Source organism: Paracoccidioides brasiliensis (genome assembly GCF_000150735.1).
Source record: "Paracoccidioides brasiliensis Pb18 unplaced genomic scaffold supercont2.26, whole genome shotgun sequence".
NCBI lineage: Eukaryota > Fungi > Ascomycota > Eurotiomycetes > Onygenales > Ajellomycetaceae > Paracoccidioides > Paracoccidioides brasiliensis.
The window spans coordinates 2,081-73,967 of record NW_011371383.1 but is presented as its reverse complement, the minus strand read 5'-3'; the positions used below and the strand labels follow the sequence as shown (position 1 = coordinate 73,967).

Below are 71,887 nucleotides of genomic sequence, written 5' to 3'. Positions count from 1 at the left end.
CTCTCGTAGACGATGTCGGCACCCAGATTGAGTGGGTTGAGAAGGAGTGGGGAGAGCATGGTGTTATCGACTGCGACAAGGGCGCCGGGGTTTGCTTCATGTGCCAATGCTGCAACTTGAGGGATATCGACAATCTTGATCAGTGGATTTGTAGGCGTCTCCAGTAATACTAACTTTGTTGCTGCTGACAAGACTTCCGCCACCTTCTCTGGTCGGGTGGTATCGACGTGGTGGACGATGATGCCGCCATGCGTGGAGAGGTATTTCAGGAGCCGATTTGTACCACCGTATAAATCGTCACCGGTAATGACTTCATCACCAGGCGTGAGGAGGCGAGTGATCACATCCAACGCTGCCATGCCGGAGGATACCGCCAGGGTTCGTTCGGCGGACATGATCTTGGCCAGGTGTCGTTCTAGGTGTGTTCGAGTGGGGTTTCCGGATCGTGTGTAGTCGTATTCTCCACCGCCAGAGCCAGAAGTTTGTTTGAAGGTTGCGCTCTAACAGATATAAAATATGTAAGTTGCGGGCATTTTAGATTGTAACATAGGTACCCCACCACAAAAACAGCAACAATCTGGTCATAACAAAAAAGACAGACACAACATGTTCTGCATCTCTTACCTGGTAAATGGGCATGCTGCTCGAATTGAACTGGTCATTGCCTTCTGTATATACTAGCTCCGTCGCCAGCGCATATCGCCTACCAGCATTCGGGCTGGAGGGCGCTGGAGAAGGGGGTAAATTGTGCCCCACAACATCGATACCGGACATGGTCTTTCTCGGGATGATTTTAGCCTTGTCCAACGAACTGTCAGTAGGGGAATATGAGTTGTCAGCCCCAGCCATTGCTGGATATGGGTGTGGTTGAAAGGTAGATAAGGGGAAATGACGTGAAACGGGGTGAAAGTGAATGGTCCGAAGAGGACTGCAGTGATGGGCAGCGGTAGCTGAGGGAGTGGAGAGCTATCTATGCTAACTCCTGGTCAATTGCAATAGGTATGTATGTTAGGTTAATATCTCAAGAGTCAAATCAAGTAGGATTCCAAGACAGGAGATGTTGAACATTGGAAGGTTTATGTATGAGACTGGGCGGTGAGTAATGTGATTGACCACCCAATGATTTCTGCCACCCAATGATTTCATAAATTTCACCCTAATTCTTCAACTTCAAACCTCAACAGCATGATCAACAAAGCTGCAATTCAGCTTGCAATTGAAGATTTAAAATTGCAAGAATTTCCAAATTATAAATAAATTGCTTTAAAATATAAAACCAATCTGACTACATTGACACAGTAATATAAAGATGAACAGATTTGCAGATCTGATATAATATTAAAATATTATAAAAAATTAATTAACTTATAAGAAGAAATTTTTATTCAGTATATAAATCATCTAGCAGATCACAGTCTTGCTTCTACATCTCAAATAGTGTGAAATTTGATGATTGAATTCAATAAAGAATCTGTTAAAGGGTATTGAGTAAATTAATTTTATCAATATTATAAAAATAAATTAAAGAGTATTAATTTATTTATAATTACTTAAAAATGATAAATTGCAGATTATTTTAACTACTTTAAAGACTATTTTAAGCAGATTAATTAAGTTTTACTTCTGTTTAATATTAAATTAGAAAAAAAGTTCTTAATTAAATTTATAGAGAAAATAAAAATTATCTTTAGAGAATAAAATTTATTATTAAATAAATTTGATATTTAATTTATAAAAAAGCTAAAAATATTTTCAAGAATATTTTTATTAAGTTTTTTTATATTAAATTTATTGTTTTTATTTTATTTTATTTTATTTTATTTTATTTATATTAAAAAAAAGACTGAATTAAAATTGAAATTGTAAATATATTTTTTATTAAAAAATTATTAAATACTATATTATTCTAAGATAAAATTATATAAATATATAAATTAATTATTATTTATTAGTTAAATTAATAAAATAGTTAAATTCTAATTTTAACTAGATAGATATTATAGTTACTGATTGAATATATTATAAATAATAAATAATAATAATAATAGTAATAATAATTCTTAATTACTACTATTTAATAATCACAGATCTTATCTTACTGAAAAGTTTTTTCAATATTATAACTTTTATAATATTATTGTATTTAAATTCTTATTTTATACTAGTTATTTACTGCAATTTTATGATAATATATCTTTTCAGCAATATAAATAATATTATATAAAAGTAGATAATAATATTTTTTAATATAAATATAAGTAATATAATAATATAATTTATTATTTAGTTGATCAGATCATTTAGTCAATTAATCTTTCATCACTTAAAGTATTTCAAATTAAATTAAGCAACAATTATATATAGAAAGTAGTAAATTATATTAAAAATAATTTTCTGCACACTAAGAGTATATATGAGTAATATGTTCAATAGTTTCATATATACTATACTGTGATGCTATATGTTTAAATGATTGAGAGTCAGCAGCTTTAATTGTTAGAGACTGAATGTGAGCTGCATAAGAAGAAAACTCTCTGCATTGCTAACTGTTATATAACAAAATACTAAGCTTGATGAGATGAAAGAGGTGCTGAGGCCTGCTCAGATTATAACCACTCACATGATCATTTGATCACATGAGAATATTTAGTCTAATCAGATGCTGAGCTTAATCTGACATCAAGTCTAACTGAGCATCAGGCCTCAATCAGACTCAGTTGAGCACTGAGCCTAACATCACCTCTCAGTCTAGAAACAGACATGTTCTCATGCTGGTAGATTGTCATCAATCTCATTCTTCAGATAGCTGTCTGTCTCCCATGCCTTCAGCCACTCATTTAGTCACTTTGAGAGTCTGGCTTTTATAGAATTAGCTTCATAGAAGTTGCATATGACATGTGATGATTCTTTGAAGTCATGAGCTGGGTATCAAGATGAGTTCTCATCAAATCTCTTTCAATGGACTTGATATTGCAGTTTATCTTAATTTATTTAACTGATTAATATATGCTTCACTTCTCATTCATTTTCATCATTTATCTCAATTGAATCTGATGGTTTGACAGTCTGCTCTGGTAGAGAATCTTTTGAATCTTTGCACAGCTTGTCTGAAAAGAAGATTGAATAAATTTTCATGATTGTGAAAAGATTCAGTCTATAGATGTTGCTCACTCTCTCTAGAATTCTGAAGAGATTTGTGTTTTGTGCTGTCAGCTTACAGCTTGATCAGTCAATTCTATATGATTTCAATGTCAAGTAGACAAAATCTCTCACTGTGAAGTCAGGTTTTTGATGATGTCTATCAGTCTGTCTCTTCATCTGTTTCTGTGCTGTCTTCATGCTCTTGTCTGCTCACTTCCAGATCTCTTTCATCTGTTTAATAAAGTTTTGAGCAGCTCTTCAATTTATTCTCTTCTTTGTTCTTAGTTCTTTTGACAGAGACCTTCAGTCAAATGATGTTCATGACTCATATTCATTTACAGCTAGAAAGAGAAAGATTTTAATGAAAATGTTTGAGATGACTGCAGAAGCATAATCTATAATGAGTAATCACTCATTCCAGTCATTTTGATAGTAATTAACATATGAGTGAAGATGTGTGACAATATACTGATTTGTTGTCTCTGTCTATCCATCTATCTGTGCATGATATGCTGTTGTGAGTTTCAACTTTATGTCTAAAATTTCTGTGAACTCATTTCAGAAGTTTGATATGAACTAAGAGCTGTGGTCAAAGACAATCAAGTCTGGTGCCTCATTATAGAAATAGTAGAATTGAATGAATAATCAAGCCAGCTCATAGACTGTAACTTCACAGATGATAGAAACTGAAATTGTCTTCTTGCTTAACTGACAGATTATAACTAGAATGACATCACAGTCACTTTTGCTCTTTGACACATTCATGAAGTCTATTGCAATATGCTGCCATGTCTGTTCTGGTATTGATAGTGGCTTTAGCAGGCTGAGAGCTTTGTCTCTTGAAATCTTACTAACTCAGTATGTATGACAGTTCTGAACATAGTGTAAGACATTCACCCACCAGATGATTCATCAATAGTGAGAGTGAATCAGAGTCAGAGTCTTCTGTTTCTCTGAATGTGCTGTTGAGGTCTGATCATGAATTTTCTTTAGCAGAGCAGCTATAAGAGTTTCTTTCTGAACAGATATTATCAATCTTTCATAGTAGAGCAACATATTATTCTTCATTGTATAGAGGCTATTCTCCTCTTCTACTTGCTGCTGCAGAGGCTCAATTGAGGTGACTGTCTTGTTTAAAGATACTATGCATTCAGCAATGTTCTCTTTCTCTGAGGAGTTGATGCTAGCAATATTCATAGAGAGAGTGATCTGAGAATCAAAAGTCTTTGATTCTAAAAGAATCTGCATATGACTGTTCTGTTGCTTTGTAATCTGCTCAGATCTGCTCAGCATGTCTGCTAGCAGATTGACTTTATCTGATCAATACTTAATCTCAAAATAGAAATGAGAAAGAAATTCTGCTCAGCAGATCTGATGTGCATTCAGCTTCTTGATTGTCATGAAGTATTCCAGTACATGATGATCAGTGAGAACTTTGAATCATTCTTTCTATTGTAGTCTCTCAAGCTCAGCTCATCACTTCTGCAATGCTTGAATGACTGCAAGCATTTTCTTGTCATGAATCTCATAGTTGAGCTCTGCATCATTCATTGACTTGAAGTAGAAGACCACAAGATATCAAAGTTTATCATTTAATCTTTGACTCAGTATCCCAGTCATCACTTCATCTGAGGTATCAGTCTCAATACAGGTTTCATGTTCAGAGTCAAAGTAATGTAGGATTGAAGTCTCCATCAGCTGCTTCTTCAGTTTCTCAAAGACTGATTGATATTCTGATGTCCATATGAATAGAACTGTCTTCTTTGTCAACTGGTATAGTGATTTTGCAATTCAGCTATAGTTTCTTATAAATTGCTGATAGATGTTGTCAAATTCTAGAAATAATTGAATATCTTTTACTGTGATTGAAATCTGCCACTTTGTGATGACAGCAGTCTTCTCAGAGTCTGTCTCAATCCTCTCTATGATAATGATAAATCTCAGATATCTTGTTCTCTGAACAGCAAACTCATATTTTCAGATGCTAGCTTGCAAGTCTGCTGTCTTTAATCAGTTCAGAATCAGATTCACTTGCTGTTTATGTTCTTCAAGAGTCTTGCTGTAGATTAGAAGGTCATCCATGAATACTGTTATGAACTTGTTCAGATAGTCAAAGAAGATACTGTTGACAAATCATTAAAAGCAGACAGAGGCATTTGTAAGGCTGAAGAGGACCACTCAGTATTTATAGATTCTGTAGTAAGTTCTAAAGATGGTCAGATCCTCTGACTTAGAGTCCATTCAGATGTGATGGAACCCCTGCTAAATGTTCAACTTTGTAAAGTATTTTGCTTCATTGAGTCAGTTCATCAGCTCATCTATTAGAGGCAAGAGATACTGATCTTGTTTGATCATAGCATTCAGCTTGTGAAATTCAACACAGAATTGTAGCTTCTTTCCACTATGAGCAATTAGAATTGAGAAGGTGTAAAGGGCTGAACTTGAAATGACAAAGCTCTTTGCTAGATTGATTTCAAAATAGATCTTCATTGCTTCTAGTTCCTCCAGATTCATCTTATATAAAGACACATGTTCAATGTTCTGAATGAGGTCAGTGTCAAACTGAAGCTTTATCTTAAAATCAACATTCTTTCATAGAGGAGGTAATTCATCTAATGCTTTCTTTGAAAAACAGTTCTTTTGATCTTTTAATCATTCTGATAAGTTGCTGATCAACTTCTCATCAGAATCCTTCTCAGCTCTCACTAAACTTCACTTCTTCTCAAGCTGTTTATGAATTTTATACAGACTGATTATGAAGACTGTTAGGTTCTTGTTCTTCATATAACTGTGAAAAGAAGCAGTCTCAATGAAGTTCATATTCATCATCTATAATGCTGTCTCCTCCCAGGTTGGTCTCTGTCTTGTCTTAGATGTCATGACTGAGCTGATCTCTTTCAATCTGCAGAGCTGAGTCTGATGCTTCTGTCTGATATTCTTGTTCAGTTTGATCTCTCTTCATTTCTCATCTGTCTGATGCTCAGACTTAGAGTCTGAACACTTTAGTATTGATCAGAGTATTATCTTCAGCATCAGCTCTGTCATCTGTTCAGAGATAGACTGTTTACTCAATCAAATCAAATGTTGATTTTTAACATTAAGTCATATATTCTGTGCTGTCAATCACTTTTGTCCCAGGATGACAGAGTACTGACCTAGGTCTGTCACCAGCAGGGGAACATTCTGGAATCTCCAGCCATCTATTCAGAGATTTAGAGTCAATGTGCAGTCTATCACCTCATCATAGACATCATTATATTTCTTCATGCAGTATTTGAATGAGAGTTTCTAAAACTTTCTATTGAAGAATCTTGTCAATTCTATAGTGTATCAGATATCAATAAAATTCACATCATTTGCTTCAGTATCAGCAAGAGAATTTGTAGAAGTAGCAATTTCATTGTGAGCTAACTTAATTGAGACATTAAAGCTCTTTCTCTCAATCAAGTCCTTCATCTCAAATCTCTCACAGACTATTGAACTATCTGAAATGAAGTCTTCTCTCAGACTCACTCTTTTTTCAAATTTGCTGAAGACTCAGAAGTGTCATTCTCTGTGAGCTCAGTGATCATCTGTTGAGACTGTTAGACTCAGCGCCTGACTGAGCCTGACTGAGGCCCGATGCCCGGTTAGACTCGATGTCAGATTAAGCTCAGCGCCTGATTAGGCCAAATATTCTCACGTGATCAAATGATCATGCAGGTGGTTATAATCTGGGCAGGCTTCAGCACCTCTTTCATCCCATCAAGCTTAGTATTTCATTATATAGCAGTTAGCAACACAGAGAGTTTTTTTTTTATGCAGCTTGCATTTGCTCTCTAACATAATACTAAGCTTCATTCTATCTCTTCTACTCAGAATTGAGTAGAACCTGCTCAGCAAAAATCTGACAGCACAACATACAACAGCAACTCATCTCATCTCCTCTAGTCATTAGAGAGACTCAGACCAGAATGGCCACCTCAGACTTTCAGCTCTCTGAAAAGATCAAGAGAGACTGATGATATGTTCTAACTAGATCAACTGATCAATCACAGATCTCATTTGAAGAATTCAGACAGACAATTCACTCAGACAAAGATCATGTTTACAAAGAGTTAGCAGCAATCTTTGACAGCATCTTTGATGATGAAAAAACATTGAGAGATGCAATCACACATCTGAGAATGGAACAGAACAACATCACTGACCAGACCACTGTCAAGCAAAGTCAGATTGATGAGCTAATTGCTGAACATGATGAACTTAGTCACATTCTGATCTGCATAACAGTCAGCAATCAAGTAGCAAGTTGAGATGTCACCCCCTCTGAGACTATTCAGAGATCTGTCAAGATTGATGACTCAAAACATCTCACTGACAGCAAGAAGTCAAAATTTGAACACTGGCTTCTTCTGAATGAAGAACAAGCTCTAGGAAAATGCTGACCACTACTCTACTGAATGCATGAGAATTGCATACATTGAAAACTGAACTGATGGGGATGCAGCACATCACATTGCACTCTGTATGAAAGAGAATCATCCTGAGCAATATCAGACTGCAGAAGAGATATTTGAGCACCTCAAGTCAATATATAAGAATGCTAACAAGCTGCAAAATGTCAAGAGTGATTATCACAAGCTGATTATGCACAATGGGGACAATTATCATGAATTTATCACAAAATTCTTACACCTGGCAGGTGAGGTCAAGATTGCCAAAGAGGACTACAAGATAGACTTCAATGACAAGCTGTTCTTTGACCTTCAGAGAACAGTGACAGTAGTCAATGCAATCATCAATACATATGCTGAGTTTCAGAAGATCTGTGCTCAGGCAGCTCACATTCTTCAGACAATCAATGCCACTCAGAAGTCATAGAGCTTGCAGGGAAATGAGTCTAATATCTTCAAGCAAAACACTCTGCAGGCCTCTGACAGTCAAACTTCCCACAGCATCTCAGTCACAAAATCCTCTATCATAAAGAAAGCCTTGAGTGCTCATTCAGATATTCAGTGCTACTACTGCAAGAAGAAAGACCACATTGCTAGAAACTGCTCTGCAAAGCAGAAGTCTCAACAGATGATCACTGAGCTCACAGAGAATGACACTTCTGAGTCTTCAGCAGATTTGAGAAAAAAATAAGTCTGAAAGAAGACTTCACCTCAAATAGTTCAATAATCTGTGAGAGATTTGAGATGAAGGACTTGATTGAGAGAAAGAGCTTTAATATCTCAATTAAGTTAGCTCACAATGGAATTGCTACTTCTACAAATTCTCTCACTGATACTGAAGCAAATAGTGTGAATTTTATTGATATCTGATATGCTATAGAATTGGTGAGATTTTTCAATAGAAAGTTTCAGAAACTCTCATTCAAATACTGCATGAAGGAATACAATGATGCCTCTGATGAGATGATAGACTGCACATTGACTCTAAACCTCTGAGTGAATGGCTGAAGATTCTGAAATGTTCCTTTGCTGGTGACAGATCTAGGCCAGTACTCTGTCATTCTGGGACAAAAGTGGTTGGCAGCACAGAATATATGGCTTGATATTAAAAACCAACATCTGATTTGGCTGAGTGAACAGTCTATCTCTGAACAGATAGCAGAGCTGATGCTGAAGATAGTGCTCTGATCAATACTGAAGCATCCAGACCTTAAATCTGAGCATCAGACAGATGTGAAATGAAGAGAGATCAAACTGAACAAGAAGATCAGACAGAAGCATCAGACTCAGCTCTGTAGATTGAAAGGGACCAGCTCAGTCATAACATCTAAGACAAGGCAGAGACTGACCTGGGAGGAGACAGCATCATAGATGATGGATATGAACTTCATTGAAGCTGCTTCTTTTCATGATTATATGAAGAACAAGAACTTGACAGTCTTTATAATCAGTCTGTATGAAATTGATAAACAGCTCAAGAAGAAGCAGAGTTTATAGGAGCTGAGGAGAAGTCTGATGAGAAGCTGATCAGCAACTTACCAGAATGATTGAGAGGCTGAGAGAACTGTTTCTCAAAGAAAGCATCAGATGAATTACCTCCTCTATGAAAGAATGTTGATTTTAAGATAGAGCTTCAGTCTGACACTGATCTCATTTGAAACATTGAACATGTGTCTCTATATAAGATAAATCTGGAGAAACTAGAAGCAGTGAAGATCTATCTTGAAATCAATCTAGCAAAGGGCTTTGTCATTTCAAGTTCAGCCCTCTACACTTTCTCAATTCTGATTGCTCATAGTAGGAAGAAGCTACAATTCTACATTGACTTTCACAAGCTGAATGCTATGATCAAACAAGATCAGTATTCCTTGCCTCTAATAGATAAGCTGATGGACTGACTCAACAGAACAAAATATTTTACAAAGCTGGACATTCAGCAGAGGTTTCATCACATCTGAATGAACTCTAAGTTGAAGGATCTGATCATTTTTAGAACCTGCTACAGGATCTATAAATACTGAGTGGTTCCCTTCAGTCTTACAAATGCCCCTGCCTGCTTTCAACAGTTTGTCAACAGTATCTTCTTTGACTATCTGGACAAGTTCATGACAGCATTCATGGATGACCTTCTAATCTATAGCAGAACTCTTGAAGAACACAAGTAGCAAGTGAATCTGATACTGAACTGATTAAAGACAGCAGACTTGCAAACTAGCATCCAGAAATGCAAGTTTGCTGTTCAGAGAACAAGATATCTGAGGTTTATCATTATCACAGAGGAGATTGAGACAGACTCTGAGAAGACTGCTGTCATCACAAAGTGACAGATTTCAATCACAGTAAAAAATGTTCAATCATTTTTATAATTTGACAACTTCTATTGATGATTTATAAGAAACTATAGCTGAATTGCAAAACCACTATACCAGTTGACAAAGAAGACAGTTCCATTCATGTGGACATCAGAATGTCAATCAGTCTTTGAGAAACTGAAGAAGCAGCTGGTGAAGGCTCCAACTCTACATTACTTTGACTCTGAATGTGAAACCCACATTGAGATTGATGTCTCAGATGAAGTGATGGTTGAGATACTGAGTCAAAGATTAAATGATAATCTTTGACACTATGTGATCTTCTACTTCAAGTGAATGAATGATGCAGAGCTCAACTATGAGATCTATGACAAGAAAATGCTTGCAGTCATCTAAGCATTGAAGAAGTGATGAGCTGAGCTTGAGAGACTACAACAGAAAAAACAATTCAAGATTCTCACTGATCATTGTGCACTGGAATACTTCATGACAATCAAGAAGCTGAATGCATGTCAGACCTGCTGGGCAGAATTTCTTTCCTATTTCTATTTTGAGATCAAGTATCAATTAGATAAGGCCAATCTGCTAGCAGATGCACTGAGCAGGTCTGAGCAGATTAAGAAGCAACATAACAGCTGTATGCAGATTCTTCTAGAATCAGAGACTCTTGACCTTCAGATCACTATCTCTATGAATATTGCTAGCATCCACTCCTCAGAGAAAGAGAACATTGCTGAACACATAGTGTCTTTAAACAAGACAGTCATCTCAATTGAGCCTCTGCAGCAGCAAGTAGGAGAGGAGAATGGTCTCTATACAATGAAGGATAATATGTTGCTTTATCATGGAAGATTGATAGTGTCTGTTCAGAAAGAAACTCTTATAGCTGCTCTGCTAAAGAAAATTCATGATCAGACCTCAACAGCACATTCAGAAGGACAGAAGACTCTGAATCTGATTCATCCTCACTATTGATGGACCATCTGGCAGGTAGATGTCTTATGCTATGTTCAGAACTGTCATACATGCTGAGTTAGTAAGATCTCAAGAAACAAAGTCTCTAACCTGCTAAAGCCATTATCAATACCAGAACAGACATGGCAGCATATTGCAATGAACTTCATGAATATGTCAAAGAGCAAAAGTGACTGTGATGCCATTCTAGTTATAGTCTGCTGGTTAAGCAAGAAGAAAATTTCAATTTCTATCATTCATGAAGTTACAGTTTGTGAGCTGACTTGATTATTCATTCAATTCTACTATTTCTATAATGAGGCACCAGACTTGATTGTCTCTGACCACAGCTCTCAGTTCATATCAAACTTCTGAAATGAGTTCACAGAAATTCTAGACATAAAGTTGAAACTCTCAACAGCACATCATGCACAGACAGATGGACAGACAGAGACAACAAATCAGTATATTGTCACACACCTTCACCCATATGTTAATTACTATCAAAATGACTGAGATGAGTGATTACTCATTATAGATTATGCTTCTGCAGTCATCTCAAACATCTTCACTGAGATCTCTCTCTTTCTAACTGTAAATAAATATGAGTCATAAACATTATTTGACTGAAGGTCTTTGTCAAAAGAACTAAGAGCAGAGAAGAGAACAAATTAAAGAGCTGCTCAAAACTTCATTAAAAAGATGAAAGAGATCTGAGAGTGAACAGACAAAAGCATGAAGACAGCACAGAAACAGATGAAGAGACAGACTGACAGACATCATCAAAAACCTGACTTCACAGTGAAAGATTTTGTCTACTTGACATTGAAATCATACAAAATTAACTGATCAAGCTGTAAGCTGACAGCACAGAACACAGACTTCTTCAGAATTCTAGAGAAAGTGAGCAACATGTATAGACTGGACCTCCTCACAATTATGAAAATTCATTCAATCTTCTCCTCAGACAAGCTGCACAAAGATTCAAGAGACTCTCTACCAAAGTAGACTGTCAAACCACCAGATTTAATTGAGATAGATGAAGAAAATGAATGGGAAGTAGAGCATATATTAGTCAGTCAAATAAATTGAGACAAACTGCAATATCAAGTCCACTGGAAGAGATTTGATGAGGACTCATCTTGATACCCAGCTCATAACTTCAAAGAATCACCACACATCATATGCAACTTCCATGAAGCTAACTCTACAAAAGCCAGACCTTCAAGGTGACTAGATGAGTGGCTGAAGGCATGGGAGACAGACAGCTACCTGAAGGATGAGGTTGATGACGACCTACCAGCATGAGGACATGCCTGTCCCTAGACTGGGGGGTGATGTTAGGCTCAGCGCCCGACTGAGCCCGACTGAGGCCTGGTGTCCAGTTAGACTTGACATCAGATTAAGCTCGGCGCCTGATTAGGCCAAATATTCTCATGTGATCAAATGACCATGCAGGTGGTTATAACCCAGGCAGGCCCCAGCACCTCTTTCATCCCATTAAGCTTAGTATTTCATTATAGAGCAGTTAGCAACGCAGAGAGTTTCCTTCTTATGCAGCTCGCATTTGCTCTCTAACACATATCAATGTCAGAAATCTGAATACTGCAGAGATTCCAGTTAACAAGAGATTAAATAAGAGTCAAAAGAATATAATTAAATGATAAGTCAAGCTGTTTGATAAAAAGAATTGTTCTTTTACAGCTGAACACATTGAAGATTTCACAAATTCAATACTCAGATGTCAGCACATAGATTCAACTACCTCTTCTTTAAATATTATCAAGATGTGAACTTATAAATTCATTGAATATCTATCTAAGTATAATAGAGAGAAACAGAAGTTAATAAATTTAAAAAAATTAACAGTTGAAAATATTGAATATATTAATATATGATTTGAATATCTCTAAATTCTATTTGAGTAGTATCAATTACACATCTGTAATATATACAACTTCAATGAGATTGAATTTCAAAAAGAATAGAAATATGAAAAATGAGTTATAACTACTTTTAAAGAAGCTAATTTCATCATTTCTTCATTCTTTTCAAGAAGTTTGATTATAGTCATTGAATATAAATTTATAATTAATTATATCATTTCACTATTGATAATCTTAGCCTTCAAAACATACTTGAAGAATTGATATACACAGATAGATTTATCTAGTAATTATAGAATTGCTATATTAAATACGGAATTTATAAATGATGAGATTAAATTTAAAAAACTTAAACATTTCAATACTGCTACAGAAAAGAGACAGAAGGAAAATTATTATTTACTTTTAATGAATAATCTTGAATCTCATATCACTGAGAAGTTCATACAATATGTAAATCTTTATAAAATAATTCAATATGAATTTTCATCATATGTCACTCATTTGCTACAATCTCTAAATAGTCTATCATTTTAGCAATATAAGTATTATCATTCAAAAGTAGTCAACTATGCTGCATGTCATAGTTTTATTAAGTATAAAAAACAACAGTTTCTACAAGATCTCTCAGCTATCCTTATCAAAGACAATTCAAAAGCTAAAATATTATATTAATATTGCAGAAAATACTATACAAAGTGTTAGAAATACTTTTGATTTGAAATCACTCATCTTGACATGTTGTTTGAACAAGATATTCAAAGCAAGTCTAATCAATATGAAACTTAATAAGCAACAGATCATTGAATCAGAGAACTTTCTCAATGTCAGTAAATGTTGTAGAGCTAAAACAATCTATCATCAAATTCAAATAGAGAGAGTTCTCACTAATAAAGATATCAATAGAAAAATCAAGCAGTGTAAGAATAATAAAGCTGAAAAAGAGCAGAATAAGAAGTGACAGAGACTTGAAGTTGATCTTATGAGGATTAACAATGACTAACTCGCATCACTGACAGAAAAGAAATTAAATCAATTTAGAGATAACACACATACTGAAAATGATGTAGATAATCTTTGTGAGGACACTTAGAGTGAATGAACTGACTGTCAAAAGAAAGCGTGAGAAGCTCTATAACTAGGATCATAAGAGGGTAGGTATATAGGCGCGGTGAGCGTTAAGAAGGAAGAGGATAGCAATGGATGAAAATGTATGTATAGAATTGAATAGTAGCTAATCACTGAATCCCTTCAAGAACTTTGGGGATTCAGAGTGTTTATATACATGAATGAGTAGTAATAGATTTTATCTCTAGTCTTTCATGAAAGAGGGAATTTAGTAATGTAATGGTCTGATTCCCCATGAAGTGCTGATCCTATCCTTCAGAAAGTGCTGATTCTAAAGAACTGATTTTTGAGAGGTGCTGATCCTAAGGTGCTTTGATAAGCGATGTGAGGAGGTAAGCACTTTAGTAAGCAGTGTGATAAGCAGTGTGAGAGCAAGAAGCTAGTCTAAAAAGTCTTGGCATCATAATCTTTTTATTATAGATTAGCTACTGATTGTTGATATAGAGTACAATAATGAGAATGTGATTTAAAATTCTTATTATTTCAGTGTTTTTATCATTTTGATATGATGCATTCACATAAGATGTAAGTTGCACAGCAGTATAATTAGTATCTAGATTGAAAAAAAGCTTATATATACTTTTATTCTTTTAGATTAAATATATTATAACTCTGTGAAATTAATTTATTAATGAAAAAATTCTGAGATAATAGAGATTATAGTTGAAGATTCTTGATTTTCAGATAATAATAAAGTTGATTTTATATTAACTTCTATCTTAGAGAGCTTTATAGCTTTATTATCAATATTTTTATTATTTTTTTCAATTTTATATAGAGATTAGTAAAATTATTGATATTTTAAAAGCTTTTTTAAAGAAAAGTAAAATAATAGAGTATAGAAACTATCAATATTAATATTGATGAGAAGATTGAAAATTAAATCTCTTGAAAGAGACTGTATTAATGAAATTTTAGTAACTTTAAAAATAAATCTCTGTATTGATATTTTTAATTGCTTATTTTTATTTCTTAAATATTTTTATATAATCTAGAAAATCAATTAATTAGCTGATTTATAAGATTTAATTTTATATGAAGTATTATCACTGAGTTTAATAGGTTTTTTGATGAATTCTATGTTGGTGAATGAGTTTTATGATGAAGAGAATGAACTGAAAGGCATGCAGATTGACAGCTTCAAAACATGTTGAATTTCATACATGTCTGTTGTTAGAGAGTGAATGTGAGCTGCATAAGATGAAAAACTCTCTGTGTTGCTAACTGCTATATAATGAAATACTAGATTTGATGAAATGAAAGAGAGTGTGTGTGTGTATGTGTGTGTTTTTATTTAACACCTGGTTAGTCCACATGTCTTATGAGCATGTGATCTAGTAGAGTCCGCATTGAACTATAGAGCAGGTAGAGCTGCATCTGTAGATGACTATCTATCTAGTAGCTATCTTACAAATGAGGTAAAAGAGTTGTGTATTGCTGCACCAGCAGAGCTCATGAGTCAGTTGCCATAGAGCAGAGGTTTTGAGAGGTTTTAGATTTGTGGAAGAGAGGTAGAGAAGACAGATAGAAAGAAAGACAAGAAAGAAAAGAAAGAGAAAAAAAAAGAGAAAGAAGAAGAAGATGATGAGAAAGATGAGAGCAAGACAGAGAAGAGAATAATCTGTGAGATCTGATATGAAGATGTGTGACAGTGCATTGAACAGATATTCTGATAGAAGACTGTTTCTCTTAGTCAGTTATTGAATTCTAGAGCCTCACACAAGATTGTCAGTGTCTCATAAAAATTGTAGATAGATCAGCATCACTTTGCTGCTTTTCTTGCAAAAGTGCAATAGTAAAAATGTTCTGAGGTTTTGCTATGTTCACACCAGCAGTAGCACTTTGCATCTTCATGCTTAAGGTGACTGTGATAGGCTGCAAAGTCTCCATGATCTGATCAGACAGCATAGAGCTTTTCTAATATGAAGTGTGAAAGTTTTACCTCTGTTGAGACTCTCTTTAGTGAGATCTCCAGCTTTATATAGTGTTTGAGCTGATTTTTGACTCAGTAGTTCTCAAAAACTCATGTGATTTGTTCCATAGTATGCTGCTTTATATAAGCTAGAGTGTCTATGCTGTCAGATTGAGATATCATGCTTGCACTTGCTGTCTGTGCTGCAGCTGCTTTGACTTCAAGATCTGTCTTTTTATTACAAGCCACATCTGTGTGATCTGAAACTCATCTAATGACCACTCTGCTCTGGGTGATCAATGAGAGCCTATCTCTGCTCTGCCAGGTCTTTATGACTTTCAGAAACTGCATGAAGACCTGCTGGCTAGAGGTGTTTGACACAGATTCAAGAGCTCATGCTATCTTCAAATTGTCTAGACAAATGTAGACATTGCTGACAAACTTCATCTGAGACAAGATGATGACTTCTTTTAGACCCTGCAGGGCTGTCATTGCCTCTGTGTCAAAGACCTCTGCTTTATTCATTGACAGATTTTCTGTGAAGATTAGATGATGTTTACTATCTCAGCATATAGCTCATTCTGCACCAGTCACACACTGAGGGCGCTCTATCTGTGAATCATTGATAAAGACCATCAGATTCAGAGGATTGTGTTGTTGTAGTCAGCTCTTAAAGTCTTGTGCTGTCTGTTTCTTTGTGCAGTCTGCCTCATACTCAATCTGCAGATCTTCTTTTCTGGAAAATCTCATTTAAGAGAGTGTGAATAAAGAATCATATGCTTCTATCCCACCAGCATGACTGAATGCTCTAGATAGACATGTGGTATAGAGCTTGATGATAGCTACTTTATTAGAGTGTCTTACTAGCAGATGTTTCTTGTCAAGCTTTTTGATTCTTACTGCAAATACAGCATGCCAGTTGTCTAGTATCTCTTTCATTGACATGATTTCTAGCTCATGGTGTAGAGCTGAAATGGATGTGGTCTTGTAGACTAGCAGTGCCTCTCACAAAGCATCTCTAAGGGCTAGATCTAGCTTTCTGACTAGGCAATTCATTTGATTGAAGATTTTCTTTCCCTTCTTCATTCATGTGGCTTCAGGCCACCAGGCCTTTGCTTCATAGCAGAGCACAGAGAGCACACAGATCTGAATGAATTGTCTAAGCAGTTGTACTGAGATGCCTCTTGCTATGTTGCTTAGTGTCTGTATGTCATTAGACATCTGTCATGCCTTAGCTGTCATGATCTTTACATGTTTCTTGAAGCTCAGTTTTCTATCTAGTCAGATTTCTAGATATCTTATGAAGCTTTTCACTGCATTTGCTGTAATAGAGTGAGTGTCAGATGTTGTTTCAAAGTCAATTGAGAGGTTTGAATGAATTCTGCACTGTGTGAAGTGTGCTATCTCAGTTTTGACAAAATCAAATGTTAGCTCTTCTTTGCTGACTCAATCATTTAGCAACTTGAAATTCTTCTGAAGAGTAACAACATTTTCTTCAAGAGTGGTTTCAGCACTAAGCAGTTCTAAATCATCTGCATAGTCTGAGTATACACATCTTCTTTGTATAGTTTCTAGAAAGAACAGAGGCTGAATAAACAGCATGAATAGAATAGATGAAACTGGCAAGTCTTGTGGAAGCTCTGCTGAGATATCAAAAAGCTCTTCCAGAAGTCCATTCAATCTGATTCTGTCTGTGCATTCTGTCATGAAGCTTTTCACCCATCTAATTAAATTTGATGGCCAGTCTTATTCTTGCAATCTCTGCAGCATTCTTCCTCTGAGTACAGCATCAAAAGCATTTTTGATGTTCAGAGTAAGAAGAGAGACTACTTTTCCATAAGCTCAGGCTTTCTCTATATCATGAATCATCACTGCCACTAGGTCTGAGGCAGTCTGCCCAGAGAGGGCTTCAAAATGCTGAGAGTGGACAATCTTCTCTTGTATAGCTGTTCAGACCAGTCTACAGACTACCAGGCATTTCAGTCCCTTCCTCAACATTGAGAGAAGAGCTATAAGTCTGTAGAATCATGAGAGTGTTGAATCTCTGTTGACCTTAGACAGCACAATCAGTGTGACATCTTGAAAGAAGATTGAATGCCAGTCAACTCTAAGACAGACTCTGAACAGCCTTCCCACTGATATCTTAATATGTGGTCATGTCTTTTGTAGCATCTCTGTTGGCACTCCATCAGTTTCTGAAGTGGTATTACCCGTGTTCAGCAGAGAACTTTGTATCTTATATGCTGAGACAACAGGAAATGATAATTTGACAGATGGTGGATTGGACCAGCTAACTGAGATATCCTCTCTGCTTGCAGCCTTCTGTAAGAGCATCTGTTACAGAAGGTCTCTTTTCTCTCTAGAGGTTGTTCACATTAGCCTAGTCTCTTCATCTACAAAAGGTGGGGAATGAAAGGAGCCAGTTGAATGAACCCATTTGATCATCTTAAAGATATCTTTCCCCACTGAGGCTTCTGCTATCTTGTCTCACCAGTATTCTCTCTTGGCTTTTCTGATGATTCTGACTACATTGCTTTTTGCTTCTTGTAAAAAACTAGAGTCTAGATGCTGTGCATGATGTAGTGTTGTCACTGCTTTCTAGCAGTTCTCATTCCATCATGACTGATCTGTGTCTTGTCTGATGCTCTTCTTGATGAAACTTTTCAGAAAAGCTATTAGTGCATCTGTGATATCTTTAGTCAGGGCATTCAGCTGATCTGTATTGAGATACTCTGAGATATCACATAGTTTGTCTAGTTTTGACTTATAGACCTCCAGTATCTGATTAAAAACCTTCTCATTCATGATGTCAAGATGGAAAAAATGAGGTAGTCTGTTGGGCCTTGCACTCTGTGAAAGGCTGATTTTGATGAGAAGAGTCTGATGGTCAGAGAAGGTGTAAAGAGATCTGTCCATCTGTGTGTTCACTTCTTTGATAACTAATTCTGAGGTGGCCCAGGCCAGGTCTATCATGTTATGCCCATATGTGGGGGTGTCTGGGTCCATGGTGAGAGTAAAGTTGAAATTCATGATTCATTGCAGGAATGGTTCTGCCCACTTGCTTGAAGGCACTCCTGGTTGCCACATGAGGTGCTTGATATTGAGGTCACCAGCAAGAAGCAATGAGAGTGCTGGGACAGATCAGAAGAGAAGACAGCTCACATCTTGTTCAGAATTCTCTGCATCTGAAGGTGCATTGTATATGTTGACTGTCTGAAGCTGTAGATCCCAGATCTGTATGTGCAGCATATGAATGTCCTGGTTTTCTGCCCAGAGGCCTGGGACTGCATGAGCATGGATTTGTGAGTGTTTACACACATAGATGAGGATCTGTGACTTTCTGTCCCACTTTTCAATTGAGGCAAAGCAGTTGAATGCTGGATGCTTTTTGAAGATGCATTGACTTAAGTTTCTGTGAATTCAGAATTTCTGTATGAGAAGAATGTCAGTCTTTCTTTCAAACATTAGATTGAGAGTCATCTCATGTGCTGAGCTCTCTTTTTCTACATTGACTTGCATAATCTGCAGGAATTGTGGAGACCTAGAGTTCTTCTTCATTGAGTAGCTGAAAGAAGAATGTTGTTGCATGAGATGACATGTTGAGTGTTGCATTAGATGTTGAGTTGGGCATCATGTCTAATGCTGTGTCTGATGCTGTGCTCAATGCTGTGCTTGATGCTGTGTTTGATGTCAGTGTGAGATTAGATCTACACTCAGTAGAATCATTCAACCTCAGGTCTGCTGATGGACCTCAATCACTGCATTTGCTATTACTTGTCTTGATCAAGTATGTCTTACTCTGTGCATTGTGGATATTTCTCAGCTGATTTCTTGAGTGTTTTTGAACAGTTTTATTCTTTATCTCTGGTCTGACAGAGCAGGATAGATCATCCACAGCATGTGGTTCAAGACAGTTAGTGCAGCAATTAGGGCATCCACATGCTTCATTCTTCTTATGACAGAATGAATTTTCTTTCACATAATTCTTAGAACTGCATTTTTTGCAGTGAGGAATGTGAAGGCAGTATCTCTTTTGATGAAATTCTCAGCATTTGCTGCATTGTTGTATTTTGATCTTAGATGCCTTTCTGATCACTGGTCTTTGATATTCATATAATTTCACTTTTGATGACAGATTTACTGCTGTCTCTTGCAAAAAGTGTAATATAAGAATGACTGTTGAGTTTTCAGAATGTATTTTTGCCCAGTGACTCTGAACAGACTTGATTCTGATTTGAAGTGTGAATTCTTCTGTCATGAATTCTGCTGAGAGATGCAGAGTTCCACCACTATAGTCACTAATCTCCATAAGCAGCTCAGGAATCAGACAGATGATTCAATGTTCTTCCTTCTCTATCTGAGCATTGGTGAGAGTGACTGCTAAAACATTCTTTTGAGCTAGCAAGGCCTTCATGTCTTGCAAGCTTCTAGAAATGATGACAATGCCTGTGGGGATGGCTTGAACTGCTGTGATGGCTGCTGTCAAAGACCCTGGAAGTTCAGCCTTCAGCTTTCTAAGAGTAGCAATTGAGCTTGCTTTGCAAGCTAGATGATCTGAAGGCAGGCATGTGAGGATACATGGTGTTTTTCCTTCTCTGGGGTTATTCCTAAGCAGGGGTTTCTGCAGTATGGTTGCTGGTGTTTTTGTTACATTGGTGCTGTCTGCAGCTGTCTTTGTGTAGGTAGGAGCTCTTGCATCATTTGCACCAGTGGAGCCAGCAGGCTTGATTGTGGTGGACTGCTTAGCTGTTTCTAGACTTCCATTGTACCAGTCCTTGACTAACACCTTCACGGTGGCTCCAAGGGCCAGTGCCCTTGATAGGCCTTTTGCCTTCATGACATCTAGGTCTTCTTCAATCTGATCAAGCATATTTGCAGCAGCTAGTGCTTCTGCATGGGATTTCTGTGCCTCAGCCTCGTGGGTGGCTAGGAGATTGCTAGCCATCGGGCCATGTAGGTTGAGACGTATTGGTGCGACATTTCTGCTCTTTGAGCTGCCTGCTGGTGTAGGGGAGCTTGGAGGCTCCATGTCATTCAGTTCACATGTGCGGCGGGCGATTGGGGTGAGGAGATGGGGTCTCTTGGGTGGACGGCGTATGGGGGAGCAGATGCGCGTCAAGGCTCAGGACGCGTTCGGTGTTGTTGGGGGGCTGGGCGCGCTGGCGGCGCTGCGTCGGCACGCCATCAGGCTTGCTGCCTGAGGGGATGGGAGAGAGCTTATAAGGATGTGATCAGGATTGATTAAGACGTTTTTGATAACTGTTATTATTGTTTTGCGGGCGTTGGATGAAAGGGGGTGCTGGGGCCTGCGTGGATTATAACCACCCGCACGGTCGCGTGGTCACGTGATGTGGATTAGGCCTAATCGGTTGCCGAGCTTAATCCGACGTCGAGTCCAACCGGGCACCGGCCTTCGGTCGGGCTCGGTCGGACGCTGAGCCTAACATCTGTCAGCTCAAGGAGGAATCATGAATCGGTGGATCTAAATGACCAATTATCATTCATAAAAACTTTGATGAGATCTTATTGGCTACTGAATGGCGCCAGTGCAAAATTCCATTCGCTAATTGAAATCACACTAATTGAGCAAGAACTTACAGACGAGGGGATAGATAGGCATGGTGGTGACCATTAATTAATTTTTGAAGATTGGTGATCCTAAAATATTTCCTTTATGGTGATGTTTCCTTTACAGTAGGGCACACTCACTAATGGGAGGTAGTGAGTGTGTGTGGCACAGTTACAACTTAATGCTACATCTATAACTACAAGTATTACAACCATTACAACTATTGCACTGCGACAGTATCCTCGAGAATTACAACAATAAAAAAATAATGATATAAAGAAAATGTTTTCCCATTCCATCCATTACTCAATTCAGAAAACGCCTCTCCGTTCTAATAGGTAATAACTATGCAAGAGACCAGCTCAGCACTCCCCCACGGAACAAACCCTCTCATAATGTACAATCCAATGGAGTAAATAAGTAAAAATAATAATAATAATAATAATAATAAAATAACAACGGAGACTTTGAAAAAAGAGTGAGTATGTATATATAATATCGAAAGGGGAAAAATTAAATAAAGTAAAACCACAAATAGTGGGAAAAACAGCTGCCATCGGGATGGAATATGGATGGGATATCAAACAGATTATTCATCTATCGGAATCTCCCGTTCCACTCCAATAACCACATCATCCACATCATCCTATTCCAAATCAGTCGTCCACTCCTTTCCAGACTGTTTTTGGCTGCTAGAGGTCTTGGTCAGGGCCGCTTTACGCTTATCCGCACTGTAACCACCTGCTGCTGCACTTATTAAAGTCTTCCCCCCACCAGCCCGTTTAAAGAAATCTTCCGTACGCAACCCGCGGACTTCATCAGGGTTAACTGTCTCCATTGTAATTCCCGAGTCTCGTTTTGATCGTATCAACTCCCGGATAGGTACCATGGCAGCATCCCTACAAGCCTCTTTCATATCACTGCCAGACATCCCAGACATGGCCTTGACGAGGAAATCCAAATCGAAGTTCTCCCGGTCAATCTTTGTATCCTTTAATATAAGTCCCAGTATCCGTAATCGCTGCGCAGTGGGCGGTAAAGTAACAGGGAATTTCTTCGGCATGCGTCTGAGAATCGCCTCGTCGATGTCCTGGATCCGATTCGTGGCGCCCAGTATAAGAACGCGCTGCGGTTGGCCAGATGTATTTGCCGAGGTCAGCCCGTCCCAATGCGTCATGAACTCGGCCTTGACCATGCCGCTAGCCTCATGCTCGCCGCTCCGCCGAGTCCCTAGCACCGCATCGATCTCGTCGATGAAAACTATGCTGGGCTCCAGTTTTCGTGCGAGAGAAAATACTGCGTTGACCAGCTTGTTCGAGTCGCCGTACCATTTCTCTGTTAGAGTTGAGATGTGAAGGTTTATAAAGCACGCGCCGCTCTCGTGGGCGAGAGCCTTTGCCAGCATCGTCTTGCCACAGCCCGGTGGGCCGTAGAGAAGCACACCGGAAGGTGCACTTAGGAGTGAGGATGTGGAGGAATACAACTGTGGCATAGTTAAGGGGTATATGACGGACTCCTTCAATTCTTCAATGATATCTTCCAGCCCACCAATGTCGTTAAATGACACGGGGATGTCCTCCGGTGCCACCACGTCCATTGCGATGGCCTGCTCATAATGAGACAGCACGAGATCTTCTTTCTTCTGTCTTCGTGGACGACCCCTCCGGCTCTGGGATTCGTCATCTGAATCTTTGGGTGTATTGAGGCGTCGCAATATGGCCGCAGATCTCCGCTTTGCTTCCTCATGCTTCTGGCTTTCGGGATCAAACTCGACTTTGGAGAGGAGGAATCGGACTACGAAATATGTGGAGAGGGACTAACACATATATGTCAGCAAGGATGGCCGCAAGTGTGAAGGTTATCCGCTGTGGCTATTCAGAGGATTCTTTACTGTGCCAGCAATCATTATCAGCTCCTGCAGCAACTGTTGCCATTTGCGTCCGCCGCCCGAAGCCATGGCGGCAGTGAGTGGGATTGCAGCCTCAAGCTCTGTACGGGGTAGAAAGGTCCAAGTAGGTGTGTCCGCTATAAGCAAGCCTGGCGAAACCCGTTCCTGTGCTAGTCTGATTAAAATAAAATCCCCGTGTTTAAATAAATACTTCCAGCTTTAAGGGATATAAATTGTTCTCCTGTGTTAAAGAATTTATTTAATGTTTCTTGTTCGTTTGGTTCCAAAAAGAACTTGCGCCAGCCGAGGATCTAAGTCACATGTTCTTGGCTCACCAAACGAAACCCAACGCGTTTCGAGTTTGGTTTACGCCCACTTGAATGAACAATCACTCTTACTAGAACTGAAAATAGGGCTGCTTGATGTCATTGCTGCTACGGTGGGGTATTGCCGCTGTATATTGCGCGGATACGGATTTACCTTAGCTATGCCAAAGCGAAAAGCTGCGTCGAAATTGTCCAAGTTGGTGGATGACGACTTGGACGATGACTTGTTGATGGACGTTGGTGCAGACCACACCCCCGACGAAGACCCAGATACCGCCCCGCCGCCCGCGAAAAAGGTAAAGGGAAGACCAAGAAGCACTGCGCCCAAAAATGCAATGACACGTATAACCACGTTGCCTAATCCTGCTTCACCCAAAGCTCGATCTACGGTTGTCGTGGGACCTAAAAAACGCGGTCCTGCGAAAGTTTCGGCTGCGAGAGGCCACGCAGTTGAACAAATTGAGGAGGCACAGGAGCCCGCAGATACAAGTTTGTCAAAAGAAGATGATGTACAAGAGGAGGAGCATGAGCATGCAGATGTGGACCAAGAACCGGTCGTTGAAGATGAACATGAACAAGGATCGAACGACGAGCTCGATTCTCCCAAAACAACGACGCCCGGTATTCGACAAAGTGGTAATCAGGCAAAGACTAGGGCGAAGCAGCGAAAGGCGCCTGCGAAGCGAGTGACTCTAGATGACGGCTTTCAGTATACTCCTTTAGGGTCGCGTCAAACTAAACCCGCCAAAGCACCCCCGAAAGCGAAAGCTCCAATGAGACCTGCAGCGCGAAGACAGAAACCGCCAATTGAACCAGAGGTTGAGCCAGAGGTGGAAGAGGAAGAAGTAGAAGATGAATGGGAAGAAAGAGAAGAAGAACAAGAGAAGGTCGAAGATGAGGAGGAGGAGGTAGAGAAAACCGTCTTACTTGAGAAATATGATTCAACTGCACGCTCCGTATCGCGCTCTCCTACCAAAAGCTTCTGGAGAAGCCACATACAATCCAAACCTCCACAGACAGCAATCCAACAGCGCAAAGTTGGAAGCACATCGGATGGAGAAAAGGGCGAGAACGACGCAACGCTACGAAGAAAGCTTGGGGATATGACCAAAAAGTACGAAAACATGGACATGAAGTATCGAAATCTCCGAGAAGTCGGAATTCTCGAAGCCAATGCCAACGTGGAAAAGCTACGGAAACAATGCGAAGCAAACACCGCAGCATCCAACGAATTAATCGCCTCGTTAAAGAAGGAATTGGCCATGCAAACCTCTCTAGCCAAAGAATCCCGCGCCCTTCAAAAGCAACTGCAGGATCGGGATGACGAGGTAGTGGAGCTGGGGACGAAGATCAAGCAAATGGGCACCAGCTTAACGAGCGCTCAGAATGAAGTGAAGGCTCTTCGGATGAAGCTGGCTGCTTCTCGAACTGCAGCGACCAATGTGGAATGTGTCAATTCCCTGGGTGCTGGAAGTGCTACTAAAAACGGTGGCGGTGTCTTGCGAACTCTCATGGTGGGAAGTGCTGAAGCGGCCCAGGCAGCGCAAATAGCGCAGCTGAAGGAGGATCTCTATAGTGATCTCACCGGCCTGATTATTCGTGATGCAAAGAAGAGAGAGTCGGATCACCTGTATGACTGTATACAGACGGGAATCAATGGAAGTAAGTTTGGACTTCCCCGTCCTACAGCTACCATCCTCTACTTTCTTGTATCTGAATCTAACACGATATTTCTTTCCTTTCTCTCATTTCTCTTTAAGCAGCATTACACTTCAAACTCGCTGTTGCGCATGACGTGGAGAACACGAGCTTTGAAGCTGCAGAATTCCATTATTTCCCCCTTCTCGACCCAAACCGTGATCGCGATCTAGTCGATATTCTCCCCGAATATCTTTCTATAGATATTACGTTCCCGCGACAGCATGCGTCTGTGTTTTATAGTCGTGTTGTGGATACTCTGACGAAGAAGATACGACGAGCGGAAGATTGAACGGGGATGTTCGTGATGTTTTTCGTTTATGGGGTTGCTGCATCCACCCCCCCTCCCCCCAACACCATGATGCAGGATATTTACATCCACCCATTCTCGAGTGAGATTGATTCGGATATGACACTTTGTATATCCAAGGAGGATTCGAACTAATTTAATTTTACTTTGAGCGGCTGCGTTGGTGGAATGTTGTTGGCGTCAGTTGTATGTATTTATTGTATTTTTTTATTAAGATATTATTTTTGATTGATTATTTTTTATTTACATTCAAAGTTATATTTTACAATATAATATCACACGCACTACCCTTGAATAGCGGAGGTGCCCTTCAAGATAGCTTCATGATTCTGAGCTTTCCACTGGAGGCATTATTACCAGAATAATTCATCACAGGGGGTTGTCATTGACTAGGAGAAAATATCTCGACGAACAAGGTGAACACAAAAGAGACAAACCCTGAAGTCAATGGGGATCATGTTAAAAGGGTCTCTGGAATGATGTTCGAATATCAATGAATATTATAGATACTGTTAAACTCCAGTGGCTAACCTATCGGGTATACTGCCACCGTAAATTGAAAAAGGGTATCAATTCGTCGGTGGCCAAATTCACAGCGTTGCTATATATATGGGGGTCTATGTAACCCTAGCTGTAGAAGGCGGATGAGAATTGTATAGGGCAGCGGGAAGTGGAGGCAGGGGGTATTTAGGTGCATTGTACCAAATGTCAGCAGATTCCCAACTTCTTCGGATTTGAAACCATTATAGCAGGTGAATATAAGATATGGATATGGGATATGGGTTTTCTCCGTACTCTACAGCCCCTTGCTGCCCTTTATTTAGTTACAAGTTGCCCCTGACTGGTAACGTAATCAATAAGCGAGTCGGCCACATAAGCAAGTCAGCCACTTTTCATCTCATCTCAGAACAACATCTTTATCATCAAAAATGCCAACCACACAAAGAAATAAAGCCTTTACTCAGGAAGGAAGGCTTCTTTTAGCCATTCAAGCATTTAAAAATGGTCAAATTTCAAGTGTATGAGCTGCAGCAAAGCTGTATGATGTTCCACATTCCATCTTAGGTGATCAGGTACATGGTCATACAGCATGCGTTAACACTCCTCCAAAGAACTGGAAACTTAGTCTTACAGAGGAAGAATCTCTTGTTCAATGAATTCTGGCCATGGATGAGTGAGGTGTGCCACCCCAGGTTGCAGCTGTATGAGAAATGGCCAATCTCCTCCTTACCAGTCAGGGATTCAACCCCCCACCCACAGTGGGTGAATGCTGGGTATGAAAATTTGCCAAACATCATGAAGAGCTGAAATTCAAGTTCTCCTGCAAGTATGACCATCAACATGCACTATGTGAGAATCCTGAGATTATCTGTGGGTGGTTTAGGCTTGTACAAAACACCATTGCAAAGTATGGAATTCTGAAAGATGATATCTACAACTTTGATGAGACTGGATTTCAGATGGGGGTTATTGAGACTGCCAGAGTGGTTACTGGGTCTGAAAGAGCCAGGAATCTCAAGCTTGTACAGTCTGAAGATCAGGAATGAGTGACTGTCATTGCTGGAGTCAATGTCTCTGACTGAGCTCTGCATACAATGATTATTCTCAAGAAAAAGATGCATCAGTCCTGTTGATATGAGACTGAGGGACTGCTCAGAGATTGAGTGATTGAAGTCAGTGAAAATGACTGGACAAATGACCAGCTGAGCTTGTACTGGCTGAAAGAGATGTTCAACAAGGAGACTCTACTCTGTATGAAGAGTACACACTGACTGTTGATTCTGGACTGGCATAGAAGTCATGCCTCTGCTGAATTTGATCAATTCTGCTCTGAGAATCAGATCATTGCTCTCTATATGTCATCTCATTCCTCTCATCTTCTCCAGCCATTGGATGTTGACTGCTTCTCCTCTCTGAAAACAGCATATGGATGACAGATGGAGAATCAGATGCAGCTTGGAATCAATCATATTGACAAAGAGAAGTTTCTGGCCCTGTATCCTGCGGCTCAGATGCAGGCCCTGACTGAGAACAACATCAAGAGTGGCATCAGGGCAGCTGGATTGGTTCTGTATGACCCTGAGCAGGTTCTCTCACATCTTAATACAACAATGCATACCCCCACCCCCCCCTGGGACCTCCCACAGCTCCCAGGCCTCCTGGGCCACCGCCACACCACATAATGTATGTCAATTGGAACAGCAGACTGAGAAGATCAAAAAATATATCAAGTGCTGTACACAGAGTCCACCCAGTCCAAGCAATCAAGCCCTGAGTCAGCTGGTCAAGGGGTGTCAAATGGCAATGCACAGTGCTGCTATTCTAGCAGCTGAAAACAGAGAGTTAAAAGCTGCAAATGCCAAACAAAAGAAGAAGTGGGAAAGAGGCTGTGCATATGTAGCTCAAGAGAGTGCTTTAAGGATTGAAGAAGGCTTGGATTGCATATGAAGCATCAATGAATGGAAAAGAGAGGTGATTGAGGCTGCTGAGTCCTGACCACAAAAACAGACAGCACCACAGTGTAGTGTATGTGGGATTACTGGGCATACTGCTTGTACGTGCTCTAGGCATATAGAAAATAATTGATAATATAATTCTTTCTCTTTTTCTTTATGATTGAGGCATAGATGCATTCTCATCGTACAGTGGGGTGAGAAGTGGCCGACTTGCTTATGTGGCCGACTTGCTTATTGATTACGTTAGGTCTGCTGCTTATATAATCGCCTATATGGTGGTGCCCAAAACTGGTATTAACTTCTTCATCCTCCAAATCCAACTTGAGCAGGAGTGGATTTAAAACCAGCTCCAAGCTACAACGACAATGAATCGATAGCAGGCTGTAGCTGTATTTTATCCCACTGGTCTTCTGGACCCCCTCCATTCCTTTCCGCATAGATACAGCCAAACCTTAGGAACAGCTGTTCCCTTCTATAGACTCTTGCTCCTTCAATCAGCAAATCCCACTTCCAGCCATGGCTCGATTAGGGCGCATCGGGTTTCTGGCCCTGGCCATTGTATTTCATACAATATACACCTACTCGATATTTGATATCTACTTCGTCAGCCCGATCGTCAGTGGAATGCGTGAATTCGGCGTGCAGAGACCTCCCTCTGCAAAAGCACCGGCAAAGCGACTTTTTCTCTTTGTTGGAGACGGTCTACGCGCGGACAAGGCTTTCCAATCATTCCCGGACCCATCTCCTGGAGGCGTGCTAGATGATGATTATGCCAATCCCAACGGTCCCGCGACACTCCGCACCCCTAAACATCTTGCGCCGTTTATTCGCTCTCGCGTTCTCTCCCATGGCACTTTCGGCGTGTCGCATACTCGGGTACCCACGGAGTCCAGGCCGGGCCATGTTGCGCTTATTGCTGGTTTGTACGAAGATGTCTCCTCGGTGACGACGGGATGGAAGCTCAACCCAGTTAATTTCGACAGCGTTTTTAATCGTAGCAGACATACCTGGAGCTGGGGGAGTCCGGATATCTTACCTATGTTCAAGGAAGGCGCAACACCTGGGAGGGTCGATGCGGAATCCTATGGCGAGGAGGTGGAGGATTTTAGCAGGGATAGCACGCAGCTGGATATTTGGGTTTTTGACAAGGTGAAGGCACTATTCGCTGCGGCGAAGGAGGATCCGGAGCTCGATGCGCGGCTACGAGAGGATAAACTTGTGTTTTTCCTGCATTTGCTAGGCTTGGATACGGCGGGACATTCTTATCGGCCTTACTCGAAGGAATACTTGCATAATATTAAGATTGTCGATCAAGGGGTGCAGGAAATTACGGAGCTGGTCGAGGAATTTTACGGTGACAATGAGTCAGCGTTTGTTTTCACAGCTGATCATGGCATGAGCGATTGGGGGAGCCATGGGGATGGACACCCTGATAATACACGAACTCCCCTGGTTGTATGGGGCTCTGGTGTTGCCAAACCGAAGATCCAGAAAAGTGGGAAGGCCCCTGGGCATGAGGATGGATTCTCGTCTGACTGGAACCTGGACAATGTTCAAAGACATGATGTTTCTCAGGCTGATATCGCTGCTCTTATGGCGTATTTGGCTGGTTTGGATTTCCCCGTGAATTCTGTCGGAGAACTCCCTCTTTCCTACCTTGACGCCTCACCTAAAGAAAAGGCCTTGGCAGCTCTTGCAAACATGCAAGGAGTTCTGGAGATGTATCGGGTCAAAGAGGAGAAAAAACGGATATCGACTCTGGGGTTCCAGCCGTACAAACCTTTCGGGGATAATGAGCATTCTGTTGAAGCACGAATCCTCGAAATTAACAAGCTAATATCCAAAGGAAGATACGATGACGCGATTAAGAAATCCTCCGAGCTGTTGCATACTGGTCTAGAAGGTCTACGATATCTACAGACCTACGACTGGCTCTTTCTAAGGACGATTGTCACCGCAGGGTATCTGGGATGGATTGCATATGCCTTGACTACCGTCATAGATCTCCACGTTCTGCATGAATCCTCGGTTCCAAATCGTACAACGTTCAGTACGATGTTCTTTTCGTCTTTACTTGTTATCTTGTTCTCCGTCTTCTGGATTCAGAAGTCGTCGTGGAGATATTACACATATGGTATTTTCCCCGTCTTCTTCTGGGAGGAAGTTATAGCAAGTCGAAATGCGCTGGCCGCCGGACGGAAAATACTTCTTAGTCATGTTAAGTCACTGGGTGGCTACATATCTTTTGGTTTACAGATATTGGTCTACGTTGGGGTCTTGGAAGCCCTTGTGAGTATTCCGTCGCCCGTTTACCAAGTCATGGTATTGGAAATAACTAATTTTATAACAAAAAGGTTCAATCATACTTCCATCGTGAAATCTATACCATTTGCTTCATCCTTGCAGGACTGTGGCCTCTTTTCTACGGTATAGGCTTCGTATCGTGCAATAAACTCGTCATGGTCACATGGAGCATTGGATGTTGGTTAATGAGCATTTTCACGCTTTTACCCGTTATCAAGGTGGAGAATGCAACGACGATGTGAGTATCCAACTACTTCTGATGTGTTTCATGGAAGAAATAGCGGAATGCACATTCTTACAGGTCGTACAGAACAATTGGAGGTGTCCTTATGGTCCTTATTGGACTACTCTATCTAGCATTTGAGAAATCAATCACCCCTCGATCTAAACCCGTATCAAATGCAGTCAGCAACGGTTCCCGACAAATCATGGGGATGCAGGTATGTTTGCCATCCACAATGCTTTCTTCAAGAACCATTTTCTGAGTTGTACTAATACCTAAGCGAATATAAATTAGATTGGCATGATTCTGCTGGCAATAATAGTGACTCGATCTAGTATCGTGTCACTGAAGGCAAAACAAGGTTTGCCTTGGGGAAACCAAACCGTTGGATGGTTGGTTTTAGGTTAGTTTTATCCAACTCCTACCGATTTCACATATACTGCTCAGCATAAGCTTCATTCATTCCTATATATCCTAGAATATTCAGGCTAACTTTTGCAGTGGCTTCTTTTGCGCTACCGTTCTTTCATAGATTATATCCAAATGGCTATTACCTCCATCGCCTCGTCGTGATTTTCCTCTCCTTCTCCCCGACGTTCATCATTCTCACCATCTCGTACGAGGGACTCTTCTACTTTGTCTTCTGCATTACCCTCGTTAGTTGGGTTCAGCTGGAACATCGCATATACACATTTACATCTCCCCAATCAAAGTCAACCTCATCAAAGGGGCACCAAGTTACCAAACACCCTTACCGCATCCTAACAATAGCAGACGCTCGCATCGCCCTCTTCTTCTTCTTCCTTCTCCAATCAGCCTTCTTCTCCACTGGCAACATCGCCTCGATCTCCTCCTTTTCCCTCGAAAGTGTCTGCAGACTAATCCCCGTCTTCAACCCCTTTTCCCAGGGTGCGCTACTAATCCTTAAAATCACCATCCCATTCGCCATCATCAGCGCAAACCTGGGAATTCTTAACCGGCGCCTATGCGTCGCACCATCCGCCCTCTTCATGATCGTCATGTCCATCAGTGACGTCATGACTCTAAATTTCTTTTACATGGTGCGCGACGAGGGGAGTTGGCTTGACATTGGCATGACCATAAGCCACTTCTGCATAGCTAGTGGATTGTGCACGTTCGTTGCTGGGCTGGAATTTCTCAGTGAAACGTTCATAGCCGGAATTGAGTTTGAAGATACTGATGTCGCCAGTAAGGATAGAAAAGGATATTTATCTCCAGGAACGGATAAGGTGCGGAAACCCGCTGCGGAGTCCAATGGCACTAATGGTCTATCTTCTTATGAGCGGGATGGGAAACCTAGTGTTACGGAGAAAGCGAATGGACATACTACTAACGGCGTTTCGAAATCTTCCTTCAGAGCATCTAAAAGTCATTAAGAACTTTCCTTTATCTTGTCGCCTTTGGCTCCAAAATTCTTTCTTGTGGGGGATATTCGCAATATTCTGGAATGACGCCCCACAAAGGAAATATAGGCACAGGCCGCTGTTGCGATTGCCATTACTGCACGTCCGTTCCTCTTTTACGTCGCCCCGCACTGCACCGGCGTTTCTTCCTGGTTAGTTGATTACACTTTTCTTTACAGAATACAAGGGCAAATAGAGGGGGAATTTGGTTGAATATAACACTTTTTTTTGGTATTGCTATTTTATGCTCTTCATAATATCTATTTTTGCTGTGCGTGGTTTCCTTCGCTTAGTTTTGCCCCTGCACTACCCTCGGGGCCTTGTTCTTCACTTCTTGTGTACCAAAATTTCATATATCCTTTTTGTTCTGAGCTTTTCTACATGTTGGATATCGATCAAGAGAGATGCCACTGGTTGACTTTAAATACCCTTCCAGTTGAAAGTTCATTATCAATTGATTCAGTTCCAATCTCTGTTCTCAACCATTCATGACCAATAACCTATCCCATCCATGCTCCAGTGGATATCAATTCTTTTCTACCCGTATATATCATATCACGAAACTTGAATTCCGAACCTCCTCTTCTCTCTTTTATCCCGAAGCAACACCCCTGCCTCAGCTAATAAACGGAATATGATTTAAGTCATTTTTCTTTTCTCTTGTTACCTTGTCATGGATGTCTATTACACCTTCTTTTTACCGACAGGGAGTTAAAGAGGGGATGCGATTTTTTGTGGGGACAGCGGCCTAGACAAAGGCGTGGACATCTCATGTGGCCACCACGAGAACCTCTACGTGGACACTTGCACCGGTGCATATGCTTTTCCTCTCTTCATAGGCTGGAACGAGTCAGGAACTATTTTGAGCAGGGATGTAGAGATGTCTGGGGCCTCCTTGCTCTCCTAGTCCTGCATGTACATATGCAGATCGAATCTGGTCCTTTCGAGGGAAGAAGGATAAGGGGGGGGAATATTTTAGGATGATTAACAATCCAGCTCCTTCGTCAAAAGGACGACCCCCCAACACGTTTACGATTTGTTGAAAACCATCCCTCGCGAGGTGAAGGGCCCAGATACCATTCCTTGCCTTAAGAAACAAAAATACCTTGAATGGCTAGATATATCATGATAAGCTCATTGATTCTTCAATCCACCAGAAGAGGGAAATTTTCTGTCACCGTTCAGGAACAGTTATCGAGATTTCTTGAAAGAAGCGAACGTCGGAAGCGAACGTCAGAGGTCTGAACCAATAAGCAACGACAGAATTAAGGTCAGTCCCTGGTCATAAGGATACAACCAGGCTAACTCATCTTCGATAAACATCCGTTTTGAACTCTTGCGTCTTAATAACGCGTTTGCATCTGTCAACTTTTCAAAGTTGGCTTAGCGATCAGCTAAGCTTGGTCTGATATTTTACCTGATCAAGGTCCAGACTTGATACCCTGTCACTCACTCCGTAACATGTGACATGTGAATGAAAATGTTATGCTACCATGCATCAATTCTTCCTTTTATTTTCGTTTATTTCTTTTCCATCTTTTCCACTTCTTTAGGTTCCCCTTTTAATCCCCCATGTCCTCGTATCGTCTGCGGTTCCAGGATTCTGAAAATCCTACCCAATTTCCTGCCCACCCATTTTCCTAGTTAGGTGGTCGGTCACTGTGGTCTCAGGTCGGACGGAGGGACACCCGATATAGCAGAAAGCAGCAGCAGTGAAACGAAGATATATGAAGTAGTTACACGTGTTCTTTAGAAGCATGGGAACCCGATCCAAGATCCCGCTCCCGTTTGTGCTCGTGCTCTGTCACGCTCAACCATCCTGCATCTATTAGAGATGTCCAACGGCCTCCAATCCAAAAGTATGAAAGTTATCGATCGCAAAGCTTGCATCATACAGTTATGTACCGTGTGTATGCATGTCCAGGAGAATCCACGGATGCGTCCCATCCCTTGACGACCTTCCCGCCACGTTTACCGTTTCCCCATATCCGATCCCCGTTTGTTATCAACTTATCATATTTCCCCTGATTCTAGGCTTCCTTCATATCTGGAGGTTCATGTTTAGTTTGACAGCCCCGCACTCGCGCTACGGCATGAAGAGTTAACTACAAAAGAAAGATCGAAGAAAATATCTCGGGGCAGGATGCGCTCTTCGTTTCTTGGACTGAGAGCTTGTGTTGTTCAGTGCTATGGGATGTCGACTATAGACTCAAGAGAGTAGTTAGGTGCAGGAGAGGGCGATCGTTGAATGCTAGGGTTCGCAGGCCCCTGGCCCCTGGAATGGATGCAGCGAGTCCTCGAGTCCTCGATAGCTATCAATTAATTCAGTTGATATTCAGTTAACGACTTCGCACCTACGGGGTAGCTAGCTCAGGGTTGTTGTAACGCTGGCGTTGCCCTTTGCTGGCTCAACACCTAATGCTGTACCCCCGCCCCGCAACTACAACCTAGGAAAAGGGAACGGTCGGAACCGTATCTACTATGCATATTGCTAACTAATGAGTTGATGGTTTTTCTTCTTGAAGACTCTTAAGCGCCAATCCCATCCCAACACTGGGTTCCAAACCCGCCCTATGCAACCAACCACCGGCCCTCCTCTCGTTTTCCGAATGGCCAATGCGGCGGCAAGACCTCGGGTTGAGGAAATAGACGAGGTGGGGCAACCTTGTAAGCTTGATTGCCGAAAATTTTTCATAGACTCCAAGCACCATGATCCAGAGTTGCTAAACTAATTTTCGAGGAAGAGCACGGAGTTGTGAAACCAGAAGTCGACTGCGTCATCTATGATATCATACCGGGAAGTAGAAACTTTTCGAGGCAGAATCCCGGGTGGGACTCAGTACTATTACAGTCTGTGGATTTTTTGGCAGCTGTACTTTATCTTTCTGGAGTTGTTCTCCGCGTAGGTTTTTTTTTCATTTTTTTTCATTCATTTTCTTTCATTTTTTCCTTTTCTTTTTTCTTATTTCTTTTTTTGTGTCCTTAGAACATTTAACCAATGGGATAGATTCGGCGGCGGGAGACAGGTTGTGCCAGGAGGCAGCCGATCTTGTAACAGAGTAACATATATTTTTATTTTAGCCAAGCCCCTTCAGGTCAGTTCCTTCAGGCTACAAATTAGCTTGTTACGCTGGGATCGTGCGGGGAAATAATAGTTGTTCATAGTGGTTGGAAATCTCCCTGCCGTGGATTCATCTCAAAGAGGTTCATTTAGTCTCACCGCATCCTTGAAGCATAGTTAGATATTAGTTAACAAAGTAATTATTAGTCTCCTGTCCAGCATCAATCAGTATATTGTTGAAATTCTCACAATCCTCTCTCAGTTTAGATCCCTTGAAATTGTTTCGAGAAGCAGAGTCTCGGTAGTTACCTAAATACTTGTGCTGCGCGCCTGGGGTTTTATGGCTGCTGGTTACATCCCATGCCTATATACATGTATGTATGTATATATGCATGTATGTGCGTACAGTAACTACAGTGGGAGAGAAAGGTTTATTTTTGTGGCATGTTTCCTTTTTTATATTGTATTCTTTGTAACTCTGTACCTCCCCCAGATTCCTTGGGGAATATAACTATCATTGCAGTTCGCGTTGAACCAGAAGGATTCCGTTGAATGTCTGTGGCGGGGAATTTGCCCCGAATCGACTCTCCTAGGATTTTTTTCTCTTTCCTTTAATAGACTCGAATTCCCCGCCATGCGCACCGCAGGGATGGCAAAAAAGAAAAAGAAAAAGAAAAAGAAAAAAAGGGGGAAAAAAGGAAAAAGATAGAGAAATGAAAAGGCAAACATACTAGCTATTTGTCCAGCCTCATCCGGTTTTAAATGCCAGCCCGGTAAAAGGTCAAATCCCCTCCGCTTGCTATGTTTTATGTTTCTCTTTCAATACCGATGAGATCCCCGATTCAGTTACTATAGTTATCGTAGATAGATAGTAATCCTAATAAATCTGTCTGGTCTTAATTATTTAAGATCTGTGCCCTGTCAGGGACATACCAAGCAGCTAACTAGTGTAAGTTGTCTATTCGTTCAGTGGTTTTATCTTGTTATTATTATTCTCCGCATCTTCGAAAATCCTCCAGGATGTGAAGAATAAAGAAATTAAATCAAAATAAACACGTTAAAAAATCCCATCCACCCCCTAAAGAAAAAATTAAATAAAACACCCCACCGCTTTCATATTGTACACCTGTATATCTGTATATCTGTGTTCTGCTGGTTGGTTGGTCAATTGGGTGTCCCTTGCACCCGTTCTTTAAGTAATGTTGTTTAATCAGTCCCTCTCCCGCCCTCCTCCGACCAGACCAACATCACCGCCGTCACTTCGCCAACATCACCCATTTCCCTTCTCTTTTCTGTTTCTTCTTCGTCTTAAACTCTGCTCTTTATCTCCCCTCCATCTGCGCACCACCCACACACTCTCTTGATGGGCCAAACACCCAACAATGAGTAGCAACACCCCAGACAACAGATCTGACCAGGTCATGACTGGTGCACAAGACCCACCCCCAAACCTGACGCCCTCGTCAACCCCGGCCGTGGAATCCGATGTTCCATCACCCACAACCGCCACAGTTCCCAAGAAGACTGTGCCTTCAATGCAGACCCCAGGCCATCCCAGCTTCAGACGGTACGTGATCCATTTCCCAAAAAGCAAAAATGAGAATGTGTATTAGTTTTAAAAGTGTGTGTGTTGCTGTGGCTGGAGTTCGATGCGACCGGGTGGTCGGAAAATGCGCTGCGCAAAAATCATATACAAATTAACTGACAATCAAATGGGTGGAATATAGACAACGAGCATCGCGTGCCTGTGAGGTATGTTTCTTCGATTCCTTTTCCCTCTCTTATATATATATATATATATATACCTAGGCGTATACCTAGGTTTCTGTGTGTTATTCCAGCCCCATTGTCTAGCAAAGATGCGATAGAGCTGTCATTGGCATTCAGCCTCGGCACCTCGGTCTGGGGAGAGAGATGACGCCTTCTATCTCTTAAATATCTAGGACTGCAGCAGATTACAATGGGTCTATTTCTTCTATTAATATACTTTATCCATATATTTTGCTGACGGTGATGATCGTGTTCCACGTTGACTTTAGACGTGCCATGCTCGAAAGGTCAGTCTCAGTCCTTACCACAAATTCAGAAAAACTCTTCTCGTTTTCGTTGATACTCGCAGCCCGCCCCGACAACCCACCCATTTCTTATGTTGGGTGGTTTGACCGAATCCTGGTTGATCTGAATCGGGTTTCATTCTTATGTGGCCTAGGTCATTTTGTCGTTGTGATGTTATGTGTCATTCTGTCTTTAACATGTCTCCTTTTTGGATTGGATATAGGTGCGATGTGACGCCGCTAGTCTAGGTGTACCATGTACCAATTGCGTAGCTTTTTCGATTGAATGCAAAATCCCAACGCCAAAACGGAAGAAGAACCAGTCAAAGGCAGCTAAGGATGGGACCAGGTAGGTTTGCAGGAAAATATCCCGATTTCGCTCTACAGCTTTGACATCAATTGCTAATCGGTTGATTTCTTACTTCAAAGCAGCGATGAACGACCAGACTCCAGGAGCGGAGCCAATGGTGATAGCTCTAAGGTCTCTGGCATAAACCCAGTAGTAGAAGGCATGCCCCAGACCACCTTGACGGATGCACAAGCAGCCCAGCAAGCTTCCCAGAATGCCACGTACGCCCAGTTCATGAAGCCAAAATTCGCCCGCGCCCCGATCAAAGAAGCTGGAAGGGTAGCATATCTAGGGGAATCGTCAAACTTGTCCCTCCTCGTCCATGACCGCTATGGCACTACCGACGTCGTCCACTACCCGCTGCCGGAGGGAATAAGAGGCTCGCGCGCACGGCTGACGGAGCTAGACAATTTGGAAATTGACATTTTGCACCAGAGGGGCGCATTCTTACTCCCTCCCCGAGCACTCTGTGATGAGCTCGTCGATGCATATTTCAAATGGGTTGCGCCCGTCGTGCCCATCATAAATCGAAGCCGGTTCATGAGACAATATCGTGATCCTAAGAACCCACCTTCCCTACTTCTCCTGCAAGCGATTCTCTTGGCGGGATCAAGGGTATGCACAAACCCTCAGTTGATGGATGCCAATGGCTCGACGACGCCTGCAGCTATGACTTTCTATAAACGAGCTAAAGCCCTGTATGATGCGAATTATGAAGATGACCGTGTTACTATCGTGCAAGCTTTGGTTTTGATGGGATGGTACTGGGAGGGCCCAGAGGGTATGAATATAGCGCTCATCTAGCTAACTTTTTTTTTTCCTTTTGATTTTTGTAATACAATGTATCCTGTTAGCTAACCAGTGTGCCTTTAGATGTCACCAAAAATGTTTTCTACTGGAGTCGAGTTGCCACTGTTGTTGCGCAAGGATCTGGAATGCATCGAAGGTTCGTCAAAATAATAATACACGTTCACGAACAAGAAAAACCCCAACTTCTGTCGATCTTCCTACTTACAAAACTCTACACTCACAGTGTGGAATCGTCCCAACTAAGCAGACCGGACAAACGTCTCTGGAAACGAATCTGGTGGACCCTCTTCACTCGTGATCGATCCGTCGCCGTCGCCCTCGGCCGACCCGTAAACATAAACACAGACGACTCTGATGTCGAAATGCTAACAGAGGATGACTTCATCGAGGACGAAGTCGACAGTGTGGCTGAGTACCCTCCCGACCCCATCCATGTCCAGTTTTTCCTCCAGTATGTGAAACTCTGCGAGATTATGGGTCTGGTGCTGTCTCAGCAGTACTCGGTTGCTTCGAAGGCGCGGCGCACGAATGCCATCGATCTGATGCATAGCGATATGGCGTTGGCTGATTGGCTGCAGAATTGTCCGAAGGAAGTATACTGGGAAAGGCCTAGACATCATTTTTGGTCCGCTTTGTTGCATGCCAATTACTAGTGAGTTTTCTTCTCCTTAAGAACTTGATAATTGGCAAGATCCCCATAGCTGACATAATACCTCTTCTGTGAAGCACAACATTGTGTCTACTACATCGTGCACACATGCCCCCAGCCACTTCAATATCTGGAAATTACGGATCGGACGGGATGGCGTATCCGTCCCGCACTATTGCATTCCAGGCCGCTGCCATGATTACATCGATCGTCGAAAATTTGCAAGCACACGGCGAACTTAAATATACCCCGGCATTTATGTAAGTTAAACGACCCATCCCTTGCGTTTCGGTGTTACTACATTGCAAATACCGTTTTCATCATTCCCTAACTTTCCATCCCAAAAAAAAAAAACAAAAAAACAGTGTATATAGCTTATTCTCGGCCCTAATCATGCACGTATACCAAATGCGCTCATCCGTCCCGACAGTCGTCTCCACCAGTCAAGAGCGGATCAATATATGTATGCAAGCCTTAAAGGATGTCTCAAAAGTCTGGCTTGTCGCGAAAATGGTCCACACCCTCTTCGAGTCTATCCTCGGTAACAAAGCGCTCGAAGAACGCCTCCAGAAAGCGGCCGGCAAACGGCATCAACGCACACGACGCGATCAACCGCCTCCCCCCACCGGCCCCGCAGCAAAACGGCCCTCAGAGCCCTCCAAACGCAAATTTGACGACATGGAAATCACTCTCCCCAATGGCCCTCCAGCCCCACAAGAATCCTACGAGCGTTCTCGACCGCAGACACCCGCCGTTACACCGTCACGCGAAATGCCCCCAACACCGATCATCTCAAACATGGGCGCCCCAAACCCCCACCAACCCGCCCAAGCTTCCCCACGCACCCAACAACGACAGCAGCAGCAGCAGCAACAGCAACGCGGTATAACTCACGACGCCTTTCTAGGCGCTACAGGCAGTTCCGGCGGGAACACCCGGCCGACCTCCCCCTTCAACCCCTCCTTCAGCATCCCCGCAACACCCCCCGACCTCTTCCTCGTCACTCGCAACTCCCCCAACATCTCACAGTCACTCTGGGAAAACTTCCAGCCCGACCAGCTCTTCCCTGACGGCACGAATATGTCGTACACAGGCTTCTCCCCACCCGGTCCCGCTATTGACCCACAACTCCAGCCGCAGATGTCACAGCAACAGCAAGCAACAAGCATCGATGATGAGTGGCATGTCCGGCCCCAACGCCCCGGGTCTCAGTCCCTCTCAACAACACCCGCAAGTCGGACAGCAACAGCAGCAACAGCTACCCACGCGCGGCTTGCGCGATAGCTCCACAATGACCATGCATAATATGCACGGGATGGGGCAGTCGATGCAGCCGCAACAGCAACAGCAACAGCAACAGCAACAGCAACAGCAACAGCAACAGCAACAGCAGCAGCAACAACAACAACATCCGGGTGGAGGGGGTTGGACACCCATGCAGACGCTGGATGGACATATGGCGTCCACGACGCTGGATTCTTCGAGTCAAGATGATAATTGGAGCACGAGTTCGAGGGGACAGATGCCGATTCCGCCGACGTTGAATGTGGAAGATTGGTGTGTTTCTTTTCATTTCTTTTCTCTTTTATTTTCCTCTCTTCCTCTTATGAGTTGGTTTTTGGGGTGGGTGTTTTGCTAACATGTTCTTCGTTTGGTGTAGGTTCCAGTTTTTCGGAATAAATGCTGGCGTAGGTGATTTGGGGTAGGCATTGTGATAGATGTTTTTTCCTTCAAATCTGGCGAATGTGAGATGAAAAGGCTTTGCATTTGATATGGTATTGTGTATTGTGCAAACTGACGAGGAAACAGGCCATTCAACCAAAGGTGTCATTCTTATATTGACATAATACCTTTTATCTGTATATGTATACTTGTATAATGTATATATGTGAGATATTTTGCTATGATTCCCACCTACTTTTTAGCTCTAGCTGCCCAAGAATAGATGTCATAATATTAATGTTTTTTGTGTTAACAATGATTGTTCCAAAAGAATAACTGAAAGAGGTTTTGTTTGTTTATATCCACGATTCCACCAATTAAAGAATTAAATGTTTGAGAATTGACAACATGCCATCTGTGCTTTACAATCAATACTCACCATTTATTTTTTAAAATATAGGTAATTATTTCTACAGTGTCTGAAAAGACTCTCTTTAAATAACGTAGTCCGACACCTAACCGATCACGACACCTAACCGATCAAATTTTCGTCCCAATCACCCACTCTATTAAATCATTCAATATGACAGCCACACCTAGCAAAAAACCTTCTAATCAAGAAGCCAGGCTCTTATTAGCTATTAAAGATTATGAAACTAAGCAAATTTCATCTATTCGCGTTGCTGCTAAGACGTACGAGCTTCCTTATACTACGCTTTACGATAGATTACGCGGTGGAACCACGTACACGAATGCTCAACTAAAAAATCGAAAGCTGACCTCTACTGAAGAGGAATCTCTAGTTCAATGGATACTCTCTATGGATGAGAGAGGACAGCCTCCCCGGATCGCGACCGTACGAGAAATGGCTAATCTACTACTTGAGGCGCGAGAATCCACTACTACAACTACCGTGGGAGGAAGATGGGTAGAAAGATTTTATACAACGGCATTCTGAACTAAAGACGAAGTTCTCACGCAAGTACGACTATCAGCGAGCTCAATGCGAGGATTCAAAGATCATATACGAATGGTTTACCCTGATGGATCGTACGATAAAGAAGTATGGAATTACTTCAGAGGATATCTATAACTTTGATGAGATTGGCTTTACAATGGGGGTTATTTCAACATCCTGGGTGGTTACTAGAGCTGAGAGAGCTGGCAGGCCATCTCTTTTACAGCCAGGGAATAGAGAATGGGCAACTGTGATCGAGGCAGTTAACGCTACGGGCTGGGCTCTACCTCCTATGATTATCTTTAAGGGCAAGCTTCATCAAGCCTCCTGGTACAAGCAGCTGCCAAAGGATTGGACAATTGGCGTTAGTGAGAAGGGATGGACCACGGACGCTCTTAGCCTTGATTGGCTGCGGAAGGTCTTTAACGGAGCTACTAAAGCTTGTACGAAGGGCAGATATAGACTGCTTGTGTTGGATGGGCATGGCAGTCATGCCACGGCCAGATTTGATAAATTCTGTCTGGATCACGGCATTATATCATTATATATGCCTCCACACTCCTCTCATTTATTACAGCCACTAGATGTGAGCTGCTTTTCACCATTAAAGAGAGCGTACGGCAAGAGGGTGGAACAAAGCGTGAGACTAGGAATCAGTTATATTGACAAGGAGGACTTTCTAGCCAGCTATACAACAGCTAGACAGGAGGCTATGAAGGATATAACTATAAAGAACGGATTCAAAGCCACAGGCCTAGTGCCATACAATCCAGATGAGGTTCTTACTCGCCTACATACTCAATTTCATACTCCTACCCCCCCGGGGTCAGCTCACGGATCTCACGGATCTCAATCCTCCTGGACCCCCAAGACCCCTCGCAATGTGACTCAGTTGGAGCGGCAGAGCAGCAGAATCAAACGCCGTACGGAAATTCTCTCTAGTCCTACAAATCAGGCTCTTGATCAACTAGTGAAGGGATGTCATACGGCCATGCATAATGTTGCTTTACTGACCAAGGAAGTCATGGAGCTGAGAGCTGCCAATGCTAAGCAGAAGCGTAAGAGAGAGAAATCACGTTTCTATATAGCTAAGGAAGGAATCCTTACGGCTCAAGAAGCTCTAGCTAGGATGGCTAAGCCTCTGGAGCCTCCTGAACGTACGGAGGTTTGGATGGAGGATCCAAATCCGGAAGGTAGAAAGCGAAGACCTCCCACCTGCAGCAAGTGTAATACACCCGGACACACTATTAGGCAGTGCCAACAGACCTAAGGATCTAATCTATATAATTTCTATATAAAATCTCTCGTGGTTGTTGCTCAATTTAAAAAATTGTCAAATAAGGATGAAAATTTGATCGGTTAGGTGTCGTGATCGGTTAGGTGTCGGACTACGTTAGACTCAACCATCTGCTGCTGACTCAGCAGCTATCTGACCGGAGTTGAACTACCAACTTCATCATTCAGCCGCGATATCTTCAACTTCAACTTCACCATATCACTTAATGTACTTACGAGATACACAAACTAGAGGCCATATTGGCAGTCAGATACAAGGAATATTGAGTCTATTGCTACTGCAGAAGGATATATACCGCCCCTATTCCACGTTCTACGCCACGAAGTCTCCGTGTCTAGCTCAACCTTTGCCCAAGCTACCTACGCAATTGCCGCTAGGCAAGTAAACATCCCGACGCGTTTTAAAATAGCGAAGGAAAGGACAGGGTTGGTTAGTTTAAGTTCACCTACATTACATTCGGGATAATTTTGGGAGAGGTTCTACAGCTAAATGCTCTGGTTATCCGACTCTTGATTTGAGCCTGAGGCCTGCGACAAACTTTTGCATTCCAAACCATCAGCCTATATCATTAATATATAGTCAGACGACAATCGGTCGTCATAATATCCCTCAGAACAAATCTTACGATCCAACGATATTCAGATGTCCTGCCCCTGCTGCATGGTCATCTATGATACCCCGCTGAGTGTACACTCGGAGACGTCAGCCGTTCTGTTTTCGGTTCACGGCCCATTGAAATGTCCGCTGAGGTAGTCAGACATTGACGAAATTGAAGAAGACGGAAAGACTATTGTGTTACGTTTCCCATAGGACAAATTACAAGCGAACGGCGGGTAATCAGGAATTTTGACGAACGAAGACAAGGCATACTGGCAGGAACAGGAACAAAGCCATATGATTAAGGAATGACCAACAATACCAACCAGGCCGATGTCTTCAATTCCGCAACCTCCAGAAGAACCGCAAGTTTGAATCCCTTATCCACTGTTCGCCCACGTAATCGACGCTTGATCTCCCTAGTTGATGATGATAACGACGACAATGTCTCTGGAACAACCGCCACAGACCATCCAAGCACAGCTACTGGGCTAAGAGCTGATAATGTCTCCTCTAATTCGTTTTTAACGCCCACTGCCTCCCGATCTCAGGCTAGCACCCCATCTCCATCCGCAAGCAGAGGTCCATCCAGTACACAATCAAGCTCGTCGAATAGGGTCCAGCCGTCAAGTAGTACGAAGTTGGGAAATGGATGGACAGACACACGACTGAATAAATCGACAGGCCAGTTTGCAGCAGAGTTTTGGGAATCGTCGTGGTCATCACTGCAGGGGCTGGCGTCGATCGTGTTGGGGAATGGGGATGTCTTGGGGAAGGTGAAACCGTCCACGTCGACATCAGGCAGATACCAACATGGGCGGAAGCCGTCGAAACCGGATTTTGTTCCAAATTCGAAAAGTGGCCCTTCGTCATGGGGCCCGACAAATTTCCTTAATAAACAGTTAGGATCAGGGTCGAAGGAAGAACGGCAGTCGATGATACAGGCGCTGAAAAGACAATCCCTTCTCCAAGCTAATGGGGATGCCACGCCGGATAGTTGGGGAAATTACAAACGAAGGGATTCTGGGGATGCACTCCGGGGCGCTTCCGCCCCACCTCCAGAACTGGAGGACGCAGATACTTTGGTATATGTGCACCATGTCCAGAAGAACGACAGCATCACTGGAGTCTCCATCAGGTATGGCTGTCAGCCAACTGTTATGAGGAAAGCCAATGGATTCTGGCCTAGTGATACTATACAAGCTAGGAAGACTGTTCTTCTTCCAGCTAAAGCCTGCACGCTCAAAGGCCGTCGACTTCCTGAGAAGGAAGAGAATGTTAATCTCTTGGAGAATCTTGATAATACGAATGACCCATTTATGGATTATAGTTCATTGGATCCAGGCTCCACGCCTTTCCCTACATTTGGATACGGAGAGTCTTATTTACGAGGTATTTGTGCCGCATCAGCAGTATCGTCGATATCAGGCAAGTCATCGAAGCAGGCACTGCAATGGAAACACGAATGCTGGGTGCAGGTCGACGGATTTCCAGATGCTATTGAAGTCGGCCGCGTACCCCGGAAAGCTTTAGGGTTTTTCCTTCCACGAGTAAGGCGAAAATCTCTAGACCAGCCTTATTCCGACTTAGAAGATAATTCCCGTTCTCCCTCTCAAGATCAATCACTCGATACAAGTACGGGAAGACCCCCATTCCTTTGCACATCAAACTCCAGCACCCGCGACCACTCCGTATCCAGCTCAAAACGCCTCTCAGCCCCACGCATCCACGGGCAACGCAGCAGCTTCACCCTCACCGGCCCTGGTGGCGTAGGAACACTAGGCCGTAATGCAAAAGCCCCCGGCCCCGCCGAAGATAAACTCAACCAATTCATAAACACGCACCTACCAACCCTAGCCGTGCCCCCACCGCCACCGCTTCAATTCCCCTCATCGTCCTCTGTTAGCAACTATGCGCGCCCCTCCATTGAATCTACTTCAACCGTCATCTCCAACTCGTCCACGGGCCTGGAGAATGTGGGAGGTGCCATTGAAAGCTGGGTGCGCAAGATGGCGCGCAGCGCTAAGGCGGGTGTTACGGAGTTGCAGCATCAGGGTAGCCATTTGGGTATTAGCGGGATGGGCGATTTGATTGAGTTGAATGATACACCGCCGTATGGGAAGGGCCCTGCTAGCCGTAGCGGTAGTGCTGGTGCTGGCATGGCCTCGCCGATTAGGAGTGGGGACCGCCGTGCCGTTGTTTACCAAAGCCCTTCTCGTGTTTCAACCAGGTCTGAAGAGGCAATTGGGCCGTTGGATTTGGCAGATGGAGGTACCGTGAGGGGTAGAAGAGTGAAGCGAGAAGACTGACGAAGTTTTGTTTGAATTGTATTCTGGAGTGGTCGAATGAGAAGTGATGGGTGAGACACGGAGAGTCTACTTTGGCATCAGATATTAACTGCGATTACTCATGTTATTGCGTTTCTCCCTGTTTCTCCATCAGTGGTCTGTTGTGTGTTTTACTTGGAAGAGACTGGCTTTTTCCCTCTTCTGCTTCACTCCTAGCTCTTATTCCAAGAAAAAAGACAAAAGAAATTTTCTTAATACTTAATCACATGCACAAAACATTATGGGATTGTTTTGATCAACATAGATGTGACTATTCTTTTTATTTACTTTGACCCTAGGTTGGTAAGCTCCCTCCTTACTGGCTCTCTCTATGGTATTTTATTTATTTTAATTTTTTTTGGCTTTTTTATTTGCGCGTTTCCTTTCTCAACTGTCTTAAGTTCTTTAGCCATACCCACTCTTTGCCTCAGATTAAGCAGTTCTCTATTGTTTGTTTATAGTAATGTAATGTAATGAACTGTGCATGTCCTATGCCTCAATCATTGTGTATCAATGTTGATTCATTCATAGTTGTAAGCCTTGCATTTTTGCAATTGATAAAGAAGTTTTAGATTATCATCACAGTTCAGATGGTTTAGCTCTATCGCATAATTCAGCAAACTTTGTCATAGTTAATTAAAAAAAGAAAATTATTGTTATGCTAAAGACTAATGAATAATAACTTTCTTTACTTACTCTGTATTATAATTTTCATTTCTGATGACCCATTTCTCTACTTTGTTCATAAAGTGATGAAATCTAATATCATTCTCTAATACTCTGTATGCATTTAGCACTAAAATATCTTAAACAATCTGATGTAATTTATGTGTATCTCATCAGATCTCAATCTCGCAGTGAATAAATAAAGTTGCTAAGTCTCATCATGAATCATGGATCAAAAACACCTGCTTATTGATCATTACTGACTGGGATAATCCCTTGTAATTTCAATACTGGAACTTCTTATGCACTTGTGAATTTCAATGTATAAGTTAAATATTGATTTCTCTACTCTCAGATGCCAGTTATATTTTAAAATTGATAAGGTTCTAGGCAAAATATGTCAGACATTTCCATCATATGATCTGTTTTCCATCATATATATATAATTGCTTTTGTAGTATGCAAACTCCGCAATACATCAAACTTACCATTCTGTCAGATTTTAAGACCTGTTTGTTCTTAAACACAGTTAACTCAGAAGTTATCTTGTTGAAATCAGTGACTGCTTGCTTCATTTGATATACAGATCATTTTATTTATCTTTTACTCTTTCTATTTGATAAAGTTCTTAATACATTTTTGAATCTTTAGTAATATACAAAGAAGATATAATATACAAAGAAGATAAAATTTTATAAAATATTTTAACTTACAAATAATCTTAAAAAATATGTATTTCAATAAAATAATTTTTTAAAAATTGTAAAACTCTTCTGAAAGCTCTTTTTATCTATATATTTTAATTTTTTAATCAATTAAATCTATAATAAAGATATCTAATTTAATGAAATTATCTTCTATTATATATTTATAATACTAAATACAGATAAATTCAGATAAATCAATTACTTCAAATCAATTTTCTAGATTTTAAAAGATTTTTATTAGATTTTTAAGCAGAAGGAACTTTTACTGTTAAATTTAAAAAAATCTACTTAAAATTTTTTATATTTATATTAATTTACTCTATTATTATTTTTGTAAATATGTTTATTATCTTTTTAGTAAATCTCTAAATATACTTTCTATCTGAGATTTTACTTTAATGAAGTTTTATTTTTTTTATCTATATATCAAGTTTTTAATTCTTTCTATAATCAGATTCTTTATATTTATTTCTCTTATATAAATTTTTTTAAGTTTACTTTTTCTCAACTACAATCTCTTCTATTTAAATATATTAAAAAAAAATTTATTATATTAATAAAATCTTTAAAATATAAATTCTTTAATATACTTAAATCTCTACTATATATAAATTAAATTTTTAGCCTTATAAGTTTTTTATATTTATAAACACTTATATTAGTGATCAAGTACTACAAATATTTTATTTATTCAAATAATATTCTTTCAATTCTTCAGAGTTCAATTCTTGTGATTAAGTGTAAATTTAACTTTTTTTTGTTTTACAGCTTTAGTTAAACTAAACTTTCAAGTAGATTTAACAATTGCAAAGCTATTTTTATGCAGAATTCTCAAAACAGTATTGTGAGAAATACTCAAATCATATATCAGAATCTCAGTCAATTTCTCTTGTTCATTTCAATCTTTGATGACTATCTCTATTATATAAGGTTTCTTAAGAGCTGAAATCGCTTTTGAATGATCTGAACAGAGGAAATTCTTGATATAATGTTTCTCAATTCACAGACCAACTTTTGAATCATATTTTCACTCAGTGACTCACTGTTGAATCTTTTCAACTGTGTGATGGCGTAGAACAGGCTCCATCCAGACCACTCGACAACGTAAGGCTGCTGGGCTGAAAAGGGTAATTGCAACTGCCTAGCAACGGCATAGCAACCACCCCACAATTACCCCACAGAAACTGCCCACAACGACCTAGCAACCGCGCTAAGGAAAGGAGTAATGTGTTAATGATAATGCGCTAAGGGAAGAGTTATATAAACAGAGCCTTCCCCGGACCCGTGTTTTAGGAACCATCTTAGTATTTCGTCGAAATAGCTTACCTAGTTGGCAATCAAACACCTGTTTACCTGCGCCTAGATCGAAGCCGTGACAAACTGTATGAAAACGGATTTGAAGCTGAAGTCCAGTTTCAAGAGCAGTATAGCCAATGCTCACTAGAGTGAGAGCTTGAACTTGCAGTTCAATAGAATGGTGTGGCATAATTGCATTTGTAGAGGTTAAAGCAGATGTTGAAAAAGGCTTTGAATATAGAATTTTGCAAGTTATTTACTCAAATGAGGTAGGTTGTTGAGGTGGGAATCAAGGATAGAAGAACAAAAGTGCGGAGTATAGAGTATTTGTTTATTTATTGAATATCAAAGCTACTTCCTAATCATGCTGCTGCGCAACCCACACCTCATGTGGGTGCACCACACCAAAACAATAAAAACATCAAAATGATAAAAATCTTGCAATTTCATCATTTTTATAATCTTCATCAATTAATAACTCACCACAATGTCAAATAAGGATAAAAATATCAAAGACTGTATTCAAAAAGCTATCACTTATTATCAAAAAAACTCAAATTTCAAAATACTGTCTTTGTCATGAGAATTTGAGATTTCTTATCAAGGTCTTCAAGTGCATATCAATGGAAGAAATTTGAATACTGCTAAGATTCCAGTTAACAAAAGATTAAATAAGAGTTAGAAAAATGTAATTAAATGATGAATCAAACTGTTTAATGAAAAGAATTATTCTTTTACAGCTGAACATATTAAAGATTTTGCAAATTCAATACTTAAATGTCAGCACATAGATTCTACTACCTCTTCTTCAAAAATCAGCAAGATGTAAATTTATATATTTATTGAACATCTATCTGAGTATAAGAGAGTGAAACAAAAGTCAATAGATTCAAAGAGACTGGCAATTGAAGATATTGAATATATCAATACATGATTTGAACATCTTTGAATTCTATTTGAGCAGTATCAATTTCATGTCTGTGACACATACAACTTCAATAAGATTAAATTTCAAGAAGAACAAGGATGTGAAAAATGAATTATAACTACTTTTAAAGAAGCTAATTTCATTATTTTTTTTTTATTTTTTTTAAGAGATTTGATTACAGTCATTGAATGTATATTCATAAATAACTATATCATTTCATCATTGATAATCTTGATCTTCAAAACAAATTTGAAAAATTGATATACACAGATATATTTACTCAGTAATTATAGAATTGCTATATCAAATACTAAATTTACAAATGATGAGATTGAATTTGAATGATTTAAATATTTTAATACTGCTATAAAAAAAAGATAGAAAAAAAGTTATTAATTACTTTTAATAAATAATCATAAATCTCATATCACTGAGAAGTTCATACAATACATAAATCTTCATAAGATAATTTTATATAAATTTTCATTACATGTCACTCATTTGCTACAATCTCTGAATAATCTATCATTTCAGCAATATAGATGTTATCATTCAAAAGCAATCAACTATGCCACATATCATGGTTTTATTAAATATGAAAAACAGTAGTTTCTACAAGACCTCTCAGCTATATGAAAGCAGATCTTTAAATCTGATACAATAGCTGCAGAATAAGCTCAACATGGCATATATTCATGGAATTTTGACTGAGTTCTTGACACTTTTAAGCAGTGAATCTCATCATCTTCTCCACTGCAGATTTATGAAGATGAGAATGATTCAAATCACATATTAATATCTTTTTCTTAGCTGTTCTCATTAAAGACAATTCAAAAGCTGAAACATCATATTAATATTATGAAAAATGCTATACAAAGTATTAGAGATACTCTTGATTTGAAATCACTCATCTTGACATATTGTTTGAACAAAATATTCAAAGCAAGTCTAATTAATGCAGAACTTAATGAGCAACAGATCAATGAATTAAAAAATTTTCTCAATGCCAGTAAACATCATAAAGCTAAAACAACTCATCATCAGATTCAAGTAGAGGAAGTTCTCACTATTAAAGATGCCAATAGAAAAACAAGCAGTGTAAAAATAATGAAGCTGAAAAAGAGCAGAATAAAAAGTGATGAAAACTTGAAGTTAATCTTATAAAAATTGATAATAACTCACTCACATCACTGATAGAAGAGAAATTAAATCAATTTAAAAATGACACACATACTGAGAATGATGTAGATAATCTTTTTATTATAGATTAGCTACTGGTTGTTGATATAGAGTGCAATAATGAGAATGTGATTCAAAGATTTTTATCATTTCAGTGTTTTTATCATTTTGGTGTGGTGCACCCACACAAGGTGTGGGTTGCACAGTAGCATGATTAGTGAGTTATTTTTTCTAATTCTCCGATTACCAAAATTAGTCGGAATCCACAATTTATTTAGTATTTATTACATATTTTAAGTTTCGGTTAACGGTATTCGCTGGAAACGGCTCCAATAGCTCAGCGGTTAGAGCGTGCGATTGCAGATCGCAATGTCCCTTGTTCGAATCAGGGTTGGAGCTCAACTTTGGATCTCTTTTTCCCCCCCTCAAGTATTATCTTTCTATTTCTTCTCGCTCTCCCGTAATTTTTTCTATTTCTTCTTCTTCTTGTTTTTCGGCTGGGTCATTCGACGGAGAAATCTTCTGTGTCTACGATGAGGGTGAAAATTTCAGGCTGATATTCACTTGCTTCCCCTCTGGCCCCAGTATCCTTTAGTTATGTCTACTTAGAAGCCGACCTATTACGATTGATCCCAATCGATGTCTTATCCTTCTATATTCTAAGAACTTCAAAGACTCTTCTCTGTCGATTTACAATCAGCCGTAACTGTCTACCTCTCCACGAATCATCAGACGACTCAGGCTGGCCGGACTCTTGTCTGGGTGCGAATACCCCTTTGCGAAGGGTTTTCGTGAAAAGTTCGTACGAGGGATAGTCTGTGTAAGGAAACATGACAGCGGATGTTAGATACACGTCTGCCTCAACATCTGCTGGTTTGGATGGGGTATCTACGTTGGAAGATGAAGGGAATTAAAATGTCGACGGTGAACATACATCCATCAACAAACTTATTAACTTGCTCAACTGTCATTCCCGACCCCTTCACCGCAATCAGGTTTTGCTCTTGCTCCTGGCGCCAGTCATATACGAAATGGGTATCCTCAGCATCACTGGTTAGATCTGGGTTAGCTGTTTGCTATCCGTTGATGGACTTGGGATCATATGCTGGCGGTTGCTGTACGTACATGTGTATAAAAGCATCTAGCTGACTAGTATCCCGGTTATACAGTTAGCATTACAAATCACAAACTTGCCGCATCACGCAGCTTGCAAATGGTGAGAGAAGGGAAGTGAGAGAAAGAAAGAAAGCTCAACTCAGTAAAAGCATCATAGCCCCTCAACGCATCATTGATCACCTTTACATCTTCAAACCTAACATATCCCAGTCGACCCCTGTACCCCACTAAATCCTGTTTACACTGTTGCACAGCATACTCCCACACCTTGCGAATTTCTTCCTCCGGACGAGCTCGAAACCCAACACACCAACCCTCGAATATCACCACCTTAACCGGCCTTTGGCCAGCAGAAACATCGTTGACGATCTCCCACCTGCTTTCCGGAATTCGATCACCCTGTCCATTAAAAGCCGACTTATCATATGCAGGTATTTTGGTGGGTAATCCTCGGCGGAGGGAACTGAAAATCCACTTGCCAAGAGGGATGTCGTGCGTGGAGGGCTGGCCACGGTGTTGGAGGAGGGGGTTTGAAGGATGCGAGGCAGCCAGGCGTAGTTGATCTGTATGGTTGAGATAGATGTCATCAAGGGAGAAGGCTATCGTGGGGAGATTATATGGTGGAGAAGAGAGGGTGGAGCGCAGTATGGCGACCTATATATTTATATGGCTCTGGCCGATCAAATGGGGTCGGCACGCCCGTATTAGCGGCTAGTAGAGCATCGGGAAATCGCGAACGGTGATGTTTGTCTATGGTAGAGTTGGACTTGGGATATTCAAGTCTTTTATGTTCTCATTTCTTTTTTGACGCGAACTAATTTCCCCCAAACCCCATCCCACCAAGGTTATCTGCATTGAATGGGGGAGAGAAGAACACTACCTTACCAAAACTGTCTTCCCCACACCTTGGACGCCATTAAGTCCGACGAAGAAGGGCGGAGGATTGGAATCATGTGCATGTCTTTGTCCGTGTAATTTCAATTGCTCCAAAAGAAATGGAAGGCAGTATTGAGACTTGTCGTCAATTATTCCGGCCATATTGTAAATCGAAAGCAAGCAAGTCTTATTAAGTCTTGCTTGCATCCTGGAGATTCTGTAGAATGAACATGCCGCTCAACGGTAATCTGGTTGCGATAGAGAAAGTCACATGATGCCAAGTAAAAATCTAACTTTAAGGTTTCGACTAATATCCCTTGAACAGGCTAGTCAGCGATTCAAATTAAACTTCTAGATTTGGATTTCGCCTTGGCATCAATGGCACGTGATATCATCGACACCAAAATCTAAACGACTTTTTGAAAAACAAATCCTGGATGCATGGAAAATGAAATAGTTTGTGGGCCGGAGCTATATTTTTCGTAGGTGTGAAGGAGTTTATTTTTGAATGTCAACCAAGTAAGCAGAAGTACTCCGGATGCAGCTTCCGAGACAACTCCCGTACACTGGGATATTGCGTTCCCTCGTAAGGCCCAGAGTGCGCTGCCCGGCCATACAAAAACCGAGCTTTGGTTACCGGAGACTTGCCCCTGTACAACACCCAAGGTTCCATGGTTGGGTTGACGCTTCTTCACATATTGCAAAAGCTGTTGAAAGGCTTTCCGCGGGGCAAGGTTCACATGCAACATTCATTGAAGACCCCCGCCCCCGCTGCAGAACTGCACCTGCCATGGCTTTCATTAGTCATCTACTTCCAAACTGTAATTTACACAAATGGCCACAAACTCCGTATGGTACTGTTATTCAATACTTCCTTCCGAGGAACCTCTCTCTCATTGGAATGTATGGTAATGATACTACTACCTCGATACCGGACTAATAATTTACCTTCCGCGGTTCTGTGAGCCGAGGTCCAAGCAAGCCGAGCCTGGAGAACTGCTTGCGTTCAGCAGTACAAGAATCCGAGATTTATTCCACCTTCACCATCCCGACATTGAACATCCGACATCCACCTCTCTCTCGTCTTCTTTATCTCCTCCCTTTTGTTTAATAGCCAGCTCACTGAGTTCTATAACCCCGCCCCGTTGGCTCATGAGAACTGTTTTCCTTTCCACACCCTATTTATAACTAGCAGCTAATCTCCTCATTTTACTCTGACCCTTCGTCTTTCTTTCCCCGATCTCTCTGTTGTGGACCATTCCTTTTCTCCTCACATTATAGGCTTCTGGCCCTGCTATTCAATATGTCTGAACTTCGCTTTGATAACCAGACCGTCGTCATCACTGGTGCTGGCGGTGGTCTGGGTAAAGCATACGCTCTGTTCTTCGGCCAACGGGGTGCCAACGTCGTCGTCAATGACTTGGGTGGTTCTCACACCGGTGTCGGGGCTTCGTCTAAGGTATGTCTTCTCGAGGAGTTCAGTTTGTCTTTCTTGGAGATTGTCTAAAAAGATGTGATTGCAGGCTGCCGATGTCGTTGTGGATGAGATCAAAGCCGCTGGCGGAAAAGCCGTGGCCAACTACGACAGCGTTGAGTTTGGCGAGAGAATCATTGAGACTGCCATCAATGCCTTTGGCCGCATCGATATCCTGATTAACAACGCCGGTATCCTACGGGACATCAGCTTTAAGAATATGAAAGATCTCGACTGGGACTTGATCAACAAGGTACACGTCTTTGGTTCTTACAAGGTACGATTTCACACACTATCTACCATGAATTGTATTTGGATAACTTGGAGATCAAGATATAACTCCCGAGTCTGATATAGTGCACAAGAGCTGCTTGGCCATATTTCCGGAAGCAGAAGTTCGGACGAGTTATTAACACTTCTTCGTCTGCTGGTCTCTTTGGAAACTTTGGACAAACTAATTATTCCGGTTTGTAACCTTACCAGGGGATACCATCTAGTTTTTCTCTGAGGGGAAAATATATTCTAACTGTCGTATATATAGCTGCAAAACTTTCTATGGTTGGCTTTACTGAAACTCTGGCCAAGGAGGGGGCGAAATATAACATCCTGGCCAACGTCATCGCGCCTATTGGTACGTGGGCCCTAATATTCTCCTGTTTTCTGGAACACATGTGTTAAACGATCAGTAGCTGCCAGCCGTATGACAGAGACAGTCATGCCCCCAGATGTATTGGAGCACCTGAAGCCCGACTGGATTGTGCCTTTAGTAGCTGTTCTTGCCCACTCCTCCAATACCTCCGAATCTGGCGGTATCTTTGAAGTTGGTGCTGGTCACATGGCCAAGCTGCGGTGGGAGCGTGCCAAGGGTGCTCTATTGAAAACTGATGCTTCCCTCACACCACAAGCCATCCTAGCTAAATGGAACGACGTCAAGGATTTCTCAGAGCCAAGCTATCCTACTGGCCCCGCGAACTTCCTCGAGCTGTTGGAACAAGCGCAGAATGTTCCAAGCGCTCCCGCTGCCCAGAGCTTGGATTTCACCGGTAAGGTTGCGCTTATCACTGGCGCTGGAGCTGGCTTGGGCAGAGCTTATGCTTTGCTCTTCTCTAAGCTTGGGGCTGCCGTCGTTGTCAACGACCTTGTTGACCCAGAATCTGTTGTTCAGGAGATCAGAAAAGCCGGCGGCAGGGCCGTTGGCTCCAAGGCATCTGTTGAAGATGGTGAGGCAGTTGTTAAACCTGCGATTGATGCGTTTGGACGCATTGATATCCTGATTAACAATGCTGGTATCCTCCGTGACAAGGCTTTCACCAACATGGATGACAACCTATGGAACACAGTCATGAACGTCCACCTCAGGGGTACATACAGTGTTACCAAAGCTGCTTGGCCCTATTTCTTGAAACAAAAGTACGGCCGTATTGTCAACACCACCAGCACTAGCGGTATCTACGGAAACTTTGGACAGGCCAACTATGCTGCTGCTGTAAGTTTCCTGCTCTTCAACCAGATGGATTATGTTGTCGCTAACAATAACAGAAACTCGGCATACTAGGATTCTCTCGTGCCTTGGCCCTTGAGGGAGCCAAGTACAACATCTTTGTCAACACCATTGCTCCCAATGCCGGTACCCAGTTGACCCGGACCGTCATGCCGGAGGAACTTGTTCAGGCCTTTAAGCCCGAATATGTCGCTCCGCTAGTTGTCCTTCTATGCTCTGACAAGGTACCAGAGCCCACCAAGGGCTTGTACGAATGTGGGAGCGGATGGTTCACCAAGACCAGATGGCAGCGCAGCGGTGGACATGGATTTCCCGTTGATACTAAACTTACACCCGAAGCCGTCAAGTCCGAATGGAAGAAGATTGTCACATTCGACGCACGTTCCGATCATCCCGAAGACGGCCAAGCCGGCATGAAGAGCATCATGGCCAACATGAGCAATGTCAGCGGTGGTAAGGAGGGAGGATCCACGGGCGACAAGAAAATCTTGGCTGCCATTGAAACTGCCAAGAACATGAAGGCTGAAGGTACCCCCTTGGACTATGTCTCCCGGGATGTCATCCTTTATAATGTCTCCCTTGGTGCCAAACGCACAGACCTTCCCTTCGTCTACGAGAACGACTCGAACTTCCAAGCTCTCCCTACCTTCGGTGTCATCCCTTGGTTCAACACCATCACCCCCTGGAACCTCGACGACCTTGTCGCCAACTTCTCTCCCATGATGCTCCTACACGGAGAGCAGTATCTAGAGATCCGCAAATACCCCATCCCCACAGCTGCCAAGACCGTCTCCATTCCCAAGCTCATTGACGTGATCGACAAGGGCAACGCAGCCATCGTCGTCGTAGGTTATACCACCAAGGACGCAAAGACGGGCGACGATCTCTTCTACAATGAATCGACGATTTTCATCCGCGGAAGCGGTGGCTTTGGCGGCTCCCCCAAGCCCACCGCCCGCCGTCCTAAGGCTGCCACTGCTGCCTACAAGCCACTTCAGCGCAAGCCGGACACCGTCGTCGAGGAGAAGACCTCAGAGGACCAGGCTGTCCTCTACCGTCTGAATGGGGACTACAATCCACTCCATATCGACCCCGAATTTAGCAAAATTGGTGGTTTCAAGACTCCCATTCTCCACGGCCTCTGCTCCCTGGGCATCTCTGGTAAGCATGTCTTCAAGACCTATGGTCCCTTCAAGAGCCTTAAGGTTCGGTTTGCCGGTGTCGTGCTCCCTGGCCAGACGCTGAAGACCGAGATGTGGAAGGAGAATGGCGCCGTTGTGTTCCAGACCACTGTTGTGGAGACTGGAAAGCTGGCTATTGCGGGCGCTGGAGCCGAGCTTGTCTCGACTGGCTCGAAGTTGTAAAAGAGCGGTTGGAGAATGATGATGAGGTTGAATAGCACAAGCTTTCCTATTCCCTGGTCCTATGTCTATTGGTTTGTATCTATATTCTAAACGCAATTTGTTATATAAAGGCTTTCATTGCATCTCTAATCTGTCTTGTCTATCATTTTTCGTATATATGTATATAGTTTCTTGATCCCAGGCTATTTTCCCTCTCTTCCTTGATAACTACTATAACAGTATATAGTTTTATATGGGTTCACTTCAGATGTTGAATCTAAAATATACTCCATCGTTGTGATAAGACGTATGTCAAGATCTAGATAAGTAATCTATTTATTGAAAGATACTAGTTACCACATTAACATAACTAATGATATCTAAGTTAAGGAGTGGATGACATAATGTAAGCGATCACTGAGTTGGCCACTTCCCCATCTTATATTCAAGTAATCTTTAAATTTTATCACCATTATATCTAATGAATTACACATTATATGTGGTATGGTTGGTCATCCATTGTGGGAGGATGGTGCGGTTACCGGGCGGTCATGCCCAACCCCCCACGCACCAACAGGCGAGATGTCTCCGCGTATTCAAAGCTAGCTATCCAGAATCTAACTGAAACATGCAACTGCTAGGAAGCACTCAATTAATAAGAAAATGATGTGCTGATGTTATAATGACTTGCAACTCATGCAGAATGAAGCAGTCTTCTGACATAAGAAGAAGCTCTCAAATCAGTAAAAATAAATACTTCTACTTTATATAGAGAAGCTTACAGCTCACAGCTTTGCTTCTATATCTCAAATTATTTGAAATCTTATTGCAGAAATCATCAAAGAATCTGTTGAAATTCACTGAGTAAGATACTTTACTAAGAACTATAAAACTCAAATTCAAATAATTCATGTCTATGATATTGATCAAAAATGTAAGATAGTAGATAATTCTACTCATTTTGAGCATTATTTTTAGCTAGTATAATAATTTTTTTATTTATTTTTTTCATTAAGTTTTCTATAGACTCTTGCTAACTATTTTGCTACATGACTATATAGTGGAATGAGAAGATCAAAAAATACAATATTAAGTCATCAAATATCTACAATTTTGATGAAAAGATCTTTTTAATTGACATTGATTAGACTATTTGATGAATTGTTTCAGTTGAAGCTTTGAAGACAAAATGAATTACTGTAGTTCAAAATAACAGCTGTGAATTTATCTCTCTACTTGCAGCAATATATGAAGAAAGAACAGCTCTTCTATCTGTTTTTATTTATCAAAAAATATTTTATGATATGTTAAATACATAACTAGAGAATCTGAATGAGAATAATATAGCTTATTTTATAATTTCTAAGAAAAATGAAAGTAATGATGACTATGAGCTTAATTAACTGAAGTAAATCTTTAATGAGCATATCAAGATTAAAGCAGACTATGAAAGATATCTTCTTATTCTAAATAAGTACTCTTGTAGCGTTTTATCTCTATTATTATTTGTGATATTTTGCTCTAATGTTCCACTTCTATTCTTCTATCTCTTTTTATATTAATATTCACTCTCTATTCACCTCTCTCTAATTCACTCAGAGGTCTTAATCTTTTCTATATTTTCTATTCTATGCAGTCACTCCTATCATATAAAGTGATTATAGTGTGTATATATAGCAGAATGTCTACTTATCTTATTAGAAGAGAATCAGATATGATTTATTTTATCTATTCAATTGCTTGTATATATCAAATTAATAGCATGTTCATATCTCTCTAAAAGATTCAAGATTCACTGAATCAATCAATATTTAAGATACACATCTGTAAAGGGTTAAGCTCTAAGAACTAGAGGCTAGTCCTCCTATATAACAAGGACGAATTGCTTGAGAAAGGGAAGAAAAGAATGAGATGAGAACTCGAGCTTAAGCAAGCTCACATAGCATGATCATGTGCACACATGCAAATGATGGCTAGGCTGAGTCAGCCAGCCAGAGTGAATCTAGGGGTTCAACCTCTTATACTACCCCTCTTCTCCCTCTTTGTTGCAGGCCTTTATGACTATTTAAAGTCCTCTTTACACCTAATTTTGTCTGCTGAGAGGCCTCCCAAGTGTTCAAGGCCTTCACTTCTTGTAGGAGACTCATGTCATTCCACATAGGCTCAGCCCAACCTACCCATTTAATGAGGTATTGCTTTTTCCTCTGGTAGGTTTGTTCATCACAAATTTCCTCAATCTCAAACTCAGGTCCTTCCAGAGTCTCTATAGTGGGTGGCTGCCAGTCAGTTTGCCTCTGACTAGGCAGGGGATCTGTCACTGCAGCATGTAGAAGCTTTACATTAAAGACATTGTGAATGCTGGGTGGAATGTTCAGTTGATAAGCATGAGATTCTATCTTTTCTAGCACAGTATATTGATTGTATTTCATGTCCAGCTTCTTGCACAGATGATTAGTTCCCATGTTCTCTAAGCTCAACCAGACCTTATCTCCAGGTTGAAAGCTTGAAGCTGGGTCTCTTCATCTATTCATGTATTTCTCTTGAGATTGCTGAGCATCCATCATTTTTACTTAAGCCCACTTCAACACTTCATAAGCCTTCCTCATGTAATCATCTGCAAACTCAATGGGATTACATGGTGTTTCAACAGGGGGTGCATTGACTATATCAATGAAGAAGACATGGAAAAGATGTGTTAAAAAGAACAGACTCACATCTGTTGAGGCAGCATCTCTATTATTAATGGCCAGCTCTGCTAGAGGAAGCCATTCACACCAGTTATTCTGTTGAAAGCTAACATACTTGTGTAGGTAGATTTCCAGAGTCTGGTTCATTCACTCTGTCATCAGTCTCTGGGTGATAGACTGTGGAGAGTCATCTCTTAATGCCTAATTTCTCACACATCTGAGTTCAAAACATGCTTGTAAAAGCTGATCCTTGATCTGACACTATCATCTTAGAGATGCCATGTCAAGAAATGATGTTGTGAAGGAACACTCTAGCCACTGTCTCCACATCAGTTTTCTTAACTGCTTTTAATATAACTCTCTTGATCAGTCTGTTCATTATAATCATGATGTTCATGTATTCTTTAGAGCTCAGTAAGTCCATGATAAAGTCCATGGAAAGCTTCTGCCACATGCATTCAGAAATGAAGAGAGGCTTAAGCAGTTTCTGATGTTGATCTCTTCATGCAGTGTTTGATCTGCAAAGATGGCAGTTTCTGATCATTCTTCTCACATCAACAGCATAGCCTGGCCAGTAGAACTCATGTCTTAGAACTTTTGCTGTTTGCTCTCACTCAGAATGACCAGTAAGAGATGAGTCATGAGCCTCATGCACTAATCTGATTTGAAGAGGTTCAAAGTTTGGCACTCATTTACAATCTTGAAAGAGAAGCTCCTCATTCTCATTTAAAGAGCACTCAGAGACAGAGGTCTTAATGCTGAGTTCAGAAGAAAATCTGAATCTTTCCTCACAAAGAGTTTGCTTCAGATGCTGCAGAATCTTGTCATTTTTGCAGATCTCATTCCACTGAGCTTGAAGAGACATCTCAGATTTCACACTGGCAGCAGCCACTATTGATTCCATTCCAGATGCCAGTACATTAAACTTAAGTAGTTGAGCTTGCCTCTGCTTGATCCTCTCATCATCACCACTCTGTGGCATGTTCTGCTCTCTTCATGATAGAGTGTCCAGTCCAGCATTCAACTTCTCTGACTGGTAATCAATTCTGAAGTTGAATTGATAGAGAATATCCATTCAACATAGCTGTCTTTCATTTAGTCTGTGTGTAGTCATGAAGTATTCTAGATTCTTATGATCTGTGAGGATCTTGAATTTCTTTACACTTTGTAGCTCAGTGTTCCATTTCTTTAAACACTCAATTATCACTAATAACTTCTTATCATGAATCTCATAGTTGCATTCCGCAGGTGAATGCTTGTGAGAGAAGAAGGCACATGGGTGTAGAATACTCTGCTCATCATATTGTAGCAGCACTTCTTCTGAGATGTAATCTGAGAAGTTCATTTCCAATATAGTCTCACAGTCAGAGTTGAATTGAAGCAGGATTGAAGTGGAGATAAACATTGATTTTAGATGCTTAAAAGCTTCCTCAGCCTTGCTCATCCACAAAAAAGAAATATTCTTGCATGTAAGAATCATCAGTGAGGTCATGATCTTTGAGAAATCCCTGATAAATCATCTATAGAAATTGGCAAAGTCTAAAAATCCTTGTACATCTTTAAGAGTAGTAGGTGTTGCCCATTTCAAAACAGCTTTAATCTTCTCAGAATCCATTCATATACTCTTGCTCACTTCAATGATGAATTCAAGATATTTTGTGCTGTTCATCTCAAACTCACTCTTTCTGATATCTGCCTGCAGGCCTGCTTCTCATAGATGCATAAGCATCTTTTGTACATGCTTGCAATGCTCCTGTAAGCTTCTTGAGGAAAATATCAAGATGTCATCTAAATAGACTGAGCAGAAGTCGTCCAGATATTCACATAATGCCCAGTTGATATATTTTTGAAATGTGCTCAGAGCATTGGCCAAACCAAAGAGTGTAACCAGCCACTCAAATAGCCTGTATCTGGTTCTAAAGACTGTCATCCACTCATCACCTTCTGTGATTCAAATCTTGTGAAAAGCTGCAATAATGTCCAGCTTAGTGAATTATTTAACCTGTCCAATTCACTGTAGAGTCTCACTGATTAATGGTAGAGGATATCAATCCTTTCAGATGATTTTGTTAAGAGCTTGATAGTTCACACAGAATCTTAGCCCATCTTCAGACTTCTTCACAAATAGTACAGAGGCGGCTGCAGAGGAGTTGCTCATTCTAATAAAACCCTTATCTAGATAATCTGTAAGAGTCTTTCACAAAGCCAGTAGTTTCTCTTGAGACATATTATATAGTGGGCCTCAAGGAGGTTGTTCCACACTACCATCAGCCTTTTTAATCAGTTCAATTCCATGATCTCTACCTGGGCCACAAAGTGGGGGTAGAGTGTCAGTGGCTTCCTTATCAAATATGTCCAAAAACTCATGATAATGTTCAGGCAGCTTTTCTCTAGAGTCAATCTTTGATTTCACTTCTAGAGTCTTTTGAATGTCAGCCAAGCTGACAGTGAAGATCTTGATGTTTCACTTCTCTTGAGTGCTCACAAGCCTAGAGAAGCTTACAGCAGAGATGGGAATCACATCAGCTTTTGCATTTGAACTAGGCTCTACCTCTATGCCACTCTCTTCAAATCTTACAATTCTTCAATGAGGGATCACAGTCACCTTTTGCTGGGCCAGCCAGGGGTCATCTAGATACATATCATGATCATGTAACTCAATCACCATGTAGAGAAAGATCTGTTCAGTTACATGATCATCTATATCAATTTGAATGCCAGTCACTATGCTCATGAAGAGTCTCATGGAGTCTTCAAAGCCAGTCATTTTAACAGAGAGAATTTCAATGCACAGAAGCTTATGCTTGTTAACATAGAATTGAGAAATAAGACCATAGACATTACATCCACTGTCTATCATTGCTCTAGTTGAAAAGGCATTATCTACTAGAGCATCAACAGTGAAGGATTTGAATATCATCTTAGATTTAAATCCTCTTCATTGCTTCTTTGTAAGCTTCTTATTTTGCTCCTTCCAGTGTCTTTTGATTGAAGCTACTCTTTTTTCTGAATCCTCACTTGTATCCACATCATCATTGTCCAGTACCAGCTCAGGGATCACCTTAGCTATTGTGGGGGTGGCAGAGCATCTGAGAGGTTTGAACAGACAGCTCTTAATCATATGACCTCCAGCTCTGCATCTCAGGCACAGACCTTGCTCTCTTCTTCAATTAACCTCTGTCTGATTTATCAATTTGGTGTGATGAGCACTTGAGGTCACAGCACCAGGAGAGAGATTCATCAGATCATCAGTGAAAGCTTGAGACTGATTTTGTTGATTGAGAACAGCATGACAAAGTAGAGAGTGTGGATTAGACATTGTATGATCTGAAGAAGATCTGCCCTCACAATGTTTAGACCACTGCCTTAGAGTCTTAAGCTCAGAGAGTTGATGGTCAACTAATCTAAGCTTCTTGCAGTAATTCTTGTAGAGAGATGATTCCCTTACACCCATCATGCCTTCCCTCAGCTCCATGCTTAGGGCAGATTTCAAATACCTCTTTTTAACACAATCATCTCATCTGTGACCACCAGCTTCCAGCAGTAGCTGATTAAATTCAGGCAGAAAGTTGAAGAGAGCTCTTCTACTCTGTCATAGATTGTTGAGCTTTTGCATAGCCTTTTCCTGTCATGTGAGATCACTAAAGAGCATGTGTGTCTGCTTCAGTAAGCTCTCTACTGTGAAGTTGATCTTGTTCTTATTATTCTCAACTCAGAAGTAAACTCAAGCTGCTGCCATTTCTTCCAGTCTTGAGTACACATACCAAGCACATTTCTCATTATTGTCTAAAGCTTTCCCATTGATCTTAAGCTTTGATTGAAGCTTTAGCTCCCACTGAGGATAGTGCTTCAGATTAGAACCATCATACTTCTCACAGTCCAGTAGCTTGATCTTTAATCTTCTGACTGCAATGGGTGGTTGCAAGTTCAATTGAGAGAGGGTTGATGTCAGAGTGTTCAAAGCTTGTCATAGATTAGCTATTTCAGCTTGCTGAGCTGCTATTGAATCCCTGTTCTCATGCTGGACCTGTTCCTGCTGTTGAAGAAAGGCCATTCATTGTTGTTCAAAGCTGCTGAGGGTGTCCCTGCTCATTGCTTCACATTGATTCATTTGTGTATTTGTTGTACAAGTCTGCTGCTTTATCTCATTTGGCTAGATGTTTTCAATGTTGCTCATTCATTTGTTAGCACAATTGCTAACCCAGTCTATTCATATACCAGTGCTATCACTGAACTTTGTGATGCAGGATTTAAGACTCCCAATAGCCTATCATATGTCAGCACATTTGCTAAGCTTTGTGATACAGGATTAAGGCTCCCAGTGGCCTATCAATGAAAGGAGTGAAGCAATTCGTAATGTAAAGGGTTAAGCTCTAAGAACTAGAGGCTAGTCCTCCTATATAACAAGGACGAATTGCTTGAGAAAGGGAAGAAAAGAATGAGATGAGAACTCGAGCTTAAGCAAGCTCGCGTAGCATGATCACGTGCGCACGTGCAAACGATGGCTAGGCTAAGTCAGCCAGCCAGAGCGAATCTAGGGGTTCAACCCCTTATAACATCAAATTGATTCAAGATATGCTAAATCAGTCACTCTGAATCATAATCACTAGTCAGTTTGATTCATAATTGCCAGTTCAATCACTCTAAAAAAAAGCATTAGCTGTGATATTATCCTTTGAGTCAGATCTTGATTGCTTTCAAATAACTGCCTTAATCATCTTATAAAATATCAAAGATAAACATTTTCATCATTAAAATGCTTGTGTCATTCCAATGACTTCTAAATTCTCAACAAAATCAGAGAGCACTGAGTTAGTCAGTAAGAAGTAAGACACTGATGAGAATATTCACCACAGTAGTTCTCATTAATGCATACAAACATCTACAGAAAAGTATATGATAGTAATCACAGAAGTGTGAAGAAATAAAAGCAGTCAATATACAGAATTATAATCTTTGATTATCTCATATAATCATCTTAAGATGAAGAGAATGCTATTCATTGTCTCTGTTAGATGATACAACAAGATGAGTGCAACAATGCAGAAAACTTCAGTAGTAGAATAAGTGATTATTTTTCACTGATGAATTCAAATGTTCAGAACAGAAGTCATCAAGCATATCAGAAATTAAGAGTCTATCACTTCTGTCTTTGTAGATTTCAATCACTCAGTTGTAAAAGATGATTATCACAATGAGAAAGTAATACTGAACATCATAGAGAAGCTCAAAGAGCTCAATATATAGTTGAGTGAGTAGAAAGACAAACTGATAAATCTCAACATGCAGTTAAAGAAGTGAGAGAATTGAATGATAAATCTGAAATTTTAGCTTTGTATTTATAAATCTCTTTTCAATAAGTGAGAGAAAGAACTAATCATTCATGAGATCTATTCAGAGTGTATTAGTGTCATTTACTCATCTGTTGCAAGACCAGGTCTGAGAGAAGTCAGTCAAGAAGTGTTGAGAGTAATAAGTCATTTATGAAAGTTGATTTTGCATATCAGAGTCAATCTAGAGTATAATAGAACTACCAGCACAGAGTGTTACATATACAATATAAAGAATAATAGAATAAGACAGAATAACTGATTCACTGTTAAGAGATATAATCAATCTGCATCCTCAATAACAAGTATTTGAGATGAAATCAATACTTTATTATATAGCAAAAAGCAGCTAGTAAGGCTTCAAGCAGTGAATCTTATGCATTACAATTCAGATGAAGTAGACATGACTACTTTTACATCATGATTAGAGTTCATAATAACTCTAAAAGAAGAGACAACAGTTCTCAAAGTGATTTCTCTATATCTTAAAAGAAGGGCTTTGAAATAACACAATGAGCTATCATCTGAATGCTGGAATGAGATGGCAGTTTCACTTACAATAATAGCTAATGAGCTACAAAGTAAGTTTCAGCTTTTAGAAGAAGAGATCTGAAACTGAGCTAAGAAATTATGATTCTCATTTGATAAGATAAGTGAGCTACTGCTTACTGTCTACATCATTTGCAAGATCACTCTTTTACAAACAGCAGTAATTTCTGATCAGATTATAATCAAGCATTTAATCAGCAAGTCAAGTCAATTATCTGACTATAACAGCTATGTTAGCTGAAAATGAAAGTCAGCAGAACTGATCTAATGACTCTGCTTAAGCTCACACTCATCAAGCCTGCATTCACTCCAGCAGCAGGGTGTTTTACTTGCAAAGGCTCACACTATGCTAACAGATGCTTCAAGAAGACTGATAATCATGTTACAAATCAAATGAAATTTGACAACACAGATCTGTTATTAGACCTGAAGAGTGACTTTTTGAAGTCTGATAACAAGATGAAAAACTAAATGAGAAGATGAGCATCAAGAAGTCTATCTCATCAGCAGAAGCTACAACAGCTTCTCTCTCAGAACATCTTATTTCTAATACAGAGATATATATATTAGTTAATAGCATTTTAAAAAATGATCAGAAGATTATTAATAGTCTACATTATCTGTCATATATATTTTTATCTATTCAGATAATCACTCAGTGAGAAGAGTTGTTCATATGTATGAACATCAGTGCTGAAATCTTTCTCATCAATGTAGAAATAGTGAAGCTATTTTTCTCACAGCATCTGTCTATCTCTATGTCAGATAATCACAGTATCAAAATCAGAGATGTTGATGCAGAATCATATGCCTTCAATATATATATTAATTCAGATATCATTATACAGAATCAAAAGAGTTCTTTCTTTTTCATAAAGAGTGAACTTTACTTAGTAAAGCATCTAGATTGTAATGTCATTTTAATAAATGATATTTTAGTACCTGCTAGTGTGAAAATCACCATGCAAGATCAAATGATGATATTTTTTAATTAGTATCATATGTGAGCAAGAGCCACCCAGGGGGTTGTCTAGATGAAAGAACAAAGATGTCCACCAGAGAGAGTAGAGAAGGCCAGCTAGACCAGACTGCAATTCACAATCCACACCACTCAACTAGCTATAGTTAATCCAGATGAAGGAATTCCACTTTCTGTGTCTCATGCCAGACTGCCCTGGATATACTTTGAATGATGAAGCTGAGATTAAGAATTGATAAAAGATCAGCCATATTTATTGAGTTGCTGCAAGCTATAATCAACTCAGAAGTAACAATGCTCTCATTCACTAATCTAGAAGCCACACCTATCACTATGTGATTTTGTCAAGTAGTGAAATATATATGGTGTTTCACCTCTATTATTATTTATGATGTTCTGCTTCTATTCTTCTGCCTCTTTCTAATTTACTCAGAGATCTCAATCTTTTCTATATTTTCTATTCTATGTGATCACTTTTATCATATAGAGTGATTATAGTATGTATATATAGCAGAGCATCTACTCATCTTATTAGAAGAGAATCAGATATGATTTATTCTATCTATTCAATTACTTATATACATCAAATTGGTAGCATGTTCATGTCTCTCTAAAAGATTCAAGATCTGCTATATCAATCAAGGTTCAAAATTTACTAAATTAATCAAAATTCAAGATCTGCTAAATTAGTCACTTTAAATCATAATCACTAGTCACTTTAATTTGTAATCACTAGTTCAATCACTCTAAAAAAGTATTAATCATGATATCATCCTCTGAGTCAGATCTCAATTGCCTTCAAATAATTATCTTAACTACCTTATAAAATGTCAAAGATAAATACTCTCATCATTCAAATACTTTTGTTATTTGAATACTTTTATCATTCTAATGACTTTTGAATTCTCAACAAGATCAAAGAATGCTGAGTTAGCTGACAAAAAGCAAGACGCTGATGAGAATATTCATCATAGCAGTTCTCATCAATACACACAGACATTTACAGAAAAGTACATAATAGCAATCACAGAAGTATGAAGAAATAAAAACAGTTAATATATAGAATTATGATTGTTAATCATTTTCTATAACTGTTTTAAAATGAAGAAAGTGCTATTCTCTGTCTCTATAAGATGATATAATGAGATGAGTGCAACAATGTAAGAAACTCTAGTAGCAAAATGAATAATCATCTTTCATCAGTGAATTCAGATGTTTAGAATAGAAGTTATCAAGTATGTCAGAGATCAGAAGTCTATCACTTCTGTCTTTGTAGATTTTAATCACTCAGTTGCAAAAGATGATCATCACAATGAAAAAGTAATACTGAATATTATAAAAAAGCTTAAAGAGCTCAATGTATGATTGAGAAAGCAAGAGAACAGACTGACAAATTTTGACATGTGATTAAAAAAATGAGAAAACTGAATGATAAATCTGAAATCTCAGCTCTGTATCTGTAAGTCTCTTCTCAATGAGCAGAAGAAGTAACTAATTACTCATAAGATTCACTCAGAGTGCATCAGCATTATTCACTCATTCATCACAAGACTTAGTCTGAGAGAAGTCAGTCAAAAAGTGTTGAGAGCATTAAATCTTCTTCAAAAGTCAATTTTACATGTTAGAGTTAATCTAGAGCATGATAGAACTACCAGCACAGAGCATTACACATATAATGTAAAAGACAATAGAATAAGATGAAATAATTAACTCACTGCTGAGAGATATGATCAATTCACATTCTCAATGACAAGAACTCAAAATAGAATTGCTATCTTTTTATATGATCAGAAGCAGTCAATGAGGCTTCAAGCAGCAGATCTCATACTTTACAACTTAGATAAAATAAATATAATTACTTTTACATTGAGATTAAAGTTCATAGTAACTCTGAAAGAAAATACAGTAGTTCTCAGAGTGATTCTTCTATGTTTTAAGAAGAGAACTCTAAAGTGATACAATGAGCTATTGTCTAAATGCTGGAATGAGATAACAATATCACTTGCAGTAATAGTTGACAAACTACAGAGTAAGTTCCAGCTTTCAGAAGAGAAGATTTAAAAATAAATGCAAAAATTGCAATTTTCATTTGACAAGCATCTTTTGTGAAAGGAATTGAAGAGTGGTCTAGTGATAATCACTTCCCTCATCTTGACAGAACATCTAGATGATTTTTACAGAAATATATATAATAATGACCTGGCTACTAAATATGTCTGAGAAGATCAATAATAGCAACTTCTCAAGTATGAGAGAGTAAAATATCAGACTAAGAATAGATCTTTTATATTCTGTCAGCACAATTGCATAAAGAATAAAAAGAAAAGAAAAAAGAGATAGAAAGAAAGAATTATAAACTTAATTATGATAATTGCCAAAAGAAAATCTGAAATAACACATCAAAATAAATAGAGAAAAAGTGTCTTAATCTTTTTTTTTTTGAACAGAGAGATTGTGATATTCTATCTCTATTATTATCTGTGATATCCTGCATCTATTCTTTCATCTTTTTTTAATTTACTCAGAGATCTCAATTTTTTCTATATTTTCTATTCTATGTAATCACTTCTATCATATAGAGTAATTATAGTATGTATATATAGCAGGGCATCTGCTCATCTTATTAGAAGAGAATCAAACATGATTTATTCTATCTATTCAATTGCTTATACATATCAAGCTTTCTCAGAATTCAATGTTAAGAAAATTTTCTGCAAGATGAGTCAGAAGAATTAATATCATATGTTCACAGTTCAAGATGAGCTTCTATATTTCAATACTACTTATCTCTGCATTCTCAAATCACTCACATGAGACATTATTCAGATTTATCATGACATAGTAGATCATTCAGATCTGTATAAAATAAAGAAGATTATTCATCAGTTATTTTTTCTACTCTATATCTGAAGAAGAATTCTAGATCACATATCACAGTGTCTCAACTGCCAAGTAATCAAACCATTAAATCATATCTGTTGAGAGAGAGCACATTTGATTCTATCATTTAAAAAATCATTTAAGATGCTTTCTATCAACTTTATTACTGACTTATCTATCAGTGATAGCTATGATATTATTTTGACTCAACTGATAAGTTCTTCAAGACAATTATTTTGATCATCAGAAAGGAGAAGTGAAACATATCTTGATGAATGGAAAGCTTCTATAGCAAGATGATATACCATTGACAGCCACTGCTGGCAATAATATCTGACTGAGATCTGAAGTTCATCTCTCACTTCTGGAAAAGCCTACTCAGATTGATAAGTATTAAGAGCTAAATAATAATCATCTACAATTCACAGTTAAATGATCAAAGGGAGTATAGCAATCTAACTGTTGAGATCATGCTGCAAATACTTCTAATGAGTAAATATGAAATGAGTTAGAATATCCTGCTTCTGCAAATAGAATAGACTCTTAACTCAGTTATGACTTATTCTATCTCAGTCTTATCATTCCAGCTTATGACAGAGGTCAAATCACAGTGAGTGCTGATTGCTGATGAGGAGGAAGACAATACAGTAACAGAGTTTGTAACAGAGTGTGAGACTCTGTAAAAAAAAGTTCTTAAGCAATACACACTTATTCAGATGAGAATAGTAAAAGTTTTTAATCACACTTACCAGCTGTCTGACCTTCACACAGAGGACTGAGCATTTTTTAACCTTGCCCAGAAAGCCCAGAAAGATTATATTTTGAAGAGATTATCAAAATTATCACCTCTACATATAGATCTATTCTATGTTCTTGAGAAAGTGTCTGATGTTGTTCTCTAACTGAAGCTACTGTCTGGTTGATGGATACACTCTGTAATCTCCATGATCCACCTGAAAAAGATAAATCTAACAGAAGCAGACACTCATCACCCACCATCTGAATCAGTAATAGTTGATGATCAGCTGCAATTTGAAGTTGAACAGATTATAAGAAAGTGAATTGACAATGAGAAAATCTATCTCCAGGTCAAATGAAAAAAATTCAATGATCTCACCTGAGAATTCTTGAGTGACCTCTTGCAGGACTATCCTGAGCTTGTCAAGGCCTTCATGACAAAAAAACTGCATAGATCAAATGAATAAAGCAGATTACCTCCCCCAGTTCTACCCATCTCTTTATTTTGACATTGCTTTATGTGAGTGTCTGAACCTCTTCTTTTGAACAGAGGAACTGTGGCATTCTGCTTCTATTATTACTTGTGGTGTTTCACTCTGGCATTTTATCTCTATTCTTCTACCTCTTTCTATATTAGTATTTACTCTCTATTCATCTCATTCTAATTCACTCAGAGATCTTAATATTTTCTATATTTCCTATTCTATACAATTGCTTTTATCATATAGAGTGATTATAGTATGTATATATAGCAGAGTGTCTGCTCATCTTATTAGAAGAGAATTAGATATAATTTATTCTATCTATTTGATTACTTGTACGCATCAACTCTTCTCATGTTAGTATAAGATTTATTGATTTTACAGATTAAAATTAAATTCTTCTTGTAGTACTGTCTTCACATTCAGCTTACTGACTGCAATTTTTAAATATTGACATTTTTAGTTCTCTAGCAGAAGCATACTCTCACAAAGTCAATAATCTTCTTTGCAACAAATTTGAATTCATTTGAATGACAAAAAAATTTTTTTTATCAATCTTCAATTCTACATAGAATCAGTCTTTCATGATTAAGAATATTTAATCTGCATTTGCTGTCACTGATATTCATTCTTTTACTTCTGAATGTGTTCTTCATTGATTTACAAAACAGTCTATATCTTCAATTAATCCAGCTTCAATTAAGATTACTATATCTACCACTATCTGTACTCTTCAATGTGATATAAAAAGAATTCAAAATCAGCAAAGCCTGCTCTCTAAAGACATGGAAAAGATCATACATGCTAGTGAGAAGCTTGTCTTTGAAAAGAAGGTGCTTGTACATGAGAATAAGACTCTAATTAAAGCTTTATGCAATGAAAAGAAGTGATGATAGTGTGAAAAGTCCTTAGATCTATTGAATCTGAAGCAGCAGCCTGGCCAGGCTCAATTCTTCTCACTGTTAGGGAGCGAATGTGAGCTGCATAAGAAGGAAACTCTCTGCGTTGCTAACTGCTATATAATGATATACTAAGCTTGATGGGATAAAAGGGGGTGCTGGGGCCTGCCTGGATTATAACCACCTGCATGGTCGCGTGGTCACGTGATGTGAATTAGGCCTAATCGGGCGTCGAGTCTAACCGGGCACCGGGCCTCGGTCGGGCTCGGTCAGGCGCTGAGCCTAACACTTAGCTCATGAGAGGATTCAGGAAGCAGATTGTGAAAAAGAGGAAAAAGCTGCTCAACAAGCCCAAGAGCAACTTCAATGTGATCTCTGAAAAGCACATGAAGCTGAAGAGGCTCAGTAAAAATGAATTGAATGACAAGCAGCTCAGACAGCAGCTTACAAAGTCTGTGAAAAAGAGAAGACTAGAAAGACAGAGCAGCATAAAGCTCAACAGCTTGCTAAAGAGGCTAAAAAGACT

General features: G+C 40.1%; 9 protein-coding genes and 1 non-coding gene across 10 annotated transcripts in view; 6 read left to right on the top strand and 4 right to left on the bottom strand.

The window, feature by feature from the left end:
* PADG_08662 (cystathionine beta-lyase) overlaps positions 1-849 on the bottom strand; it is a gene marked incomplete at both ends in the record, with an annotated part of 1,585 nt that extends 736 nt beyond the window's left edge. Inside the window, 2 exons of the mRNA XM_010765649.1 lie at positions 1-500; positions 625-849. The exon at positions 1-500 is cut by the window's left edge and continues 544 nt beyond it. Coding sequence (XP_010763951.1) covers positions 1-500; positions 625-849 — 725 coding nt within the window. The remainder of the gene's footprint in view (positions 501-624) is intronic.
* A 21,135-nt stretch (positions 850-21,984) lies between these two features.
* Positions 21,985-23,295, bottom strand: PADG_08659 (uncharacterized protein; the record flags this gene model as incomplete). The annotated part of the gene is made up of 2 exons (XM_010765648.1): positions 21,985-23,154; positions 23,230-23,295. 2 exons carry the CDS (start codon positions 23,293-23,295, stop codon positions 21,985-21,987), a joined length of 1,236 nt encoding a protein of 411 aa, XP_010763950.1.
* A 418-nt stretch (positions 23,296-23,713) lies between these two features.
* Positions 23,714-25,542, top strand: PADG_08658 (uncharacterized protein; the record flags this gene model as incomplete). The annotated part of the gene is made up of 2 exons (XM_010765647.1): positions 23,714-25,214; positions 25,316-25,542. The coding sequence occupies 2 exons, from the start codon at positions 23,714-23,716 to the stop codon at positions 25,540-25,542; spliced, it is 1,728 nt and encodes a 575-aa protein (XP_010763949.1).
* A 2,990-nt stretch (positions 25,543-28,532) lies between these two features.
* Positions 28,533-31,940, top strand: PADG_08657 (GPI ethanolamine phosphate transferase 1; the record flags this gene model as incomplete). Its single annotated transcript, XM_010765646.1, has 5 exons — positions 28,533-30,305; positions 30,371-30,558; positions 30,631-30,760; positions 30,838-30,946; positions 31,045-31,940. The coding sequence occupies 5 exons, from the start codon at positions 28,533-28,535 to the stop codon at positions 31,938-31,940; spliced, it is 3,096 nt and encodes a 1,031-aa protein (XP_010763948.1).
* A 4,470-nt stretch (positions 31,941-36,410) lies between these two features.
* Positions 36,411-40,596, top strand: PADG_08656 (uncharacterized protein; the record flags this gene model as incomplete). The annotated part of the gene is made up of 11 exons (XM_010765645.1): positions 36,411-36,595; positions 36,756-36,780; positions 37,068-37,085; positions 37,307-37,431; positions 37,515-38,212; positions 38,305-38,377; positions 38,465-38,893; positions 38,968-39,150; positions 39,256-40,032; positions 40,070-40,447; positions 40,551-40,596. The coding sequence occupies 11 exons, from the start codon at positions 36,411-36,413 to the stop codon at positions 40,594-40,596; spliced, it is 2,937 nt and encodes a 978-aa protein (XP_010763947.1).
* A 3,116-nt stretch (positions 40,597-43,712) lies between these two features.
* PADG_08655 (uncharacterized protein) lies at positions 43,713-45,713 on the top strand (the record flags this gene model as incomplete). Its single annotated transcript, XM_010765644.1, has 1 exon — positions 43,713-45,713. One exon carries the CDS (start codon positions 43,713-43,715, stop codon positions 45,711-45,713), a length of 2,001 nt encoding a protein of 666 aa, XP_010763946.1.
* A 5,120-nt stretch (positions 45,714-50,833) lies between these two features.
* Positions 50,834-50,906, top strand: PADG_12499. The gene has a single exon. It is a non-coding gene; the product is annotated as a tRNA-Cys (tRNA).
* A 103-nt stretch (positions 50,907-51,009) lies between these two features.
* Positions 51,010-52,661, bottom strand: PADG_08653 (uncharacterized protein; the record flags this gene model as incomplete). Its single annotated transcript, XM_010765643.1, has 5 exons — positions 51,010-51,096; positions 51,202-51,323; positions 51,442-51,557; positions 51,763-52,277; positions 52,509-52,661. 5 exons carry the CDS (start codon positions 52,659-52,661, stop codon positions 51,010-51,012), a joined length of 993 nt encoding a protein of 330 aa, XP_010763945.1.
* Positions 52,662-53,802: 1,141 nt separating this feature from the next.
* Positions 53,803-56,838, top strand: PADG_08651 (peroxisomal hydratase-dehydrogenase-epimerase; the record flags this gene model as incomplete). Its single annotated transcript, XM_010765642.1, has 6 exons — positions 53,803-53,958; positions 54,023-54,250; positions 54,331-54,439; positions 54,515-54,604; positions 54,663-55,459; positions 55,513-56,838. 6 exons carry the CDS (start codon positions 53,803-53,805, stop codon positions 56,836-56,838), a joined length of 2,706 nt encoding a protein of 901 aa, XP_010763944.1.
* A 1,997-nt stretch (positions 56,839-58,835) lies between these two features.
* Positions 58,836-59,279, bottom strand: PADG_12498 (uncharacterized protein; the record flags this gene model as incomplete). The annotated part of the gene is made up of 1 exon (XM_010765641.1): positions 58,836-59,279. The coding sequence occupies one exon, from the start codon at positions 59,277-59,279 to the stop codon at positions 58,836-58,838; it is 444 nt and encodes a 147-aa protein (XP_010763943.1).
* Between the last annotated feature and the right edge of the window lie 12,608 nt (positions 59,280-71,887).